The 72089-nt window shown below is 45.6% G+C and overlaps 1 long non-coding RNA gene across 2 annotated transcripts; it reads left to right on the plus strand.

Moving 5' to 3' along the window:
• Positions 1 to 2284: 2284 nt before the first annotated feature.
• LOC138302081 (uncharacterized) lies at positions 2285 to 50456 on the plus strand. 2 transcript variants are annotated; one of them, XR_011205265.1, is made up of 4 exons: positions 2285 to 2384; positions 44359 to 44469; positions 49681 to 49735; positions 49896 to 50456. It is a non-coding gene; the product is annotated as an uncharacterized lncRNA (long non-coding RNA). The 2 variants fall into 2 exon arrangements; XR_011205264.1 differs by lacking the exon at positions 2285 to 2384 and adding an exon at positions 14765 to 14781.
• The last annotated feature ends 21633 nt before the right edge of the window (positions 50457 to 72089 follow it).

The raw sequence follows: 72089 nt of genomic DNA on the forward strand, positions 1-72089 counted from the left end.
CATTTCGGTGGAGACTTCCCAATACATCTCAAATTCCTGGGCCCCAGGCACCAAGAAAGCCTATCAGGCAGCCTGGTCTTAATGGGACTGCTGGTGTTTGGGAAGGCAAATTGATCCCTTTTCAGCAGATGTAATTTTTGTCGTTAATTTCTTGGCCGCAGAAGCCAGTAAAGGTAAAGCATTCCGCACTATCAATCTCTATAGATCAGCTATTTCTTCCAACCATATCCATGTCAATGGGAAACCGGTAGGCGAACATCCGATGGTATGCCGATTACTGAAGGGAGTAAAATTTTCCAAACCTCCTCTACGGAAGTATAATCAATTGTGGGACGTCAATATTGTTTTAAAATTTTTGATTTCTTTGCCAGATAATCCAATTTTATCATTAAAAATGTTATCAGCTAAAGTAACAATGTTGATATGTTTGGTTTCTATTAAACGTTTATCAGATGTTAAAGCTTTGGACGTCTCCAATCGTCAGTTCACTCCTTCAGGAGTGTTGTTTTCGGTTGTACGACGTACCAAGACCAACTTATCGTCAGTTTTTTATCCTTATTTTCTGCAACATCCGAAATTATGTGTAGGTCAGTGTCTCAAGGTTTATGAACAGAGGACTGCAGATTTGAGAACATCCTCTTCCCAACTTCTTATCTCTTTCAGGAAACCCTATAACCCGGTTTTGTCTGCTACATTAGCTTGTTGGGTGAGATGGATTATGTCCTTAGTGGGTATTGACATTTCCAGATTTGGAGCTCATTCTTCCAGAGGGGCTATGGCTTCCAAAGCCTTCTGGGCAGGCTCTCGTTTGGAGGATATTCTGAAATCTGCAGACTGGTCTAATGATAATACTTTTAAAGTTTTGTATTGCAAACCTGTTGACAATGTTTCATTGAATGTAATTAATATGCTTTAAACGCGCATAATAGGAGCCTCCGGTCTTGTCATAAAATGTAGATTTTCCTAGTTTATGACGGAAAGTCTTAATTTTATTAAAGTCATAGAGGCAAGTATTATCCCACCTCTATTATAATTTTATTTTCTCCCTCCCTTTCTTCCAGCACCAGTTTCGACCACTCAACCAGCGTCTTAGTTGAACCTCCTCGCATCATCTGAATTCTCCATTTATTTCAAGTTTTGGATCGTCTCCTCCTGTTTTGCTGGAACATTCCTTCCTTTGCAGGATTTTGGACTTTTGTTCTGATGTGTTTGCATTTCTTATGGCATTGTTTATTCTTTGTTTATTATTCCCGTTATTCATCACTAATTGACTTTATTTGCAAGAAAAGAGGGCTGCTTGCAGTCAAGTGACATCATAATGGCATGGCACTATTCCTATTGGTTCATATGTGTTTTTAATCCCATTGGCTGTCTGTGTTAAGCCTTATGGGATTTGTAGTTTTTTCTTGACTGCTGCTGATTTATTAAAGTGAGAAAAGAAACACATAATACTCGCCTCCGTGTCTTTAATAAAATTAAGACTTTCCATCATAAACTAGGAAAATCCACATTATGCATCACCTAATTCATAGAAGTAACGTGTCTTCTGTCCAGTGTGAAAATGCTATATAAAATCAGTTATTATGGTCACATTAGCATTGCCTATGCAGTCCACCTGTGCTTTTCTAGTAGTTTCTCTTTACTTCCTCACACACAGATAGCAAACAAAACAGTGTTTGTTGCGTTTGTTTTTCTTTCTCGTGATATAATTGAAATCGCCTTTCCTGTTTCCCTTTAATGATTGGTGTGTGTGCACTGTGACATTGCCTCGTTTGTTTCCGTTGTCCCATTCTAAATTCAACATGTCGCCCGCTGTTTAAGTAATATGCTGTTATCAACCAATGGAGACTCGCGCGCGAGCGTTAAGGTGTGTTTAAGGTGTCTGTTGGGTGTGAAACGCCTCGTCCTGCCTGTTAAAGGGTGGTTGGGGCGCCAGGAGGGCACAGGCCCTTGAGTCATTGCTTCGGAAGAAGTTCCTGCTGGTTTAATGACACGCTGAAGGAAAGGGGCGGGCCCTCGCCGTGGGACACCACGCTCCTCAACTATGTGTACACACCCTGCCCCCTCACAATAACACACTTCCTGGCAGCCTCGCACCTCTCCCCCACCCCCACTGACCGCTTTATGATGCATTTCTTTTGTGAGGCGCCGGGTGTTTGAAGAAAAAGCTGGCCCAATAAAACAAGAAAAACCAATTGCAGAGCTCGTTAAACCCGGCACCTTTTATGGGGCGGCTGGTCTGTAGGGGCCTGGGGACTGGGAGCGGAGGGTGTGGGGTATTCCAGACACTCTGCGTGCTTTTGAGTACTACTGGAATCCATGGCTGGCCTGGACTATGCCCACCGGGGCCAGGATGGGGCGGATTAGGGGGTGCTGAAGGAGAGGTATTTTATTGTAATGTATTATTTTTGTGTAGGAAGTTTGGGAGGTATTTTGTGCCAACTCTTAGTTTTAACGGGTGGCAACAGGTTTGTATTCTTGTCACCTTTACAGGATTCTCCGGTTTTATTGAGAGTCTACTGATTTAATCAATTTCATTTGGGATCTCATTATTTTTTTAATGTTAATACAAAGCTAAGAGCACACATGGTACTTTTGGTCGCACGCGCTTTCCTCTTAGGCTATCACAGAGCTCACGCCCAGGGCCTGCTTTAGTGTTGGTGACGTCCGGTGCTACAGTGTTTGTTGGCGTCCCCCCACCCCAATGACCACCTTACCACAGATTCCCTCACTACCAACCTTTATCTGTGCCCACAAGTCTCCATCACCCCTCTCTCTCATATGCATTTCGTTTTATAGCGCCACTCACACTAGTGTAGCGTGGCAGTGCACTTTACATCACAAACACATATGGAGGCAAATCAATCATATGTGTGTAAATCAGTATATAGGAAATGTTACATAAGACAAAAGACTACAAGGTATAGGAGTCACGTCGCTGTATAGTTTCAGTGCTTGATCTGGAGAAGTGCAAACTCAGAATGTAAAAAGTATAACCTTAGTTGGGGGGTGTCTACTAATAAGAATTGATTTCTACACAAATGAACCATTTTTGCAACATTAAGATAACGAAAAACCGGAGAAAAAATCAAAACGCTCTAACCTATACCTTGCAGTTTCCACAGCTCTTTGGTGAACGTTTCTAGCTCACTGTTCTATGTTAGGATTTTAACTTATAAACTGCAAGTAACTAAAGGATATACCCAACAAAACCAGTAACCCTTGGACCTATTTATGTTATATGCACTTTGTGATCAGCATGGTACACGTTCTTTGCAACAGGCATATTAACCCTCTGAGCTACCTTATGATGAGTTCGAACTTCCACTTGACAAAACTCATCTCTCTCCAGAAGGTCCTTTAGTCTCCTGAGTTATCTTTACATTTTAATTGCTGAAAATTGCTGCTGGCAAGGAGTACAGCAGCAGGTGCTTTAAAACCCTAACAGACACCCCAACTGAATTCAACGTCCGGTGCGGTGGCACCGGTCGCACCGCCCCAGAGCTGGCCCTGCTCACACCATAAACTGGACCATCTCTTTCCGCTTTGATAACAGGTGAACTTATTGGCGCTCTGTTGTTTAGGGTCAGTGTTGAGGTCTGCCACCAGTAATGAAGGCAGCTGGCCGCACATCAGTGAAGGGGTTCCACTTCTTTAGTTTGATGGCGTTGTTACATACTCAAAACACGGAAACTCCTAACGTGGAAACCGGATGAGTGCCTCTGCAAGGCTTGTGGGATGGGGAGAATCAGTCCTAAGAAATTCACCCTGCCCTACGGGTCGTTTAGAGATGATATTCTTAGGAGAAATCTTCCCATTTACTTATAGGCATATTATTGGTACTTTAAATTGAACTATAGAAGTGTAGGTAAGCGCACCTGTGTGATACTGAGAAGTACTGGTACTCTTTCTAACATTCAATGTATTACTCCAGAGGTGAGAGGTGCCGGTACTGTCTTTTTCAATTTAAAAAGAAGTGCGGGCACTCAGTAGCTGACAGTGCCTGCCCACTTAAAGCCCTGCGTATTATCAAGTTCAAACATATATATTTTTTCTTCTTCCATTAAGAGACTCGTATTGAAAATACCTAATACAAACTAAAGAGTTCGCTTCAGATTATGAAATGGTGGTGTCAGTTTGTCCCCCCTCTCCTTCTGGCGCTCCCGTTCGAAAATCAGGACAAGTGGGCCTCTGATGAATGCTGCACGCGAATCCACCCCCCCCCCCCCCCCCCCCCCCAGGGTGTGCCATTTCTGATACTCACCAGACAGACTTTGTGCCTGGCAACGCTGTGCTTCAGGCTGCCACCCTCCCTTCCCCCATCCAAGCGGAAAGTCGCCCCCAAATTGGGCACCAGATGTGGAAACCCTTGTAAAACACTCCAGAATCCTTCCTGGAGAACTACTTCAGTGAAAAAAAGGGCGGAGGGAAATGATGGAGACCCTAAGAAAAAAACAGAATGAGGGAGAGTGCCACGGGGGAGTTGAGCGAGAAAGACAACGAAAGGTGGAGACGGGTGCGTTACATAGAAGCCGAAGGCCGGGAGTCTGGATCCCGTCCAACTCAAACCGAATCCACACCCACAGCATGACAGAGCTCGCTTACGTTTGGGTACAAACAGGTCAGTTACAATTGCTGGTTGCAAGTTTGATTTACAAAGCGCTCACGTTTAGTTTCCAATCTACCAAGACCGCACAGGTGAAACTATCTGCATTCATGACATGACATGACATGAGGGGCTCTCACCCACAGGATGCCTTCTATGGTCAAGCTCCTTCCAGTCACCAAGGTAATGTATTCGGTTCTATATGGGTCTGCCCTTCGTTCTTGCTGTGAAGCTGTTTGGGGGCAACAGAAGTGATAGACAAAAAGATCCCATAACTGACAATAACTACCAACAATACTCTCACGACTAGGACACACAGAAACGAATAGCTGCGAGAAACAGAACTGGAATGCAAACTAGGAAAAGCTCAGAGAAGCTGGCATGGACACACACATTGTAGGTATGATTATCTGTGATCACTCAAAGGTACTAAACTGTCTTTCCACTGACAACTACCTTATACTAGCTCTGCAATTAGAAGTGATCTCACCTAGGTACCTGATCCCGAGTCTTATATTGAACATAAAAAACTGTGCACTGTGGAGATCTACAGGGTGACACAATTTTTCATTTCAATCAAACTGGATTTATATAATGCACCGTATGTGAGAAAAACAAGCAATGACAAAGCCAATAGGTCTTGCCCACAAGACATATACTTTAAAGTTCAATGACGTGGTTAGCACTAGCCATGTCATATCACCTTTGTTTTATTGATGGTGGGACAGAAGGGAATACAGAGGGAGGGAAGGCATGTGTGGAGGGCAACGTGGACAAAGGAGGGGATGGGAAAAAATCACAATGATGCGGCTAGAGCTGGTTGCATCGTAGTGCTTTTTTTGTTTACTGCAGGTTGGGAGGCAACACGGAGTGGGAGGCAGGAGGTAACACAGAAGAATGGGAGGAGGAAGGGAACATAGAGGGGGGGCGAGCAGATGACAACACTGAGGGCGAGTCTGGGGGCAACACAGAGAAGGGGGTGTGCAAGAAAGGGGATGGGAGCAAGCACACAGTCAACAGATAGTGCAGGAGCAGGGGCAAGCAACAAAGGAATGCGTGAGGGTGAATAGGGGCAAACAACAACAAGAACAACAATAGAATGAAGGAAACAGGTGGAGGAAAGCAACAACACAGAAAAGAATAATGGAGAGTGGGTGCACAGATGGGGGTGCAGATGGGGGCAAGCAAAACAGATCAGGAAGGGTGAGTAAGGGTAAGCAAAACGGATGAGGGAGGGCAGGTGTGACAACCAAAACGGATGATGGAGGGAGGGTGGGTGGCAATTCAGTTCAGTTCAATTCAATATACTTTATTCAGCAAATTATGATATAAAATCTAGAAGTCATTCAGATAATTGCTCTGAATCACAGATGCAAATATCACAATACATGTTTTATTAACAGAAGGAAGACCTATGATAGGAGTTCAATATGATAAAAACACACAATTCCTGAGATTCATAAAAGATAAAAAATGATCAAAATGAGCTAACCCACTGTTAAAACTTACTCTAGTGGTATATCTTCATAGTGGTTCCTTATTTTCAGAGCTATGTTGAGAAAATTTAAAATAGCATAACAACGTTCTAAGGTTGGCAGTCTTTGCAAAAGCTCTGAGCCCAAATGATGGTTTCTCACTCTGAAACTTTGCCATATTGGGAACAAACAAGTTTGTCTAGGGGCAGCAAACAGTGAGCAAATTATGATAAAGACGTATACATTACAATGTTGTCTGGATAGGGAAGGCTACCTTAAAATGTATTTTATTTAGTCTAAAAAGAGATAAAAGGTGACAATGATATGTGGTTTGCATCCAACCCCATGTATGGTTCTAGGAGTCTAGTTGTGGATACTGACACATAACTCGTGACTGTTTCCAAATCTAATGCACCTTCAATTCTAGACTAGATTCTAGAATCGCAGCTTTAGTATTGGAATTATTTGCCTGTAGATTTGTATATGGCTGGGTACCACTGAGGCCTCCCACCAAACACAAGAGCCCTCCCTTCTAAGGCCCCACCCCTAAATTCTTAGATAATAAAAACACATCTCTTGGGTTAGGGGTCATAAACCCCCAGATGTAGGGATGAAAATAGGCGAGCAGTACTTATTAATCATTCTAACTGCAACGCAAAGAATGGTAACATCACAACAAATGCAGACGGAAAACCAAGGTAACATAACATAAGATCAGGCCCCAATGCCCTAGGGGAGGTGGGTGGGTTTTGAAATCCCTATTCAGTTGTGGTGCAGAGTGATCCTGTGGCAGATAGCACACGGGAGAGAAAGACGTGCTCGCCAACTTCAGCACCTTTTATTGGCGGGGCCGACGTGTGGGTGACGTAAGAGTGGCCCGGAAGCACTAGAAAGGCTTCTGGGGCCATGCCGGCTACATACTCAATCCCAGAGTCTCTTGTTCAGGGGCCTCGGATGCATCGTACCCTCACCCACATGCTGTTTTCGGCTCTGCGCATCTCCCCATACGCGGGACTGTCCTGATAAGGTCAGCTCCATGCATATGGACAGGTACCACCGAGGCCTCCCGCCAAACACAAGAGCCTTCCCTCCCAATACCCCCTCTAAATTCCCATAGATAATAAAAATACATCTTTTGGATTAGGGGTCATAAACCTCTGGTCGTATTTCATTTTCAAGCATAAAACCATGAATCAATTAACACTTAACACACTTTTACGCAGTAACCCCATCATATTTACAGCTTAATTTACATTGGTAGATGTCTAGCCTTTAACAGAGTACGCTAATACATCTGATTTCCTATCATTGTCTAAGAATTACTTCCTGCGTCTCAACTACAGTGACTGCAAATGAGATAATTACTGTTTTCCCATGAAGACACCCCAAAACCTGTTCCACCCACAGCTAGGTGGTCCTGGGGTAGGTCTTCCTTATGAGAGAGCCCTATCACCTCAGTCAACCTTTCAGAGGGCTATCTCTGTGCAAGGGCCCACCCTGCCTGCCAGACTCCCTACCCTCAGACTCCTCCCCCACCAAGGGCCAGTGCTAGCTTCATGTCCCTTGCACTGGTGGTTGGCCCTTAGAACCAGATGCCAGCAACTGCTCACATCCTCCTGTTCCCCTGAATGTGGCTTCGATTTCCAGCCAGCACTCCTTGGAGGGTTCCATTACCTTTGTGTCCCACTCAGGTAAAAAAGGTAAGGCGAATTGCCCCCCACCAATTATGATAGCACCCCGCCACAGGCCAGCATAATAGACGTACTATCTGGCATCCCCCCACCTCCTCACGCAGTCTCTCCCCTACCGTATGCAGTGAAGCAACCAAGCCAAGAAGTTCTCCAAAAACATGACATTGCCAGCCTGCAATTAGTTTATTTAACCTTCTCACTGAGTCATTATGCACTCTGACGGGAATGCCACCCCCTCCACTGCAACTGGGGGATGATATTCAACCAGGCGAGCACCACATGTGGAAATCTCTTAGCCAATCAACTGACTTCTGAGACAACCAGCTCAAAAAACTGCTGCTGTCCTAGTGGAACCAAGTCACTACCACTTAGATGTAGGGTGATGATTGCTGGAGGTGAGCCCCCCCCCCCCAAGTCGCAGCAGCATCGAGTCCAGCACCAGCCTCAACTGAGCAAGGTAGAGCCCTCCACGATCATAGAAGGCAAGGCAGAATCCTACTTGTAATGCGTGTGATGAAAAGGCACGTTTGAATACAGTTCACCTGCTCACCACAAACAAGTGGTCAATGACCCAAACATCTGTGATCCCTTTAGCTCCTACATCCACTGGTACCTTCAGGAATTCTAAGCTCCAGACACCTAAGAAGGAGATCAGGAAATGAGACAATGGTACAAGGTAAAACACTTAAAGCTTATGGAAACTCACATAACGTTTGTAACAGTCTAAGGACCACCTGTCAATCCTCTTTACTGTTGAAGGTGAGAGTCCCTTTGCCACAGCTGCTGCAGCTGCCCCAATCCTAAAGGAATGCGTACAGAACTCAGAGGAGTCAAATCCTGCAGATATCAAGCGTGTTTCAGTACTTGTGAGAACTGGTACCTAGTCAGCAGGGTGCTGTCTGCATGTACCAAAATTGGCCATCCTGTCCTGCTGGGCCAGTGAGCTAGGAAAATCTCTAAATTATAAACTGGATAACACTCTCTGCCAGGAGCCCTACGTAACAGTAAGTGGCCTCCTCACCCCCCCCCCCTTTGATCCACCTCAGAACGAGGGATGTTGATAGCCAGGACCCACGATACATCCAACCACTGAATGTCTACCAGCTGTAAGCCCCCTGTGACATCTCCTTTGTTCCTGGTCACCAGCTCACTAAGCCTAGGAGCCTTGTAGAAGGCCAAAATAAAGGCCACCCTGAATACAATGACCTCCCTCGGGGAGTTACATACACCACAGAGAGCCCCCAGAATAGCAGCTAGTTTGGTTGAATCAATAGGGAGCCTAGATTCCGGTCTGCCCACTCTAGCTGCTGCCATCCCTTCAAAGCCCTCTTCACCAGGAAAGGTTTTGTACCATCAGGTGACCAAAGCAGCTGAGCAAAGAATGAAATGGCAGCAGTGGCAGTATGGCGCCTAGCACATGCAAATGGCCTCCTCTACTCCCTGAGTGCCCCACAAAAATGCCATGACCAACGAAGAATCAGACCAATCAGATAATCCCACATGCCAAAGGAATTCTGAATAGGCATTAGAAGCCCCCTCATAGGCCTTCCTGGTCCTGGGAGCTAAACTGCCTGCCACAAGTTCTGGTAATCTTGGGTAGCAATCACCACAGATGCTCCAGGAAGGGCATTGGGAGGTCTTCTGCTCCTGGGTGGTAGGACATGAAAACTTGTATCTTAAAACAGGACAGGTATCAGCGGCATTGTTCAAGACACCAGGTACATGCTTAGCTCTCAACAGGACAGGACAAGCATAGACACAGGATCACAATTTCTTTCATCAGCCTGAGGATCATTGTGCACTTTGCAGCTTGCTGATTGATGTACTACACTACTGACATGTTATCGGGCCAGAAAATCACAAACTGATTGCGAAAGCGCTTATGCCACACTGTCAAAGCCACAAAGATTGGGAACAGCTCCAGAAAACCAATATTTGCAACCAACCTGGACTGCACCCAATCCTTGGGCCAGCGCGGCGCACGTCATGCTGTACCAAAGATGGCACCAAACTTCTCACTGCCGGCTGCATCAGTAAAGAGACCTAGTTCTTCATTGGACCTGGGCTGATTCAGCCACATGACCGTTCCATTGAAATCACATAGGAATGAATCCCAAATCCTCATATCCTGCTTGAGCTTACTGGTGAGCCTGGTGTGGTGATGCTTTACCTTCAAGCCCCACATGGCCTGAGCAATAGACTGTGAGAAGGGGCGACCCATAGGAATGATCTGCAGGGTGAAATTGAGCTGCCTCACAAGCCCTTGCACCTGATGGAGTATGACCTCCTTACCCCGCTGACACGCCCTTAAGGTTTGCGAGAAAACGTCAACCTTACCCACCGGAAGCCTGGACACTTCTGCTACAGAATCCAATTCGATACCCAGAAACTCAGTCGTGGTGGAGGAGCCTCAAACTCATCCATCATTTCCTGAAAGATTTCAAAAGCCTCTGCGCACTGCTCAGAGCTAGAGGGACCAAGAAGCAGATGATCATCAAATTTGTGAAGCACCCACTGGTGCTGTGACTTGTGCCTAAAAACCCATTTGAGGAACATGTTAAATTTCTCAAATAGGAAAAGGACACAGGTCAACCCATTGACATGCACTTGTCAAAGTAAAAGGCCCCCTAAAACTGGAAACCCAAGAGACCAAAGTCCCCTGGGTGGACTGCTAATAACCGGAAGGCAGATTCAGTATCCAATTTAGCCAACGTAGCCCCAGGCCCCAGCTCCCACAGCATCAGGATTGCCTGATCAAGGGACGCATACTTGACTGAGCATAATGCCCAGTCAATAGCTTCATTCACAGAATGGCCCCTTGGTGCGTACAGGTTGTGGATAACTCTGAACTCTCCTGGATCTTTCTTAGGGACCACTCCTAGGGGCGAACAGACAAAACCCTCCTTGGGGGTTAACTCAAAGGGACCTGCTATGTGACCCAAGGACAACTCTTTGAGAACCCTTGCCCTTGCAATATCAGGGCTGGACCTGAGAGGCTGCTGATTCCTTTAGTAGGAAGAGACAACATAGCCTGGAGCAGGATTCTAAAGCCGTCCTTAAAGCCCTCGTTCAATTCTTGTGCGGCTGCACCATGAGTGTAAGTATTTAGCCAAGGAACCATTGCCAATAGTTTAACCGGGCAAGGAGCTGTGCCAAAATCTGAGTCGTAATTCCTGTTTCTTGTTGCCTTTATCTCTGGATTTCCAGAAATACCTAGTCAGGGTTGAAGGCCTGACCAGAGAATGAACAGCAAAGCTTGAACCTGCAGTTCCCAGGGGGCAGGTGCACCAGTTAAAGTCCAAGCATGCTCCTTTTCTCCCCCGCCCTCTGCCACATCTGTTGCAGATGCACCCAGTCCAAAAAGGCCGACCCACTGTACTGCGGCCTGTTCATATAATGGAGCCAAGTGGTTAAATAAATCTGATCCCATCCCAGGGAGGCACTTATTAGCCTTGATCCTCCTAAACTCTCCATCGTAATCCTTCCAGGCCATAGCACCATACTCATCATGCACACCCACTATTCTTTTCTTATAGCAAGCCAGCTGAATCCCCATATCATTCTGTCACCCTACTCTTCTGTCCACGAACCCTTGTTAAAACTGGAGGGAAAGCCTCCTTTTGAGGCACTCCAGTCCTCTGTGGCCTGTCCACCTGTTCTGCGGGAGCCTCGCCTTAGACTGGTGGCAGTGACTTCAACAACGCTATGGCCTTATCAATAGCGTCCATCCTGAGCACCAATGCTTCCATCAGCACCTCAGTGCCCGAATGCTTGGAATCCCTATGCCCACTTGCTGCCATGCTGGAGGAACCTCAGAGACAAAGACACCACCCCAAGGAACAAGCAGCCTACTAATCTTGTTAATGCACCACAGCCCCCTAACAGATCGAGACAATGCTGGCTGCTTCTAACAACCCCAGCAAGATGCATCTCACAGCCAACAGAGCTTAACAAAACACTCCCCTGATTCAACTCTGCCAGAAATGCCCTGCTACCAGCATAAATAAATGCTATTAAGTCTATGATGTCAATTCCAGAGCAATATTCCAACCAAAATCGCCATCCAAGCCTTACTGACCACTAATGAGCTTCTGTCACCCTAAAAATTATAATCTCCAGCTGATGTCCCAGCTCGGCTGTGCTCCCAAAGTCCCCTCCCCTCTCAGTACTAGCAACTTGCAGACAACCTTACTTGCCTCCACCTTCAAAAATCTTCACAACCTGCCCACAAATTGCACCACACAAATTGCCCCCAATGTTCCCCCCACCTGCAGTAACCAGGTCCCCTACTGGAGCATCCACATAGCAACACTCTGGTCAGGTGAGATGGGCTAAAACCTGTGTGGCTCCCAGTAAAGCCTGCTTGGCTGCTGCTGCAAAAATTGTGCAGACATGCCCAAACTGCTGATTGCACTCCTCGTGAGGGACCTAGCAAAAGAGAAGAAGAAAACAAACAAGAAATCTGGGAAAAACCTTGGGCTTTTTAAATCCTGAAATCCTTTTTCAGGTGTGGTGCAGGGTGATCCTGTTGCGGACGGCGAACGGGAGAGAAAGACACACTCACCGACCGTGGGCCCTTTTATAGATGGGGCCAACATGCAGGTGTTGTAGGAGTGCCCCGGAAGTACTAAGAAGGGAGCCGCACCAGCTTCACCACTCAATGCCAGTATCTCTTGTTCAGGGGTCGGGGCGCATCTCACCTCATCCACACACAGCTTTTGGCCTGGCGCAGCTCGTACTATGCAGGGCTGTCCCAGCTGGGGGAGCCCCATGCAATAACTTCAACCATGTCAATATATTTCTGCAGACTTTTAGTAGATAGGCATTGGGGAAAGCAATTTATATAAGGAAGGGAGTGAGTAAAGGGGGGAGAAGCAGTGCTTAGTTTGTAAAAGAAAGAGTGCTGGTGCCCAAAGTTCTGCTCAGAAGCTTTCCACTGCTGCAATCAAATGTTACTGCACCAAATACTAAGGCTGTGTTGGTTGAAATCTACCTCATGTTTCTGTAATCCACTACCAGACACACCCTGCCCTTTTATCTTACTCTTACTTACTCTGCTTTCTCCTTTTGTGACGATTTTGCAATTTTTCGCTACCTCCGTCTCTCCTTTTTGGGTGTTATTCTCTCTGGTAAATGTCCAATGCAGAAAAACAAGTGCCAGTCCACAAAAATGAGTGTTGTGCCCCCCCCCCCCCCCCCCCCACACTGTCAACCACCAGCCCAAATTAACCACTGGGGAGAAGTGCATGAGGCAGCCAGCTAATAGTCTGCTTAAGCACAAAGAAAAAAGTACAACCTAAAAAATAAGCGGTGGAAGGACACGAGTAAGGAAGGTGGCCTACTTCAGACGACCAACAAGAAGTACACATGTATGAGTGACAATGAAGGTAAACAATGGTAGGAAATGGGCGGCCTTTAAGCCTACTGTTAGAAAGCAAAAGGTCTCGAAGAGACAGCACATGCACTGTTTAGGCGAGTCCTAACTAAAACTTTCCAAAATCCACTGCCACAAAATGAATTTAAAAAACAAACCCAGTAAAACCACCATGACTCTCTAGGCTTTCACCAAGTAACAAAGGGCTTCATTTAGAGTTTGTCAGATGGGTTACTCCGTCACAACATTGACGGATCTCCCGCCTGCCGTATTATGAGTCCCATAGGATATTATGGGATTGTAATACGGCAGATGGGATATCCATCACGTTTGTGCTGCAGTAACCCTATCCAATAAACTCTAAATCAGGCCCAAAGGTAGGAAACAACCCAGAAAATCTATGTCCTCGCACTCTCCCTGGCCAACACACAGAACCACTCAAGCAACATAGTACAATAGAAGAATTCTAAATAAACAAACCACAGTGGACTCTATTGCATGCAGTAACTGATAGCATTGTAAAATGATTTTCCTGCCTTAGTGATTTAACCTCATACTTGTCAACCATACTCATTTAGGGGTAGGGTGCCGCTTTTGAGGCAGTTCTACTACCTACCGAGTTACCTTTCTCACCCTACCACCTTTTAAGGGTCCAGTGAAAAAATGTAAAAAAATAAAATAAAGGAAAAAAGCTGTGTGCAGCCAAGGAAGGCTTCCTGGAACTAACAGCCTTTTATTGTGCCCGTTAGCTAAGAAAGTGCTCCGCATTTGCAAATCAGTTCAGTTTTAAACTTGGGATTCTGTAAAGATGTTTTGCAAGGTATGGGGAACTGTGTGCATCTGTGCTTGCTGCAGGCAATGTTTGAGGTAATATCCGAGAAACGAACAGTTTAAACTTCCCCATAAAATCAAAACAGCCCATCTGCTCACCTGTCTGACCAGCCCTTGTGGCGGGTGTTGGGACTAGGGTCGACTGGAGGCATCCAGGTTCTAAGAGAAAATAGGCCTTGGAACACAATGTGGATGGAAGGTAAAACAGCTTGAATACATATCTGAGGAAGGAAAAGCCAGCGGGCAGGCTTCCAAGCGGGAAAACACCACCGGTCATACCTTTTCCAGCCTTAAGTACTTTGTATTCTGAAGCTTGGAGTTGTGCTTTTATATTGTAAACATAAATCTACAATCTATATAGTCAAACAGGCTCAAGATGTCATCTGACTTTTCAGCTACGGGAAAAGCGCCCCCCAAGATGGGGGAGCGCGGCCCCTTAGGAAACGGGGCTGCTGTGGCCCAAACCCCTTCGCACTAGTTGTGCGTGGGACTGGCCTATTACTTCCGCTCGCGCCTTGCGAGGTGTGGGGCGGAAGTCAAAGAAAATGGGAACGTTGCGGCTGCAACAGCCGCCGATCCAGTTCCAGCTGCAGCGTGCCGGTGGGGGGCTTCATAAGCGCCCCCACAGGAAGACTCGGCCTTCTTGTGGCGTGGCGGCTGGAGGATCGGACGGTTCGTTGTTGTGCCGTTCGTCGATCGTGTTCCTGGGACGTCTGTCGGTTGGTTTGTCCAAAGGCCCCCTTCGCAAGGCAATCGTCAGCTGTTCCGGAACATTGGGAGCAGGTTTGCAGGTTGCGGTAGCGCGTAAGTGGGGAGCTTTGTTTTGGGGCAGGACGCTTTTGAATCCCAGTTGCTTTTCGTATCGTTAGCCTTGCATGAATATTTCTTTGTTTATTTAAAGACGCGCTGGCCTTTACATGCGTGTGTCTGTTACCTCGCTATAAGTTCCCTGGATGAGGTAAAAGACGCGCTGACCCTTACATTAACGCGTGGGACTCTGCATTAGCGCATGTATTTACTACCAGTGTGGGGGCTGTGGGAGCAGATTATCCAAGGTTGGGACTTGCCTGGTTCCCCTTTTTTGCTTGTATTTCGCGCGCAAAACGTTTATGTGCTGCATGGATAGTAACAAATAAATAAGCTGGTTTTGAATGTAATGACGCTAACCACACTGACACTATAATTCTTAGTACTGAGCTGAGTGGTTTGTTGTGCGGAAGCGTGTTGTGTGGCGGGTTATTTCAGTTCCTTTATTACTCCATGTGCTTCATGTTGATGTTATTGATTATTTAAAACTGTGCAGTATTATTTTCACTGGCTTCATTACTCTTTGATACTCTTGTGCCTAATGTTTATTTAAGATTGGGTGTATTTCACCCATTTTTGTAAGAGCTGCTACATTCTTATATATATATAACAAGGACTGGTAAGGTGTCCTCAGTGCTTCCATCATCTGTATTGTGAACTGCACAGTATAGTGGGAGATTGTACTGTTTTTACAGTTTCAGGGGGCTGTGCTAAACCGTGGAGAATAGTTGGGGGGAGAAATTATTGGGCTTGTTTGATTTGCCTTAGTTCAATTAGACATGCTGTCCAACAGAGTAAGTGCAGGTAAGAGAAAAGGGAGGGACCCAGAATTATCCCATATTTTAAAGCTAGTTCTGGCAAAACTGGGAAATGGGGATTTGGACAGTGGAGACGCGGCTTCTGTTAATGAGGATAACATGCCTGGTAGTGGTCGCCCTCGTCGGTCACATGTAGCTCCACACGCTGCGTTTCCCCCAGTGAAGCGTAGGAATAAAGGGCGGGTGGCAGCGGTGCAGCCACCATTGTCCTCCTCTGCAGCTATTACTCCCCCCGAGCAGTCTCCTCTACCGGACACTTTGTTACCCGCCACGAGTGATACTTTCTGAACCTCAGGTGGGTGTGGAAAATTCGATCACGGCACCAGGACATGGGGTGGCGGACATGTTAGCGGATATACGTAAGCCATTGGCTACTCTGGCAGCGCCTTCTCTGGGGCAAGTGGTCCAACCATCACCCCAGCCACTGGCTTCAGTGCCAGCAACACCGTCCACAGTGGGACATACATCGGCCTCCCCTACCCCACAGGTATCCACGCAGGTGCAGGACCCGACCGCGGAAGCCTTGCTGGCGGTGTCTCGGTTATTAGCGACTATTAATGTCCCAGCGAATAACCCGCCCCCCCCACAACTCCTTGGACTTTGAATGATTCCTTTCAGAATTCAGTGGCAGAACTGAAACGCCAGGTAGATGCGTTGTCAGCAGCACATAGTGTTCCCCCATTGCAGACAGCGGCCGTTAGCCTGAGTGTCACCCTGGCACCGGGCACTTTGCCTCCTGCCACCCCTTTGGATAAAAGTAGAGTGAATGACACAATCAACGTTTCAGCAAAGGACAGTACGTCAGCAGAAGGGACAGGGTTCAACGCACTGTCGTCAAGACCAGGTAAGCTTGCTGCTCATGTGAGTGCTGAAGTTAAAGAAAGAAAATTGGAAGGAGGACTTTGTGGACATTTTTTTCTCTTAACAGGGCAAAAAGGAGGGAAGTTGAAAACAAGGATAAGGAGGTCAAAGCATCATCATCTGGGGACAAAAACCCCAGGGTAGGGGAGAACATTACTAATTGGTTGTTCAGTTTTAATGTATTTATGTCTGTTATGCTTGAAAAGAAACAAGATTTGGGTATTTCCATGATTTGTTATGCAAACAAAATATTGAAGGCACAGCACATGTATGGGGCTTACCTCCTGGTTGGAGCATGACAGGGATTTCCGGTGGGCGATGGTAGAGGACCCATCCATTGGGTAGGACCAGACAGAAGTGAACGTCTGGTTATAATGCGTAAACAACAAATTAGCTGGGAAACAGCCCTTGCGTTCACAGTACTCCAGTGTTAAGAAAGGGTCCTGCTGGGCATTTAATAGGAAGATATTTTCGCGCCCCGCTGGGTCGTGTAAATTCAGACACAACTGTTCCTTTTGTGGGCATCCCTCTCACCCAGAGTTTACATGCATTAAAAAATCCAGGAGAAAGTCAGGGACGGGAGTAAGCCTGGTAATTAAATCACCCTTGCCATCACCCATAAAGATTGACACACTGCTCCCGTGGTTACAGGCGTATCCAGTAAAAGAATCATCCAAATTACTAGCAAAAGGCTTCTCGTTGGGTTATAGGATTCCTGCCACCAGCGTACCTCCAATTGACCATTGCAGGAATTTAGTATACGCTTTAAGGAAGTCGGGAGTGGTGGCTAAAAAGTTATTGAAAGAACGTACCCTGGGTAGATTGGCCTGCCCTTTCCCATCTTTAGACAACTTTGTTTGTTCCCCTTTGGGGGTTGTTCTCAAAGAGGAGCCAGGCCAGTTCAGGTTAATTCATAATCTGTCTGCTCCACGTGGGGCTTCTGTGAATGAGGCTATCGATCCCCAGTTCTGCTCAGTTCGCTATGCAACTGTCGACCAGGCCCTCGAAAAGTTGAGGGTTTTGGGCCATGGTGCCTTATTAGCAAAAACGGACATTGAATCAGCCTTCAGACTTATCCCAGTTCAACCCGAGGATTACCATCTACTAGGTTTCCAGTTTCAGGGAGATTACTTCTATGATAAATGTATGCCCATGAGTTGTAGTGTGTCCTGCAGCTATTTTGAACAGTTTAGCACCTTCCTGCAGAGGATCTTTTCAAAACGCACGGGGCACCTAGATGTAATACAGTATTTGGATGATTTTTTGGTGCTGGGCCCTCCACGTTCGGGTAAGTGCTTGTGGGCCCTCCAGGCCTTGACCGCTGTGTTTAAGGACTTTGGGGTCCCTTTGGCTCCTGACAAGACAGAAGGCCCCTCGACATACATTACTTTTCTAGGGATTGAGATTGATTCTGTGGCTGGGGAGTGTTGTCTGCCTATAGAGAAGCTGCGGGTATTGAAAGATTCCATTAGAGTTGTGTTATCTCATAAAAAAAGTCCCCCTACACCAGTTGCAGGTCTTGGTGGGACATCTGAACTTTGCTCTAAGGATTACACCTATGGCTTGCCCATTTTCCAGGTCCATCGCTAGATCTATGGCTGGTTTGAACGAGAAGCACCATCACACCAGGCTGTCTCTTGAAATCAGGGACGACTTAGGGGTGTGGGAGGTTTTTTGGCAGGATTTTAACGGGGCAGTAATTTGGCCTCAACCTGCAGTCTCCAGCCTCACTTTGGGGTTATTCCCAGATGCAGCAGGCAGCATGGGATTTGGCGCAATACTGGGCCCCTTATGGTGCAGGGCAGATTAGCCAACTGACTGGGTCAACAAGGGCATAACAAGGAATATAGCCTATTTGGAGCTATTCCCTATCATTGTCGCTGTCACCATTTGGGTTGATAACTTCAAGGACAGGTCAGTAATCTTCTGGTCCGATAACATGGCTATAGTGGAGTCAATCAACAGACAAAGGGCTACATGCAGATTGGTACTCCGCCTTCTTAAACACTTGATTTTAACCTGCTTGAAATTCAACATTACCTTTCGAGCTAAGCATGTACCTGGGGTGTATAACAATGCTGCTGATGCCCTATCTCGCTCATTGATGCAGGAGTTTCTGAAGTTTCACCCCCAGGCGGCGGAGAAGATGACGGAGTTCCCAGCATCTCTGTGGAAGATTGTTGTCCCGCCCTCCAGCCTTAGTAGCAACATCGCTGGCCCACATACAAAGGGGGCGTACGAGAGAGTTTTTCAGCAATACAGGCTGTTCTTGAAGTCTCAACAAATTTCAATCTGGTTTTCTGAATCAGCTATATGTGCATTTTTACAGCATTTAAGGGACAGGGGTAGGCCGGTTTCTTGCGCGAAAGCTTACCTGGCTGCGATCCATTTTTTCGCGAGACTCAGGAACTTGGAGTTTCAGTTAAACACCTTTATTATTAAGCGGTAGCTGGGTGGGATAGAGGAGACAATACTTGATCAGACACAAGGCACCCAATAACAGCAATATTATTGGGGAAACTATTGAACAGTCTCCCCGCAGTGTGTTCCTCCCAACTTGAGACAGCTTTATTTGCGGCAGCATTCGCGGTAGCTGTTTATGGCACATACATTTCACATCGGGGAAATAGTGGGCTCTTCCAGGGGTGATCTCGCAGGGGGACTTCAATGGGCATACGTGCTGCCCAGTCCAGAGTTTTTAACAATACTGCTGCGTAAGTCCAAGACGGACCAACTTAAGAGAGGGGCCCCCTTTGCCCTGTGGGTCTAGTAAAAGCTTACCTGTTAGTCCGCCCTCCTGCGGTGTCTACCGCATTTTTTATACATGCAAATGGGGAATGTCTATCTTGCTACCAATTCTCAGAGGTCTTCAAAGTTTCGCTTAGGGCAGTAGGGGTTGACCCACTGGGGTACTCCCCCCATTCCTTCCGGATTGGTGCAGCTATGTTAGTGGCCGGCGTGGGGCTGCCGGTAGCCGATGTGAAGTCCATTGGTCACTGGTCATCTAATTTTTATAAGCATTACATCAGGCCCGAATTGGTCTGATCAGTACTCCCTCTCTACACTGGTTACTTAAGTGTGGTCTTCTCATTCAATTCTCTATTCATTCCAGTTAAATGGCGCCACATGTGATATGGGTCTTGGGGCATTCGTTTGTTCGGCAGGCGGCCTACAGGGTGCAACAGCTCCGTGAGCTGAATCCGGCAGCAAGCCAAGACATGACTTTCCGATGGTGCGAGGTTGGCGGAATGGGAATAGCACAGCTTCAACAGCTCGTCGCGTTGGGTAGAAGATTCGAGGGACTCCAGTTCCCAGATCTCATTGTTATTCACCTAGGAGGCAATGATTTGGTGCGCATGGGCCGCAAGGCACTCAGAGAAGCAATCTTTCTGGAAATCACGAAGTTAGCAAAACAATACCCGAATGCGGCCATTGCTTGGTCTCACATGGTGCCTTGCGCAAGTGAGGCCCAGGAATTAAATCACGAACAATCAAAGTCTCGGTGCGTAGACTCATTGCAGAAATGGCCAGATTATTCCCGGGCCCGGGGCAATTATGGGACATTCCGCATAAACTTTTGAAGGGTCCTGGCACCTTCCACCAGGATATGGTGCACTTGTCAGATGCAGGTACTGACCAGTTTATTTCCGACATGTGGTTTTTCTCTTGCAGTTTGTTTGCGGGTGGGGAGGGCGAAGGACCTTTGGGACCCTGGTCGCCCTCGTGGCGGAAAGTGAGGTATTAAAGTAACCAGAAGCAACAGAGGGGTCCTCAAGGCTGGGGCCCCGGGATAACACCAGAGATAGGATCCTGAAGTCCTGAGCCAACCTGCGGATGTACACACCAGATTAAGGGGTAGGGAGCCCAGATCGCTGGGGGGCAATGGGGCTCCCGCTCCTGGCTGCCACGTTACACCTCTTGGCAGATTGGTGTTTGGAGTAGGGGGGCGGAACCCTGTTCGTGTAGGCAAGGAACAGTGAAGTCAGGGCAGCCGCCCCCCCAGGGATACAGGTGAAGTACGATTCACTTGTGTGATCCAATGGTGGTTCAGGACAGGAAGGGATCCTGTCACAAGAAAAATGATTTATGGTTACAGATTACATCTTATGAATGTGATTTATGTTTTGTAAATATGACTGAAGTTTATTTGAAGTGATTTATGGTTTAGATATGTGTGATAAAAATATCAAAACAAAAATTTGTAATAAAAAACTTCTTCCAACAAATAAGTTTGTCGGTCTGCTTATAGCCGGTGTCGGGGTGAGGGCCTGCTGGTGGTCTTCGGGTTCTATTACCAGCTATCTAGAAAAGGGAGCAGCAGAATAGTGAGAGCAGAGGGCACCACAGGACCAGGGAAACCTAGGGGCACACAGGGGCAGCTCCTCCATAAGGGCGGAGGAGCGTCACCCTCCCTCCCCCCGCCAGCAGCAGCAGCTGCAAACCTTTTCCCCAAAAAACGATCATAAACACAGTTTCTGGGATGAAGAGAGCCTGCACATGTTCCCAGTCTGCCTGGGAGCGCCAGCCAATCCTAACGCTGGTCTAAGCAGTGTCAAGATTGACACAGGCCAGGCTGGGAGCCCGGGCCTGCCTGCAGCAAGGAGACAGAGGAGCGGCGTGCGGCGGTAAAGTAAGTGTTTTTTTCTAAATTATTTTTTATTTAATCTTATTCTCAGCCCACCCCGCCCCTTCTGCTTAGCATGAGCCGTCACGGTGGGCACAGGAAGAAAACTTGTGCTACCATGGGATATTCCACATGCCTCCTGAGTGCCAAAGATTTAAGAGCCAAGCTCAGTGAACTGCAGACGTTTCAATCCTGAGAACCAGAAGTTGAGGATGGAGCAGGCAACAACAAAGGTTAATTTTTATGGTTTCATGGCACACAGGCTTACAGGGGAAAGCCTACATTTCCTCACATTCATCCCTTTGGAAAGCAAGTATGTTGTTTTGAAGTAATACTAGGGAAATGCTACGCAGGCCTCTGCACACGAAGTTGCTGTTCAGAACACTGCATCCTGGCTGAGCTGAGCAGACAAGAAACTGTTGCCAGAGAGAATGATTCTTTTATTTTTTCTTTCTATGAGAATAAATGAGAAGTATGAAAAGTGAGGACATGCAAAAGCATATATTGCGTAATTTCTGATGACATCACCATTATGTTAATTAGTCATTTTGAAACCTGAAAATGATTTGTTTATGGGCGATCATTTGTCATACTTGCCCCTCTCATGTAGCTGACACAGCTCAAGTGATGAAATACGAAAAAAACGTATTTTAATGAAACTCACACCCACACTCTGAACTCAGCCACATATTGAATCATGTGTGTGGTAAACACTCACCCTCTTTTACGTTCGATTAAAAGTTAATTTAAAAGAGAAAGAGAAGCGATGCGTCACACCTGATAGAGCCAGGAAGGGGAACATTTGATGATTTGCAATTAAAAAGCGCTTCTTGACAGGAATTGCTGGAAAGGCTACAGCACTCTGTTGACCTTCGATCACGAAGGGGCGTATGAGAAGATTGGGGGTGGATGTATAACCCCTTCATCGCTTACTATTTAAAGCTATCAGTTAACAACAGCCAATCACAAGATGTTCATATTGCTAAGCTGTGAAAGGTTCTAGAGGCACACAGGCCTATTATGAGATTAGGGCATTTCCCCAAAGATGATGCCTGTGAAAACAAGCACGGGCAGATGTGGCCAGTCTTGTGTCAGGCTGGTGAAGTTGTTAGAATAAAGAAAAGTCAGTTTCATCCTAGGCAGTTTCGCTGAATGTGAGGGATTGGAGAGTGTCAGTACGGTATCTGGCAAGGCCGGTAACACTAAATCAGAATCAGTCACAGGTCATATCAGTAACCCTGCAGGCCTAGGAAGGTTGCGGCAGACAACGGTCTGTCAGCCCAGTGCCTTTAAAAAGCTGTAATGGCTAAGAAAAGTCAGTTTCAAACCAAGCAGGTGCCTCTGAAAGTGCAGTGTAATAGAAGAGCCAACCCATGTCAGTTCCTTTTCTGCGAATCCCCAGTAACACTAGAGCAGTCAGCCAAATTATGCCATGCCTGTGTCTCTGAAAAGCCTGCGAGGATAATGAAGAGTCAACCAAATGCTTGGTCTTTTCTTCCACATAATTCCAGCAACCCTACATATAACTAAAGAGCTGGTAGGCCTACTGGAATATTTTTTTCAAACAAGGCCCTTAAAATTCAAACTACTCCCACATGAAGAACGAAAGTTCCAGCCATAAGAGAACTCACAAATACACTGAATGGTGGGATGGGTTATTATTTTGGGGTCCACCACTAACCTAGTATAGGGACCCAGAGTTGATCTAAAGAGCACGTTGTGGTGATCACGTTTTAAAGGTGATCCCATTGTCCTATGTCCATCATAGGCTGAATTATGAGCAAAAATCTTTTGTAAGAGGAATGCCCTGCAAAGCATTATGGGACGAGTTTCCGAGTATCACGAATATTGTACTATGTAGTCTATAATGCTCAGAACAGCCCCTAGAGGACACCACAGTAAAAACAGCATTCCTAAGAAACATGGTCGTGTCACCATATAGTTAGCCCAAAGAGAGCATAACCACATGAAAACATAATGGCAGAAAATAATGCAGTGCAATCATATATTTAGCCCCTAGAAGGAGTAGTGCATTACACATTTTCAATGCTAGCAACCCTACTATAACAATATTACAAACAAGACCCTTAAAACACAAACTACTCTCAGCTGTAAAACAAAAGTTCTAGCCATGACAGCGCTTAAAAAGGCATCGAATGGTGGGAGGCAGTAGTGACTCAGTGTTGCAGAGGGAGGGAAGGGGAATAAACATTAATTACATTTTTTTTTTTTAATGAAAACACTTACCTTCAGTCACCGCTGCGCCCTTCCTCCGTTGCAGGCTGCAGGCACAGACTCCCAGCCTGCCTTGCGGCCAACCCTGACTCTGCTTAGAGCAGCATCAGGATTGGTGGTCGGCCCGAGACGGCTGGCCAAACACACGTGCTCTCTGAGCTCCCCCTCACTGCTCCTCACCCCGTGTCCCCGCCCCTTTACAAGAAAACGATAATAAATGCAGTTTATTTCATTTTCTTGTAAAGGTTGTGCAGCTGCTGGCAGGGGTGGGGGGGCGTGACACTCCTCCACCCTAAGTGAGGAGCCGCCTCTGCTGGGAGGTGTTATTATTTTGGGGTCCCCACTAACCTAGTGTACGGACCCAGCGATGAACTAGACAGAAAGAGTGTCTTGTACTGAACATTTTGGTGGTGTTCCCATTGTCCTAAGATCACCACAGGCTCAGTTATGGGCAAAATTGTTTTGTAAAAGAATGCTTGCAAAGCATTATGAGGAAAGTTTCAGAGTGCAGTGAATATTGTAGTATCGGCTCTCCGCTGTGGTTGGAGAACCACGTTGAGGATTTGTGTGTTTTTTACATAAGCATTTATCATAAACAGGTGGTTTTGTGCAAGCTATGGAGCGTGAATGGGAGAGCCAAAAGAAATGACTTGATTAGATAACAGTGTGAACAATGCGACCAGCACGTCAATATCGCTGATGGAGCTCACACGGCTCCAAGGGAGAGACAAATGAAAAAACTAACTCATCCACGCTGAAGTATATAGGCAATCGTGCAATAATCCATGTAACAGAGTGAGTCGGCAAGGCGGTAACAAAACACCCAAAGGTGGTGCAAACATAAAGCATTTACTAATGACATCAAGAGATTTCTTAAAGGTAAGCCCACGAACGAGTGAAAGTGATAAGTGTGAGAAGGCAGTGTTTAAAAGCCCTCAGAATACTTACAACAGGTCAAAAAGCGCTTGTGCGCTCAACCTAATAACTTAGCACTGGAAGGTAAATCACCAGTCATTGTATGATAAACCATGTTTTTAAGGTTTTTCTATACAGTAATTACTAATCGAATGTATGCAAACACAGAGGCAAGGAGTGCCGTAGTTTAGTCGTCCTCATCAAGAAGGCTTGCTCACCCAGTGTGGAACAGCAGGACATAGGAACCACCAGAAAGTGACCTTGTGAAGAACTCAAATCGTGTGTGGGAAGGTATGACAAGACTTGTGCTTGAGCTAGCAAGAGCCAAAGTGATGGAAAGCTGGAAAAAGCAAACAAAGTGACTTAAAGGAGACTCTTTTATTGACTGGCAGTCAGTGGAAGATATTTATACGTTTATGAAGAGAACCGAGGACATTGCAAGTCAAGCCTCATTGCCGCTTTCAATACCTTGCTGCCATTTCATCAGTTCAAGAGATGAACCAACACACAGGGTGTCCCAGTAATCCAGGCCACTCAAAATAATTGCCTACATCACCAATGGACTTGTTTGAGTCAAAAGAAACAGTAAAATTGTGTGACAAATTTTTACGGAAGCAAAACAAATTAATGATGTATGGTTGGTTGACCTGACTATTTAGTGAAGGTCAGGATCAAAATTAAACCCCACATTACAGACTACAGGTTTAGGGCAGGACTCAATGGCAAAGGTCAAAAGCCCTGAGGGAGAAGGTGTGGAGAATCTCAACAAATCAACAAGACCTTGGTTTTCTCAGAGTTGAATTAAAAAACAAAATCCTGCCAGTCAGCTGGCCATTGCAAACAGTGGCCAGCTGACTGAACTCAATAGGCGAGTTCACTAAACTTTCAACTAACAAGGTTAAAATATGAGTATCATCTGCATAGCTCATAAACTTTCTACAGAAGGAACAAATTGATTGAGCTAGTGGTCGCACATACAAATTAAAAAGAGTAGGGATTAGAGAAGAACCTTGGGGGACTTACTGCATTAGAGTCTTGTATTCAGAGTAATAAAGAGGAAGGCAAACAGTTCTGGACAATGGGACAAGGTGAGAACTTGCGGGCCCCGGAGGCAGGTGCGGGCCGGATCGAACCGGTCAGGGGCAATGGCCAACGGTGGCCCTGGTTTGAATTTGGGCAGTCACCCAGGGTCGGCAGCCATTGGTTGCAAGGGGATTGGCAGGGGTGTCTGCTCAGGCATCATGGGCAGCTGCACCAGTTAAATAATGGGCAAGGTTACCTGATTGCCCTTTTCTCTGATATCTGCCCCTGGTGACTGCGGACGCACCCCCTGCCCCTTTCAGACCGGGTTTCTTCTTTTTGGGTTAGGCCTCTCCATTGGCCTGCTGGAAGGCCACCCCCCGAGGGCTCCGGCTGTGGCAATAGGTGAAAAACCTTTTCCCTTTATGTTTGTAGGTGCCACCGGTTGCCGTGTTGGGGACCTCGTATGGAGGTGCCTGTGCAGGAACAGAGGTGAGGTGGGGAAGGTCTTGTCGGTGGGCTCTAGAGCTGATTTGTGACACAGCCGCAGTTTCCCCGGGGCAGCGCGATGTTTCCTGTTGGTCGGTGTTTTTCTAATTTCATGTATTAGTTATGTACATGTGATAATCACAGTTCTATTCTGTACATATTGTAACTTAACATGAGAAAGAAAAAGTTGTCATGTTTATGAGATGTAATAAATATGGCTGGTAAATGTTTTATTCTCTAATGCAATAATAGTATCTTGTATTGTATCCTTGCAGAATCAGTCATGGATGTGTGGGTGTACAATGTCTGAGTGGTTTGAGATATGACCGGCCTTGCTGCGGTTCCCCATCTGTAGAATGGAAGTATGATTTTATCCAGTCCAGACCAGAACATTGCACTCTGACTTTTGATAGTCTGACGGCTGCTCATAGGAGAACACAGCTGACAAATCTAGCAGCACCAACCTAGATAACTGACATTTGTCTGCTAACGTTTGAGGTGATCTAGAATAGAAATCAAAGTGGTTTTAATGCCACGAAATGAAAGCCAGGCACTCCAATACACGCAGCTCCAAAAAATCAAGAAAGATGTTTACTATTGGTCTTTTCTAAAATTTTGAACAGAAACAGCAAAAGTGCAATAGATCGATAATTGCTCATACAAAAGAAGTCCGAAGTTGGCTTTTTTCAACAATGGAATGACCATTGCTTTCTTCCAGCCTTCTGGTACCGAAGACAAAACGGTAGATGGATTAAAAATATTCAGTAAGGGTTGCAATAAATAAGGAGCTATACCACCATACTGCAAGAGGAATTGGATCAAGGACGAGACGGTAGGTATATAACAGCCCAATTAATTCTCCACGTTAAAATGTCAAAATTACATAGAGAGGAGACCAGGCAATTCTTTACGTACTGAGCCCGTGAAAGAAATATCAAAAGCATCACAGAACTTTTTGATTGTGCCAAAGAAAAACTCAGAGGACCTATCAGGAATACAGCAGAAGTAAGAGAGCTCCTAGTTAGGAAGACTTCTTTGGAGGCATTGCAGGCTTTATTAATCTTACCAGTATCAAATTTAGTCCGATAGATTTACTTAGCTTCTTATAAGCATTCGGAGCATGCTTTAACCCCATTTTACCCTCTGGTAAATACGGAGCCCACCAAGTCTGTTTTAGCCTCTTATAGACGAGATCAGCTTCTTTGGCTGAAGAATCATTCCAGACAGCATAAAGATAAGAAAAGCGAAAATGGGAATCGGACACTGAAAAAGCCATATACAAAACAGAAGTAATCTAATTGGTATTTTTTTTCATAATCTACCTCGAAAGGGGTGTATGCCATCAGAGAACAATGTTTCAAAAGAGTTTTGGGTCACGAAAAAGCTTTGCCCATGGATGAGTGGCAAGATGGGTGTTTGGCAGGAGTAGCACATTTACTAACCCTGACATTAATGATCTTAAACTGAACCAGAAAATGGTGTGACCCAGCTACTGATGCTATGTGCCCACAATTCAAGAAATCCTTAGATGAAAAAATGAAGTTGAGCAATTGGCTTTCCTGATGTGTAGCTGCTGCAACTAGATGTAGGTGAGTCAGAACAGCTAAAGAATGAATTAAAGCAGCTGCAGGAGTACTATTGGGCATCTCTGCACAGAAAATAAAAACTGCAGTACCATAAAGGCTGAGTGACTACTCAGTAAAGAGGCTAAAAAAACAGCTTGCAGAGCAGTAAAATCAGCACAAACACCAAGTTGGATGATACCAAAAAATGCCACAATTAGAAGCATTGTGGAAGAGTGAGATTGTAAAATCCAACAATTCATTCTGGGCAAAGTGGCTGAGATCAAGCAATTTCATTTTGAGCTGCATATTGAATATTATCACACGGCCTTCTCCTTTCTTGTAAGAGAAGTGCAACTGATTAAAACATTTAAAACCAGGAGGGCTTGCTACAACGAGCACCAGTGCTCGTGCTTCCCATGTCCGAGCCTCAGTAACAAATAAAACATTCAACTTAGACTGTTGAATTAAATCATATATTTCTGATTATTTGATAAGGGAATGAACTTTGAGAAGAGCATGGTTCAGTCCAGATGCCTGCTCAAAAATTAAAGCAGACTGGATCATCAAGGATACAGTGCTTAATTTGTAAAATATTAAGGGCCTGATTTAGAGTTTGGTGAAAAGGCATTCAATCCATCAAGGTGATAAAGTAAAGTACTCCGTCACTCTGAGGGAGTACCCGACCATGCAATTTTGAGATGTCTGCCGACCCAGCGGACATCTCTTTTATTTATAGGAACCACCGCCACAAGGGTTCCTATACATGCATTGAAAGTTCGTCAGACAGCTCCGTCAACATGATGGAGCTGTGCAAACTTTCAATTTTGAAAATAAAAAATGAAGCAATGACCCTCTCACCATAGTAGTTTTCTCTCTTAGCGTGGCTGTCATTTTATAGCTTTCATAGCCCTTTTACCTTCCGATGAGGGCCAGTAAAAACTGGCCCTTTGCCCGCCTACTCTAAATTGGGTGGGCGGACAAATGGCAAAACCTCTGACCAACCTTAATCTGTGGGGCCAACAGTGGTGTATGTCGGAGGCGAGACAAAGTCTCTGCTGTTGCCATCCTGAAGATGCACCCGACTCTAAATGAGGTGGACGAACATTCAGTTTGGCAGAAATGGTTCTCCGTCAACGATGCAACAGAGTACCCTCTTTAGCAGAGTATAAATTGTCCCTAGTTGGCGAGGCCCAAAGTTTTGCTCAGAGGCACGTAGCCGACACAATAATAAATCGGGGCACCGACTACCAAATCTGCGTTGTCTTGATTTCTTGATTTCACCTTATGGCTCTTCAATGCACCACTAGACACTCCCTGGCTCTTTATGTGCCTTTGCCCCAAAATGTGTGATGGTGGCCCCACCTGCAACCACGGCTGAAATTCAACACTGAGGCTGCCTTAGGTAGCCAGCTGTCAAACAGCTATCTCTGAATGGATGGTGTGGGCGGAATGTGTGTTTTCTGCCTGTTTTCTTTTCACCGTACTCCTGGCCTTCCATTGGACTACTGAGGCAGGTGCTGCATTGGTGCGTTGTGTCCTGTGGCTTTGTGAGTCGGACTGGAGTTAATGACCAGTAGATAACTGAGTATTTAGTCGGATACATCTGTTTACAGCAGAAGGGCGCATGGAATGCATTGTCAGAAAAAAACTAAGCGTTTGTGACAGTTTGGGTGAGACTCGGGGATAGACAAGCCCTAGGACGTGAAGGGCCCCACCCCTCTTTTACTTCCCGCAGAGGACACCTGTCATGAAGAACAGAAGCCAGTGATACATACCACTTACGATGTCCCCATTGTCTGCAGCCGGCGCAGCCGACACTCACCTGTCACTGTTCATTTCCGATGAACACAACGCTGCGCGTGCCCCAGGCGTCGGCAGGGTACCTGTGGGTTCACGCCCATTGCTCTTTGACCTGTGGCCGAGTAGTATCGGTGCGGGCTGAATCCAGCTGTTCTTTTCTGCAGTTCTTATTTTATATTATTTTTTACAGCTCATACTACTTATAATTGATATTACCTGCTTATAAAAAGATCGTAGGCAAAGAAGGCTAAGAGCAGCGTTAATACACGTATGGAACGATGAAGGCAGTGTTTTGTAGGCAGAGTTTCGTTCTGTAAAAGCCACTAGAAAGATTGACTTGCTCCGTTGGTAAGGTCCCTAACTCTGAACCAGTATGCCCTCTGCAACTGCACTGAGGACTTTCCTTTTCTGATGCCACATGGTGGGTGGAAAGATTTTGGAAATGAAGTACCGAGACGAGGTACACCGCAGACACAGAAGTAGAGCTACAAATCTGCAGTGGCTATGGGGCTGCATGTTTGGTGCCTTGGATTTCATCAGCTGAAAGGCTAGGCTCCCTTATCTCTCCTGCTGCGTGGCTGGACCTCTGGCAGCTCTGTAGCTGCAGTGCTCGGGCTTTGGTTCTCAGCATCTTTGCTGCAGCATTGTGGGAGGTCTTGTCACTTGTGTGGCTGCGTGGCTGAGGTGCTGGATATGATCAGCGCATTGGTTGGCCTACTGCATCTCTCCCTCTGCGTGGCAGGGGCTTTGCTCCCTCTGTGGCTACACTGCTGGGGCTTTGGGTGTGCGCATCTGCTTTGCTGGTCCCCTTCATCTCTCCTGCAGCATAGTGGAATCCCTGGCACATATATAGCTGCACAGCTTGGCGTTTTGATATCAGCCGCTGCATGGCTGGGTCCTCGCAGCTCCCCTGCTGCTTTGCTTGCTCTCTTTAGCTGCATTGTTGGGGCTTGGATCTCAGCATTTGTTTGGCTCGGCCGTACATCTTTGCTGCAGCATGATGGGACCTTTATCACCTCTTTAGCTCTATGGTTGGGCTTTAGATGCCAACATTTGCAGGGCTGAGACCATGCATCTTTGCTGCAGCATGGAGGTGGCTGTGGCACAGCTGTAGCACCATGTCGGGGCCAATAGATTATCAGCAGCACGTGGCTAGGCCCCTGTGTACCTCCTGGTGCACGGTTGGACCTCTGTAACTGCATTGTAGGTGCTTTGTATCAAAACATCTGCTTGGCTGGGCGCCTGCATATGTGCGCTAGCACAACATGGTTGAATACATCCCCAACTATCTGTAGGCGCCTCGCTAAACATCGGGCATTTATACCTGCTTGACTATGGCCATCAACTCTCTGCAAACACGACTGGTATTTCCAAAGCGGTACAATTGGCTCCCTTCCATCCTACAGTCTCATGTCTTCGCCCTGCCAACTCTGCAGCTGCTTGGCCGGGCCTGTGGCATCTTGACGCAGCATGGCTGGGTCCCTGGCATCCACGGCCTCTGTAGCTCTCACGGTTGGGCGGCTCCCCGACGCTGGCAGAGCAACCCGCTGCTTGGTCTCTTACGCCCCTGCGATGTCTAAAGGTCAAGGAAGGGGTTCACGGGTTAAATGGTGTGAAATTGCTGGACAAGTATATGACGCCGATGCTGTTTGCTAAGTGGGGGCCCCTAGGGAAGCGTGCTGTCCAGGGCCATAGAGCAGAAGACGGGGGTTAATAGGCCGAGGGACCCGTATGCTGGGGCCCAGCCACTGAATGTTAGGATGGAATGAAAAAGCCCCGTGATGCGACGATTGTTCGTTATGCTGTGCTCGGCAGCCTAGCCATTGAGTGTCATGGGCGCTCGTGCAAGGAGGGAAACGGACCCACTGGTTACTGTTTGAATTACAAACCACAGCAATAATCAGGGTTCAGTAAGGCCCTCAGGCCTCTGGGTCTTGGTGCCACTGCACCTGCTGCACCAATGGAAGCTAGGCCCCAGGTTGTGCTCCTACCACGGATTGCCTGAAATTCCGGTTTGGCCATTCCACAACATCCACTACGGTGACACGGGGTCGAATTTTAAATACCCCTGGGCTAAAACCAAGGCCAATATTAAAACAGCTTTTCAGGGAAGTGAGACTTCCAGAGCTGAGAGATGTTGCTGCCCTTCTCACTCAGCAAACAAAAAACACGTTTCGGCAGAAAACGCAGCTAACCTTCAGACGACCTCAGATGTGTGAAATGAATCCTACTGACGCCTTCACTGTTCCATCGAGGAGGTCGTTTTCAATTTGCACCTTCCGGAATGTTCTAGGTTCCCAGCGGATTCCGACAGGGTTCGTGTCACGACCCTAAACAGAGAAAGCTGTTTATTTTCTATAAAAATAAAATGCAATCCCACAAAGGAATTTGGACACGTCTAGGGGCCGTTCAGTTCCCATTCTGCGTTTCCCACTGTACATAGTTTGCCTTGTAGGTGCTCCCTTTCCCCAGAGCCAAAAGCTGTTTGTGTTTGTGAGGTGAAGGTAACCTCACTTCCTTCACATATACTGTATGCAAAGTACCTGGGCTTAGTGGTGGCTCCCGTAGGGGTGGGAACCCCTCAAATGCAAGAGAAGCACTGGCAAAATAGGAAGTGGACCTCCAAGACACAGAGGGCCTCATTTTGAGTTTGGCAGTTGACTGCTAGATCGCCGTGGTGGTGGCTGTCAAAAGACTGCCATGTAGGCGGTCATACAGACTGACGTATTACGAGTTACACAGCCAGGCCTGCCAAAAGACAGCCAAAATCCAGAGGCGGTCCGATCATCGGCACCATCAGCCTGTCAACCAACCACAGAACCTATTACAAGTCGAAAATCGCCATTGAGTTTTTCCGGTGACAGTGCGAAATACAGCAGTCGGTGCTCCCACAGTAATACACCACACCACATTGGATAGATTTGAAAACAACACAGCTGACACCCATACGTTCACTCAATACACCTATCAACCACACTATAAAACATACCCCACCACACACCACAATCCTTTGCATCTTCCACACCAAACACAAAAGCCAGAGAATCATCAGAGCAGAACAAACCATAGATTAAGCACTCCGCCATCTCTCATGAAGCACATATCACATACCACACATCCTCATAACGATCCAAACATATATTTGCACCCTACCACACTATTTACTCCGTTACCCCCTCATCACAGAGCACCTACAATTTATTTATTTTTCATCACTTCTTTACCACCGTTTCACAGGTGACGAGTTAAGAGTCATGGTGAATGGAATCATTAGAGTAGAGCCACATCTATTTGGAGCCTAAGTCCAGCAGACTACCATCACTAGGGAAATGAAAATGTGCCAAAGAATAGTTGGCAGAGTGAATTCTGTAGGCAGCTACCAGCACACGAGGGGCGACATCAGGCAGAGGTGGAACGAACTCAGGGGGGAAAGGTCCATTCCATGTCCACCAGGCACCAGCTGGTGATCCATAAGACTGGCGGTGGTCTCCCACCTCTGCCCCCTCAGTTCATATCATGAGAGGAGAAGGTCTTGGCCATCCTGCTTGACAGGAATACCTGGAGGAGTGGAGTCGGGTAAGTCACAACAACAAAATTATCCCACCAAAATGTATTGGCATGCATGCTCACTGATCACTTTTCCCCACCTACAATGTCACAGCACTCAATAGTTCAGTGTCCATAAACCACTGTCTGGCCTCCAACATGCCAATTACATCCACCAGGGGGAACAACATCTCTGCACAGTGGATGTAGTACAGGGGTTGACAGCACCACAACTCCCAGCAGGCACTGTTTTACTATCATTAATACCAGAACAGCGTAGCCCAATTCAAATGACCTCCTTTGTCAACTCCTCATTGGGTTGTACCCACCTGGGGGGATTTCAACTGTACAGTACGGGTGTGGGACAGGCAATGACAGCAATGATAGGTCAGCAGGCACTGGTAATGATACTACACCCAGCCAATACTGTGTTTTCTGCTACTAGGACCATTATCCCCCTACTCAGCCTTTGCCATGTACTCACCTTTTGGGATATCAACTGTATAGTGTGTGGGTAGGACAGGCAAAGACAGCAATGCCACGGTCAGCAGGCACCAAGAAATGTCACTCCATTCAGCGAATACTGTGTTCTCTGATACTAGGACCATTCTCCCTATACTCAGCATTTGCCATGTACTCACCTATGGGGATATCATCTGTATACTGTGGGTAGGACAGGCAAAGACAGCAATGCCAAGGTCAGCAGGCACTGCCTACTCAATGCAAAACACCTGCACACTGTGCATCTGTCCTAACATCCTTGTACATCAACTCGCTATGAAAGTCTACTCACCTGAGAGGATGATTTATGTATGCTGTGCGTAGTACTTGGGGTAATATGACTGTAAATACCAAGATGAACAGTCCCTCTAACTTCAATAACCAAGACACTGTCCACAATGACATTGTGCTGCTGTCCGTTAATTCATGTATGCAGGTTACCTACCTGGGTGGGACCAACATACAGATCATGCTACAATCTGTGTGACCTAATCCACATCATGCCCATCCACTTTTCTGACTGCTGAAAAGATAGGAGTCTATGAACAGACATCCAAGTGTAAAGATACTCAGACATCCTGTAGCAAGGTGACTTGAAATGGAATTGATCTGTTCCCCAAATGTCAGATCTAAACAGTTGATACCAGGTGTGCCTCTCACATAAGGGAAAAATGCAAAGCCAATGTGTACATGGCAATGTGTACATGGCCTTAATAGAATGTCATTGTAAACTGTTGGAGTTACATGTAACAAAACAACCTGTCACATTCTGTCTCACACTTCAACAGGCCTGCCTCCCACTGGTTACACAGACACCAAGTAAGAGACTGCTGCTCCCCCATTGGATGAAGCCCTTAGTGAGGATACCACTCCTGGATGTGTTGACACCAGACAACACCAGACTCTTTCCATTGGCCTAGTAACATCAGCCCCTTCGACCTCTGTGGCATCCAGTGGAAAGGCCTGCCTCAGACACCCCTGCCTCTGTAGCTGAAGAACCCCCTCTGTAAGTGGGAATGTCTATCCAAACATCCAGGAAGTGCAGATGCCAGGACCCCGACCACTGCAAGGGAGTGTCCTCTTCCTGATGGAGCCAGTTTTGTGTGCCACAGAATCACTCTGTTGACTATTCTTCAAATACAATCCATTTTCCAGGATAGTAGGACACTGGACTTTGGAATTCAAGTGTTGTGGCAGCTACTACAATGATTACATCCACCACAACTGATCCCTTCACTATTTGATGTTTTTAAAATTAATTTAAACCCTTATGTTCAGAGCACATGTGAATAAACACAGCTAGCACACAATCAATGCCTAATATTGATTTATCATCATTGTGGGATGTATAATGTGAAATTCAAGTGATGCAAATGAGGGACTCTTAATATGGTAATGTAAGGAGGAATATGTCACAGGCAGTGTCAGCCTGGGGATTACTAGCAAAACAACAACAGAAGTAGTCACATTTTTATTTACACTGTACAGCCCATAGGATGCAAATATGCCTGGACTGTTATTGCCAAGAATGAGAAAACACTGTTGCTTCTGGCTGGATATCTCAAAGTACCTTCCCCCAACTGGCCACAGAAGAAAGGTCTATGTCAGACCCTGTATCGTAGTATGGGCAAAAAGATTGGTGGATGTTGTAACCAGCTTGACTCTTATCACAAACCAAAACCAGGTCCATCCAACTTAACATACCCCATGACACAGACAGAGGACAGTCCAACAGTCCCTAGTCAGAGGTTCATCCTATTACAAAGGTTAGGCATCTAGTGGCATGTTTCACACCTATGTCAGTGTTGTGGCACAGGCACTATGACCTGCAATGAGGAAACACATTGACCTCTATATACAAGACATACAGTAGCTTTATCAACACAATGTGAAGGGAGAATGGATGAATTGCACAAGATGACATGTTACAAGGCCACATGATCACACATGTGAAACTGTTGGACCAAAATACCAGGGCAAAAAGGTCTATTCTGTAGCTCAGACAACTGCCCTCCCACTGTACAGGCAGCCTGGCCATGGAACTCACACAACCCAAATTTGCGACAAACAGTACCTGGAGAAATTCCATGTCCCCTTCACGTGTCCGACCGGCTACAGCCACCTGCCAATGACACAGCTCTACTATGCCCACATGAGGATGGAATGGTGAAGAGACCTGGAAGAAAAAAGGGACATATGGGGAGTTTAAGCAGACAAAGGCAAACAGGAGACACAAACATCATTTTAAACATCTGTTGTTTCTCTGACAGTGCAATGCGACTTCCCCAAACAAAAGAGACCCTCAAGAGAGGAACATCTTCAAGTCTGATGCAGCCAGCAAACCTTGACTGTATGATGCATTGCATGAGATGCCCTATCTCATGGTGACAGAGATACTCTTGTCCACAAATCCCGACCCCTACAGTACCCCACGCAGTCACAGTAATCACAGAACATCACATACTAGCACTCAGGTGAAGTACTGATTGATGAGATCTGCCCGCATGTCTCCACCTTCATCCTCATCACTGTCATCCTCACTTGGTATTTCCAGAGGCTTACCTAGTGGCACTGCCAGCTTCCTCTCATCAGGGATGTATGGGATGTTTCTCCTCTGGGCACGATTGAGGAGCATGCAGCAGGCCACAATGATCGGTTGAATAGAGGAGGGTTCCACCTGATTTGTCTATGCTCTAGAATCTTGCCTTCAGGAGCCCAAAAGCCCGCTCCGCGACAGAGCATGTTCTTCTGTGTGCCTTATTGAAGTAGTTGGGTTCCTCACTGAGGTCAACAACTAGGGGTGGTTTGCGTAGGAAGAATCCCCGGTAAGGAAATGTGACATGTGTGCAACCATCAGTCCAGAGCAACGGCTCCCAAGCAGCAGACATAGCATATGAACACACATGACATGTTACTTACCAACCAGCCAGGCCTTCTCTGGGTACAGTTGTGTCATCAGCTAGGGAACTGTGTGCTGTTCCGCATGATGAAGGCATCATAGACTAAACCTGGGTACCGGGCACAGACTTGGGAAATGCAGAGGTCTGCCAAACACACTACTTGGACATTGATGGAATGGAAGTTCTTCTTGTTCCGATAGACCTGTTCATTGACATGGGTGGAACCAGGGCTACATGGATACAATCAGTGGCTCCCACAACATATGGGATGTGTGCCAAACCATAGAACTCTGCTTTCACATGGGCAAAATCCTCATGCTGAGGAAAACGAATGTCAATATTCTGGGGTTTCAATGTTGCTGAGAGAACATCCTTCACCACCAAACTGAACATAGGCTGCGACATCCCAGCAGATAGGGCCACTGTGTTTTGGAAGGACCCTGTGGCCAGGAAGTGCAACACTGATCTGACTTTTACTATGGGTGGTATGGTATTTCGATGACGTATGGCTGGCATCACATCTGGCTCCAACTGACGACATGGATCCATGATTGTCTTTCTATCCAGGTGGTAAATGTGAATGACATGTCTGTTCTCCTTGGTCTGCAAGTCTGCAAGTGGACGAGACACGAGAATGTCTGATCCTTCTCCTCCCAGGGTAACTATGTGGGCCAAAAAGAAAAAAAAGGCAGTCACTCAATGTGTCCCTAGCAATTTCCATAATACATGTCAGATATGAAATATGTCATGTTAGTCACTGTAAAAATGACATACAACACACACACAGGCTAGCATGTGCACATTTGTGAAATGTTAATGCCTTGCTTAGATACATATGTGTAAAAACCCTCTATCTGGACATCATCTCATGTCCAAATAACTCCATAAACTGCCTGGGTTTCAGTGCCCTAAATCTTGGATTACAGGTGGGGGAGAGGGTGGTGGCTGTACCCCCAATAATGTTGTCACATCTGCAGGATCACATTCCTACATGATAATGGTATGATTGACCTACATGACAGGACAAGGCCAGGACTAAGTATTTGCCAGGGCATCATTTGTAGAATTGTGACACATCAAAATATATAGTGTAATTGTATAGTATGTTTCTAAAATGGCAGCTGCCTGACCTACCCCACTGGACACTAGGAAGCTCCCTCGAACGCCGTCAGACGTTTTCATGGCAGTAAGCAAATGCTACCACGACAGACACTGCCATAAGCCAACATTGCTGCCTGTGGCAGTCTTGGGCGAATGGCAGTGTCCGATTCTCTCACTTGACTCCTGACACTGCTGCCGGCAAGACCTCTACGACCTGAGATGTTGTGTACCACCTCTGAGAGCAATCATGCTGCATCCTATAGATGATATGGCCCCTGCCTTCTCACCCAAAGAGCAAGAGAAACTAGTGGAGGGGGTCCAACCCCTGTATGAACAGCGCTATGGTGCACCAGAGGAGAAGTTAAGTGCACCATGTGCACATTTTTCTCTGTTCCTCTACTTATATTAGCTTTAGTCATCCTAGGCTTAAGACCAATTTGTATGATTGTGTCTGCAAAGCCCTGTAGGTGCTGTCCGTGTGCATTAATGGTTGAGTAAATGGCCATGTATATATGTCAAGTGCAGGTTTGTAGTCACAATGACAATGTGGTGAGTGTGCACTGAGTGTTAACTGAACCAACTTGCGTTTGATGGACATGGCTAGGTGAGAATTTATGACAGCCATCCCCAGCATAATCTTGCCCCAAATTGTTTGTAATGTGTAGTCACATGTGGTTGCATGACAGCAGGAGGGTTGAATGCATGTTGTATGTGTTGGTTGGCTGCCATTTGAGCTCTTTCTGTGTTTGCACAGTGATCTCTGGTCACATATGGCCTTGTTGGACTGTTGTTCTGAAGCAAGGTAACAAATCACTATGCCCCTCAGCTCTGCACATAGGCAGCCACTGTAAATTGGCTGTAGGCTACATGATGTACTGTAAAGCGTGTGAATTTTTTACACATGGTGTATTGTGTAGATATGTCTGCTCAGCCTGAAGAGAAGGGGGCCTGTGTATTGTCACTCACTCCATAATTGAACATCTGAGCTGGTATTGATACCCTTTTCCACTACGTGTGACACTGAGCCCACTCCCTGTATCCCTAGACAGCATGTGATGGTACCAAATCATGCCTCACTGCCAATATGCAGCTTCTTGAGGCCATGCCCACTGATTACTATGGGAATTGCATAGGGGACAGGGTCATAATCTGTGACTGAAGTGCTTATTTAATCTCTGACAATGTGTTTCACATAGCCTTGACAGATCCCTTAATCCCACAGCCCTCTTGTCTTTTTCATCCAGCTTTTATTTTGGTTACATGGCAGTGTGCTGTTGAGTGATGTGCCATGATGCTGGACTCTGTGGTTAAGGGTATGAAGCAGAATGTGTACAATGCATGGCCAGGGTTTCTATTCCAGTACTATAGGTTTTGTGAACACACATGTGTGGATGTGTGAACCTTAATGTTGATATGACACACAGACCACCACCACCAGAAATAGCAGGTGCCTGCTTCTGTATCTGCACATTTCCACACATGGACAGACTCCCTCTTTGTGTGCTCAACATGTCACTACCGTCAATGTGGTCGAAGCACAATGTGTCTGTAGGTTGGCTTGCTGTGATATGTCAGGAATGTATGCAGCGGTTGACATTTACAGGTAGTGGATTTTGTGCATTGTTTGCAATGTGCTTTACCTGTCACCTGCCATATTGTGAGATGTGTTTCATCGGGTTCCTGGTCAATGTCATGTGATTAGCTCATGTCCCACCAAAGTCACTTCTTTTCTACCTGGTCAGAGCAGGGCCTGGGAAGTGTGTAGTGCACCCTAAGGGCGAGTGTTTGCAGTCATGTCCCTGTGTCCAATGCATGCTATGTGCCACAGGTAGACAGGATGGTCAAGATAGGATGTCATTAGCTAAGTGCCCTGACATGTATGTGACTCAGCCATTTTGTATGGGACTTGTGGACTTAATATTTTGTCTTGTCATTTGCATCCTAGCAGGTCAATACCCATCAGAATAAGGGGATTTGGAGAGACATCTCCAAGAAGGTGCGGACCCTGGGGGTCCACAGCCAGCAGAGCTCTGTAGGAGGCTGGACTGGCTTGTAGTGAGTACCAAGGGGTACTTGCACCTTGCACCAGGCCCAGTTATCCCTTATTAGTGTATAGGGTGTCTAGCAGCATAGGCTGATAGATAATGGTAGCTTAGCAGAGCAGCTTAGGCTGAACTAGGAGACGAGTGAAGCTCCTACAGTACCACTAGTGTCATATGCACAATATCATAAGAAAACACAATACACAGATATACTAAAAATAAAGGTACTTTATGTTTATGACAATATGCCAAAAGTATCTCAGTGAGTACCCTCAGTATGAGGATAGCAAATATACACAAGATATATGTACACAATACCAAAATATGCAGTAATAGTATTAGAAAACAGTGCAAACAATGTATAGTTACAATAGGATGCAATGGGGACACATAGGGATAGGGGCAACACAAACCATATACTCCAAAAGTGGAATGCGAACCACGAATGGACCCCAAACCTATGTGACCTTGTAGAGGGTCGCTGGGACTATTAGAAAATAGTAAGGGTTAGAAAAATAGCCCACCCCAAGACCCTAAAAAGTGAGTGCAAAGTGCACTAAAGTTCACCAAAGGACAAAGAAGTCGTGATAGGGGAATTCTGCAGGAAAGACACAAACCAACAATGCAACAACGATGGATTTCCAGTCGAGGGTACCTGTGGAACAAGGGGACCAAGTCCAAAAGTCACAAGCAAGTCGAAGATGGGCAGATGCCCAGGAAATGCCAGCTGTGGGTGCAAAGAAGCTGCTACTGGACAGTAGAAGCTGAAGGTTCTGCAGGAACGACAAGGGCTAGAGACTTCCCCTTTGGAGGATGGATCCCCCACGCCGTGGAAAGTCGTGCAGAAGTGTTTTCCTGAAGAAAGACTGCCAACAAGCCTTGCTAGCTGCAAATCGTGCGGTTAGGGTTTTTGGATGCTGCTGTGGCCCAGGAGGGATCAGGATGTCACCAATTGCGTCTGGGGACAGAGAGGGCGTCGAGCAAAACAAGGAGCCCTATCACAAGCAGGCAGCACCCGCAGAAGTGCCGGAACAGGCACTATGAAATGGAGAGAAACGGTGCTCACCCGAAGTTGCACAAAGGAGTCCCACGTCGCCGGAGGACAACTTAGGAGGTCGTGCAATGCAGGTTAGAGTGCCGTGGACCCAGGCTGGACTGTGCACAAAGGATTTCCGCCGGAAGTGCACGGAGGCCGGAGTAGCTGCAAAAGTCGCTGTTCCCAGCAAAGCAGTCTGGCGTGGGGAGGCAAGGACTTACCTCCACCAAACTTGGACTGAAGAGTCACTGGACTGTGGGAGTCACTTGGACAGAGTTGCTGGGTTCAAGGGACCTCGCTCGTCGTGCTGAGAGGAGACCCAGAGTACCGGTGATGCAGTTCTTTGGTGCCTGCGGTTGCAGGGGGACGATTCCGTCGGCCCACGGGAGATTTCTTCGGAGCTTCTAGTGCAGAGAGGAGGCAGACTACCCCCACAGCATGCACCACCAGGAAAACAGTCGAGAAGGTGGCAGGATCAGCGTTACAAGGTCGCAGTAGTCGTCTTTGCTACTTTGTTGCAGTTTTGCAGGCTTCCAGCGCGGTCAGCAGTCGATTCCTTGGCAGAAGGTGAAGAGAGAGATGCAGAGGAACTCTGATGAGCTCTTGCATTCGTTATCTAAGGAATTCCCCAAAGCAGAGATCCTAAATAGCCCGAAAAGAGGGTTTGGCTACTTAGGAGGGAGGATAGGCTAGCAACACCTGAAGGAGCCTATCAGAAGGAGTCTCTGACGTCACCTGCTGGCCCTGGCCACTCAGAGCAGTCCAGTGTGCCAGCAGCACCTCTGTTTCCAAGATGGCAGAGGTCTGGAGCACACTGGAGGAGCTCTGGGCACCTCCCAGGGGAGGTACAGGTCAGGGGAGTGGTCACTCCCCTTTCCTTTGTCCAGTTTCGCGCCAGAGCAGGGCTAAGGGGTCCCTGAACCGGTGTAGACTGGCTTATGCAGAAATGGGCACCATGTGTGCCCAAGAAAGCATTTCCAGAGGCTGGGGGAGGCTACTCCTCCCCTGCCTTCACACCATTTTCCAAAGGGAGAGGGTGTAACACCCTCCCTCAGAGGAAGTCCTTTGTTCTGCCATCCTGGGCCAAGCCTGGCTGGACCCCAGGAGGACAGAAACCTGTCTGAGGGGTTGGCAGCAGCAGCAGCTGCAGTGAAACCCCGGGAAAGGCAGTTTGGCAGTACCAGGGTCTGTGCTACAGACCACTGGGATCATGGGATTGTGCCAACTATGCCAGGATGGCATAAAGGGGGCAATTCCATGATCATAGACATGTTACATGGCCATATTCAGAGTTACCATTGTGAAGCTACATATAGGTAGTGACCTATATGTAGTGCACGCGTGTAATGGTGTCCCCGCACTCACAAAGTCCGGGGAATTGGCCCTGAACCATGTGGGGGCACCTTGGCTAGTGCCAGGGCGCCCTCACACTAAGTAACTTTGCACCTAACCTTTACCAGGTAAAGGTTAGACATATAGGTGACTTATCAGTTACTTAAGTGCAGTGTAAAATGGCTGTGAAATAACGTGGACGTTATTTCACTCAGGCTGCAGTGGCAGGCCTGTGTAAGAATTGTCAGAGCTCCCTATGGGTGGCAAAAGAAATGCTGCAGCCCATAGGGATCTCCTGGAACCCCAATACCCTGGGTACCTCAGTACCATATACTAGGGAATTATAAGGGTGTTCCAGTAAGCCAATGTAAATTGGTAAAATTGGTCACTAGCCTGTTAGTGCCAATTTGAAAGAAATGAGAGAGCATAACCACTGAGGTTCTGGTTAGCAGAGCCTCAGTGAGACAGTTAGGCACCACACAGGGAACACATACATATAGGCCACAAACTTATGAGCACTGGGGTCCTGACTAGTAGGGTCCCAGTGACACATAACAAACATACTGAAAACATAGGGTTTTCACTATGAGCACTGGGCCCTGGCTAGCAGGATCCCAGTGAGACAGAGAAAACACCCTGACATACACTCACAAACAGGCCAAAAGTGGGGGTAACAAGGCTAGAAAGAGGCTACTTTCTCACAAGCTCCCACTGACAGAAGAGGTGGGAGGACCTGAGACACTGGGCCTGGAAGACCGCAGAGGCCCAGCTGGGGATGTCCTCCAAATGAGGACGGGATTCCTGTCGGAACCATGACCCTCCTAATGACCCGCATTTTGGTTGTGGCCTATCCTGCCGTGGATGGGCATTTGAGGCCAGCACAGCAGTCATAAGGGGGTGAGAACATGGACAAATCATGATTGAACCTTTAGCAGGGAATTGAGTAAGGGACAGACTACTCCCCCTGACATTGGATCATGTGTCATGTGTCACATATCTTCTGGGATCAAATTGGTGTAGACAGGGCATGTGTTTCCAACTGGCATGCTCATCCTTTTGGAGCTGGGACCTAGGACTAAACTATGGTGAACCCTCAGTCAAATTGCCCAGCATGGAGCAGATATGCCTGTGTTTAGTTTTCAGATATTCTGTTTTAACTGCTCTGATGGTTGTTAGTTTCCACCAACAGATCACTCCTGACAAATGTTACAGTCCAAAGGTAAGTAGGATGTGGGTCACTGTCCTCTGTCATGTGTCTGGGGAAATGTGTAGGTTGACATCTGCAAACCTGGTGCACGTTTTCTCCATTGTATTACAGTAGTCTGTGATGCATGAGTGTCCATCATACACATGACATGACTTACATGGTAAAATCTTGGCAGCTGTAGCATACTACTTTCCCAAAGTGGAGAAAGTGCATTGTCATGGGTGTTGTGTCATCAGTGTAGCAAACATACCTTGTGCCAAGATGTCAGCATGTGCTCCATTCTCACTAGGATACATATCTATGCTGTAGGTGTAGGCATGTGCTAGCCATGCAAATGGGATGATGTCTAAAAACTCTTACATGTATGTTCATGGGGTCCTGTTGTCGCTATGATACATCTGCAATGGTTGTCCAGTTAATGTGATGCCCCAGACAGGAATGTGTCACCATCATATGTAGTCAGACAGAAACATTCATGCCTTATAATATGTCCTTAGTCATGTGTAACAGCAGTAGCTATGATGGACATGACAGGTAGTGGCAGGGTGTTAATCCACTTGATGATGATTTGTACCCTTGATGTGGTGTGATGATTGTAGGTCTACAGCACTTGTGTGTTGTTTGGGAATTGTGCCCTGACCATATGGATGCATCATGGATTGACTTGCAGTGATGTTTGCATGACATGTGTTTGGGGTCAGGGACTTATCCACAGACAGGTGCCATGCTTGTCATGTCTGAAATGTGGGTAGTGATGTTGATTCTCATTGTAGAACAAATTGGTATCCTCCTGATAGTGCCTGCAAGGTCCGTGCCCCTCCGTCCTGCACGGTACAGTTGTCTTCTACAACCAAATCAGAAGTAAACATGGAAATGGGTATGAGACATTGGTGCGGGATATCCTGGGCCTAACAGGACCATTCATGTGTGTATTCTGGAGAAATCACTCCATGAGGTTTGGGGACCTGACTTCATTGTTGTTTCATACAAAACCACATGTGGTGCACATCTGAGTGACCTAGCTACTACCTTCTTGAGTCATTTTGGAAAGTTGTGACTTGTGGAGCTGTACATTGTTATGAGGTGTCCATAGTGACATGGACATTTCCATGACACCTAATCCAGGTATGGCATGTTTGAACCAGTGCTGTCTGCCTTTCCTTACCAATATCACTTATTGCTGATACATAATATTGGTGCAAGTTACATGTGTGCATAGGCTTGTGTCAGTGTACTTGGTAGGGTACCTTACAAGGGTATCCAGTTGTTAGCTAGTGGTTCCATGTGGTGGGCTGCATGTGGCACAAGTTTGATGTGGAGTGGTCACCTAGTTGTGTTATGGTTAGTGTGGTAGCTAGACTTCATGCATGCTATTGTAGTTATTTGAGACCAAGAATTGCTCATGTGTTACCTTTGTGATTCCAGAAGGCATGCATGGTTTTGCATTGACACATGGTGGTGCCACTTTGCTGTCACTTCATGTGGTGGGCCAATTGACATGGTGGTATGTTTTGTCTCTCAGGATTGTGATTGATGTGTCATCATGTACATATTATGACCTTACTGCACCTTATTCTTGCAGCATCAGACCTAGCAGGCAAATGAGATGGGGCTGAGCCAAGTGGGGAAGCATCTGGCCATGGGACCTCGGGTCACAAGACCACCGACAGCAAGGAACCCAGTGGCCCAGAGGGTGAGTAGAGTGCCACAGGGGAGACTAGATCGGCTCTACATCATTGGATTCCCTAGTGGTGGCGGGCCCATCAGGGACCACCCCCATTCTATCACCGCCCTCCCTACTGCTTCCCACCCAGATGGCTATGCCCGCTCACCCGAGAGGGTGGGCATCTCCTTTGTCACAAGCACCTCTGCCCCAGCCCATGTTAGCCTTGCTGCCCTCAGTGAGGAGGCTACTGACCCACTGAGGTCGATCTCTGTGGGTCAGATGGCCATCGTGAATGCCATCCAGAGACTGACAAGCCAGATCCAGCAAAGCAGTGCTTTACTAGAGGGCATTCATGGTGCAATCTCTGGCCTACAGAGATATTTCAGGCTCTGGCCTCCACACTGATGGCAGCTATTCACCCCTGTTCTTCCGTCCCTCCTCCGCCTTCCTCTTCCCTGTCCTAATCCCCCCTTCCATGACCCACCCAAAGCACACAGACAGACTTGCATGCTTCCACCTCAACAGACAAGGGTAGCGCACACAAACATAAGCACCAAAAGACACACCACTGGCACGCACACAAACAACATCCACCTGAAGACACAGCAACAGTCATGACTTCCCGTGAAACCCCCACCACCCACCCCAGCATCACAAACATGACATCTGGCACACCTCCAGACACCACATCACCAGCCACTGATCCAGCCACCACACCTATCATACTCATAGACACCACCAGCAGACCCTCAGACATCCACCCCAGTCAACACACCCGCAGACACCACAACCACAAACACACCTACATGCAGCACATTCACCATACCTGCAGTCACCACCCCAACAGACACCCACCCACACACCATGGCATCCCCCAGCACCTCCACCCCCTCTCACCCCCAAACACATAAACACCCTCTTTCACCCACCCAACAGATACCCACCACACACAAGCACACCTCCCACTAACACGCAGCCAAAACATCCACACCAACACGTCAGACAACCACTCCCTCAACCTCCAAATCCCGACCCCCTTCTGATGACCGTCCCGCGTGTCAAAAACATTTTTCCTTTGTGAGCTTGACCATACCCCCACTACCACCCCCCAAAAGATCAGTTTCCCTTCCCAAGACCATCCTTTCCACCTCCAAGGCCTCCCATGCCCCCCTGCAAGCACCCATGCCCCTCCCCCCACCAAGAAGAAGTTGATGCCTCCCAAGAAGATTCCCCCATGCCAAGTCCAAACCCAAACTCCCCCAACCCAAATCCCCCCTCCCTCACCTCAGATAATCCTAGAGGTTCCTGCCTACTCCCTTGATGCCCCTATTTATGGAGGTTAGTTGTCAGTCAGGAGTTGATTTAGGGGCACAGGACCGTGCCCTTTAGCCCTTATTTATTATGGGCTGGCCTATGGCCTTGGCATTTTTAAAAGGTTTCTCAATTTATTAAAACCCAACCAGTTGTTGGTGTTTTGGATACAGCTTTGTCCTGCATTTCCTTTCCTAGGTATCTGTTCTTCCTGCTGACATTAATTCTGTGCCTGCAGTAGTGCATGATTATGCTGCTTGCTGCTCCATGTGGTGTATTTTGAAGTATGCGAGTTTGTGTGCAGTGCTGTTGTCCCCCAAGGGTAGGGTGTGTTGTATGATGGGTATGTGTGTGTATCTGCAATGTTTGTGCCGTGGCATTGTATTGTGTTTGTAGTGGTATGTGCTTTTTGTGTAGTGTGATGTGGGCATGTATGTTGAATGACCTGTCCCCTGAAATGGCTATTGTTTACATGTGGTGTGTGTTCTTGAATTTTGTCATTGCAGACCTGGAGTGTGTTTAGTTGTGGTAATTTGCTTTGCATTTGAGTGCACATGTGTCAATTTAGGTGTGTGTCCCTCACAGCTGGTTGTTGTAGGGGTATGTCCCATGGAGTGTTAGTTATGTGTGCTTTGTTGCCTTGCCCTTCTCCCATTGTGTGACGGTGCATGACATTTTATATTGGTACTGCTTATCCCTGATATTCAGTTGTGGGCAACTGATGTGCGCATGTTGTGTGGGGCCTTGTTCGACATGATATATGTTCCAGTGCAGCCTCCTTCTGAGTATGGTCCTGCTGCTCCCATCGCAGCTGTGCAGGTGTTGTTGTGGTGGAGCGCTTTGTGTCTTTTTGTCTCTGAGTGCAATGGGCATGGCATTGCTAGTCCATTGTGCTATGAGTGTGTGTGATGTGTGTGTTGATTGCAGTGGTGTTTGATGGTGGTGTTGTGTGTGTGCCATGGCAGATGGATGTGTATGTATGTTGTATGTGTGGTCAGTCCTTGGCCAGTGTTGGGTGAGTGGAATGTACCTGTACATGTGTAGTGGTTGTGTTGTTGCTGTGTGTGTATGTTGTGTGGTCTTCAGTGTCCCTAATCCTGTGTTGTGTAGCCATGCGTATATCTGTGTTATTGCCGTGCGGTGTGTGTTTGTGTGTGCTTGCTGAAGTGTGCGTGTGGTGAATGTGTGGGTGTCTGTGTTGCAGTAAATGAGTGTGCATGTCTGGAATGATGAGTGTAGCTTCTGGCCTTGGCGCCCCCCCCCCCCCCATAATGTGTTTGCTAGCGGTACAATTTCGTTATACATGTTGATAATACAGGTAGGTGTGTGTGCTTACGGTTGGTGTCATCCATGTTGGCTTTTAATTTATTGTCTTTCGGGGAGCATGCGCAGTGGCATGATGTTTAGGAATGGCTCCATTGCAGTTCCAGACGTGTATTGCTGTGTGCAGGTGAGTGTCTCCCTTTAAACTGCTCATTTCCCCCTGCCGATCCCTGTCGGTTGGACCACAGTGGTCATATTGGCGGTGTGCAACCTTGTAATAGGTCTGGCGGAAACATGGTCTCCACCAACATGTTTCTGACTCCAGAAATCGCGGCGGTCTGTGCTGCCTGGCGGTGGCGGCGGACGCTGGTGGTCTACTATTTCCTCAACTGCCAAACTCATACTACGGTGGTCCGCACTGCCAGACTTTTAGCATGGTGGTCACAGGACCGCCAAACTCGTAGTCAGCCCCATTGAATCGCTTTTCCCATGAAGATACATAAAACTCCAATAATCGTTTTTGGAAAGTTTGGGTTCTATTTAATTACAAAGTCATTGGTTAACTTACAGAAAACACATTATACTTGTTAAAAAAAATTCCCGACCAGAGAATCCAGTACTAAAGTATAACCTGAAAATCGACGTATGTCCTTTATTAGTAAATGTATTTACATCTGACAGAAACATTGCATCACGGAAAACTAGTCAGAAGAAATAACATGGTCAACAGCAGAACACAAGGAATGACATTGCCATCAATTACACCCATACCTTCACTCCCTTGTTTCGTTATATTTTCGGGTTTGGTATTCAGGTGCGTCTTGAGGTGTTGGGTGTGATTTGGTGATGCATACTTACTTGGCAGCAAGCATACTGAGAGTCAGGAGCCATGAGTAGGACGAGTTGGGCCATGCCAAAGGATTAACTGTCCATCCAGTGTGAAAGGGTACTTCAGGCTACTGTGGCTTCATCTTCCACTTGGAATTGTCTCCTCTAGATGGGATGATGTGGATTTTATGATGATTAAAGAATGTATGTCACTTCCATGTGAATAAATAATGCCCATTGTAGGCAAGAGTTAAGTGGCTGTCACTTTCAAGCAAAGACATATTGTCCATTGCATGCAGAAAGTTAAGTGCGTGATTTCGGCAATCAATTATGTTTTGTCTATTAGAGTTATGACTTTATTGGCATTCATTTGAAGTTGTATATAATACGGCACCAAAAGGACAGAAGGCTTTAGGGCAGAGTTAACAAACTTTGTAAAAACTGTGAAGCAATAACATACTTTGATATTTACAAATCCAAGTTAGAAAGTATATATCGATTTTTACAAAGTGAAACTGTAGAGTAATCATAATTGAGAATAAAGTGTGTTATAAATGAATTCATCGTTTTCAGTAGGATGAAAGGTCTAACCCATATTTCTGAGTGCATGGGCTATTGCTCACAGCCAGAAGAGTGTAGATCGGAGATGCTCTTGCTGCCACTACCTTAGTATTGTTCACGTTCAACTAGAGCCAGTGACTGTCCATCCAGTCTGGCACTGTCAACTTGCATTGCCTAAAGGTGCCTCCTCCCAGAAACGGCCATCTTAGTGCTACAGAAAAACATCAATATTTGCCTCCTGAGTTCCTCCCAGCTCTGCAAAATAAATGCTTCCTGCTTCAGTATGGTGCTCTTTCCAATGCACTGCACCGGCCACGCCTGCTTCACAACCAGATCTTTCCTGAGACAAAGAAGTACTTGGTGATCGTCATTATAATCCCAAAGCAGAAGTCTCAAGTATACCCAGGTCTCAACATTCAAGCTAAAAGGTCTGGGAAAAGTGAGAATCCATAAGGTGCTACGCACAGGAGGGTTAGGAGTATCTGAAATGGAGCATGGGAGAGATATAGTCTCAGCTTGGTCCATCCGAAATAAAATGACCCATACAAACCCAATTCCCTCCACAGCAAGGCAATGCAGGTGGCTAAACAAAATAGCTTCAGAGGTGTCAAATGCTACAGGCAGAGATTTAAGAGACTCATGAAACTGACAGGCACTGATGCTGCCACCATCAATTGCCATCTGCAGTTTGTGCTGATGAGCTGCCAACAGGACAGGTTTTGCAGATAATGAAGACCAAACAGTTTCTGCAGGTTAGATTTGTTCTAGATGGCCTGCTCTTGAGAGCCCAAGTGACTGATACAAGCTTCAGTACAGGAAGCAAACAGGAAATTGGCGTAGGCTTCCAGTCTAGCCCACACTTAAAGAAATATTTTTCAAGAGTGGTGTCACTATGATAGCACCAAGTCTAAGTACCAGTTCTTGGTAACAACAACTATTACCAAGGACTGGTTGAGGAGTGGTTGAAATGTTCAGTAGCATAGGTATAGTAATTTCTGGAGTCTATCACAAGTAAATATCGAACAGATCTGATCAGGAGGCTAGCCCCAAAGAGATATGGAGGTGCTCTAGCATGCAGATGTCAGTAAAAGAAGATTCCTTCTTCTGCTCATTATACAGCCAATAGAGAAACAGAGTTAAAGTAACAGCTTCTCTTCCAAAACTTGGTCTTAAAATGTACGGGCTCTTCTTCACAAATGTACACTGTTCACAAGTAGCAGCTTTGTTGAGTGGATGTTGCCTATCTTCATCTGTTTTAATTTTTGTTTTACTCAGGGCAGTCTCTGGAGTAAACCGTGCAGCAAGTTTCAAGTGAATTATATAGTAAATGGTAAGCCTGTTTTTCTTGAAAATGTGCTGGTGATTAAAGAAAAGAGGACCTCACTGTAAGTTTGTTATCCATTATTCACACTACTGACTTCATTTGCAGGACCTTTAGCTTCACTCAAAAAAATGAGGATTGTTAACACATCATTTCTTCTTTCTTTCAGGGCTGGTGGAAAACTCACTTTCACAATGACAGTGCAGAGTAATAATCAGCACACCTAATAGACTCATTCTTTTAGGCCAATCATGATGCACACATCTACCAAAGGAGCCACCCATTGTGTGAGAACAAACATTGTATACACAGAACTCTGATGACAAAACGGTAAAGGCACAGTCCCACACTGCACCATCACACACTGCAATTTACTTTCCCATTTTCAGTCTTGTCAAACCTACTCCCTAGTGTCAATGTGCTACAAAGAAAAGCATGTTTTCGAATATATTTTCATACAGCCCTGCGCTGTGAAGATAGAGGAGGGACACACAGCTAAAGAAGGAATAATCTTTCACAGCAGGGTGCCTGCTTCCTGTATTGAATGTAAATGCTTGCTGTTGTAAATGAACAAATCTAAAGGTTGCTTGGAATCCTGCATAGGCTTTAATGGATTGATTTATTTGGTGCTTCTTGGTGACCAAGAATTATTCTTTTTGAGAGATACTGTAATACTGCTGCCGATAATGTATCCTTTGAATGAAAAACTATAAAAAAAGATTTGAACTAAGTACCGTCTTGTGTATTACTAAAAACATAACTTTTGCAAGCACTGTTAGCACGTAAACACTGAGGGCCTGATTTCAACTTCGATGAATGGAGTAGTGTCTATTATGATAGCAGACAATATTACCTCTGCCATCACAAGGGTACTTTGCCTGTCAAATTTAGTGACGGCTGCAGGGCCTGCAGTTATCCCTGTACAGCAGTGTTCTTCACATTTTTTTAATGCTGCATCCCCCTGAGGAAAAATAAAATATGTAAGAGCCCGCTACAAATTTTTCACAATTATTCTATTAAATCGGCAATGTTTAAATATGTGTAGACTTATTTAAACTTTGGTTCTTTTACTGTTTTAAAAATGCAATCAAATACATGATGGCAAACATACAGGCAGGCCCTACTAACGAATACAAGTATTCACAATGTGATTATTAGAAGTGAAGGTGGGGTGGGGGTTTTGAAGAGTATTTGGAGTTCCTTCCCTTTTGACGTACTCCCAGCTTTGATGTAAATGACAAAACATGTTATTGAATGCCCATTACAGAGCGGTTTACTGATGCTCATTTGTTTAATCTTAAAACAAAGCCCTGTTAACAGCATAATGCTTCTTTTGGCCAGAGCCTGGCGCCCTCCCGTGGGATCATTTGAGGCCCCTTAGGGTGGCCCGCCACCCCAGTTTGAAGTCCCCTGCTGTTCAATAAAAGGAATTGCCATCAAGACGGTTCCTTTCAGTGTACATTAAAAGTTTTGCATATGTCATACATTGTTTTTGACTGTTTTACACTAACTAGTGACATTTGTTTTGTTTTTCAAATCAAACTTCCAAAGGAGGAGTTTGTTTTAGAAAATGAAAAACTAAGGCCCCCCCCCACACCCTGGGTGTCGCGTCATTCTAGTTTTTTTCTGTTCCACACTGCCAGGTTTTTTCCTGGTGGTGGCAGACAAGGGAAAAAAGTCATACACCATCTCCCCTAAATAGGGAAGATAGTGTAAGGTCCTTCCTCTGAAGGCCCCTACTCCGGTGAGCCATCAGAGGAAGTATCCCATTGATGAAGCCAAAAAGGACTTCGGGACAGAATACTTAAGGTCCACTCATCTCTAAATGAGGGGGCAGACCAAGGGTATGGTGAGGAGGGGACTGTGTTTACAGTGGAGTACAGTGTGTGGCAAACTCTAAATCTGGACCTGAATCTTTTTGAATATTTTGAGGCAGCCTATATCATAATGCCTGTTTATCTTATACTGTATCTTATACTGTACGTAATACATTTTTAAACTGTGGCAGTATGTCTTGTACTGCTTAATATATTTTTTTTAACTAATGACACAGTGATTTCTTTTGCAGGTTGGGATCTCAGAGCGTTACAAATTCTCAAATCTCTATTCCGCAGTGCACACAAATCAGTGAGCATCTAGCTACTTACACATACGTATAGGTGAGGTGAACACACCAACCAAATGTGTTTTCCCACCAGAGCAATGCATTTTCACAGATTAGTTTAACGTGTCTTTATTTTTTGTGTATGGTTTGTGCATTATCATTTAAATCAAGTTACCAGTAAATGATAGGTGAACACAATAGTTAATAATAATATTTTGCTTTTTAGAGCTATGTCTCTGACGCTCACTGGCCCCACCCCCCTTGTACTCACGATCATATCTCTATGCTTTGTATGCACTTGGATCTCACAGTAACCTGCCCCAGGAGAGCCAAGGTGACCAAGTCATACACATATATCTCCTCCAGTCCAGAAATTTTATAAACTGCAGCTGGTTTTATTCATTCTTCCTCTGCAGCTCCATGGCCTGTTTTTGTCCTCCTTCTTTGAGGTGATCCAGATTAAGAACTCAAGGATACTTAAGGGCAAGAGAAGCATGCACTGCTGCCTGTGCAGTGAATGGGAGCATCTTTGTTGTTTTTATTAATTACTTCTTGATATTGCACTGTCAAGGCCTGGAAAGTGATATTGCTGTACAATAAATGTTCAGTTCAGACTATGAAAGGTTTGTGGAGTTTATGAAAGAAGATACTTAGCATTTTATGTAGGGGGCAGGATAGAGGTATATACATTATTGGTACTCAGTCAATGTCAGAACTGTTTTGGGCGTTCTGTGGCACACAGAGATTACTGAGCAACAACCAAGGTCATTGAGGCCTTTTAACACTGTTGTTTTGGAGCCTGGGCCATTTGTTACTGGAAACTAGCACCACATATAATTTTTTAGCACGTGTCTTCCAGGCTAGCAAGGCAAGCATTTCAAAGTTTCTCTGAGAGGTAGTGTGGGGGTAGAGACTCAGAAATCAACCATCACACAATAGAAGTCAATAATGACTGTTCAGCCCAGTGCTTTAGCTTTAGGAAAATCAAAAACACCTTATACTAATCACATAATACAACTCAAATAGATTATGTAAGGAGACATAGGGTTCTAAGGAGGTGTTCCGGGTAATGCATGTACAAAGGCAAATTACAGATGCAGGCCCACAGTCGGAAGTGCAAGCAGGGTATTGTGTCTGTGATCCATAAGCCACTCTACTAATGTGTCTGGGTTCTTATCGGCTAGAAATAAGGCCCATAGTCTCTGTTCTAGGCCCCACATTTCTCTGGGGCAATGTTCATTTGGTGTTTACCTTCTCTGAATGTGGTGCACCACCCCCTCTCTTGACACCGTTGGTGCAGGCATTAATGACATGGACATTCAGTGAGGGTGGCTATAATGTCTGGTGGTGCAATTTAGGCCCATCCACAAATGCCAAACCCACACAGGGATGAGAACCCACACATAGATCACATGTGAGTCTGTAATGGACCCGGACATGTCAAAGGTGTTAGGTGGCACCATAAAGCATTACAGTTCTCAGGGGCATACTAGGATGAAGACTACAAGACGAAGTAATAATTTTCTTTGTAGGTGCAAGTTCACCAGAGGGAAGTAGTAAGGCCAACTTCAGCACTCTGGTCGGCTCCTGTGACATCCCTGTTGGTTGAGTGCGACCACAACCTGGTGGTCATGCTAGGAATGTTCAGGACAGCATGCCGGGCTCAAGCAGACAAATGCACTCCAGCACTCTGGTCAGCTCCTGAAATATACATCCAGCCAGTCCGCTCTTCTGGGCAGTTCCGCCTGCCAGGTCACTGCAACTAAGCTTCGCATCTGGGCAGACTGTCTTAGAGAGCATCCTTGGTATCCTTCTCTCAGCAAGCGAGGTAGGCTCCTTTGTGAGGTGGCACCACAACTTTCCTATAGTAAGTAGTGGCAGACATTCAGGTGATGTTCCATCAAACCTGGGAGACTGGCTGTTAACGACACCAGACCTGGAGCTCTAGTTTAAATGAAACTTTGCAGAATGTCAGCTCTTCAGTCAGTGAGAAGTTCTGCAACTCTTTGGGGAAGTTTTATGCTTTTTCTTATAGTGTTTTTCCAGACATGGAATGTTGATCCCGCTATGACTATTCTAGAACTGTTTGAGTTGATCTGCTTAATTCATGTGCCCTTCCTCTCTAGGATAGATACAGCCTTTTTTTCTTCAGGTGATTGTTCCATGGGAGGCAGTGATGAGATGTGATCCAAAGAAAGACATTCATGGCACATTAGCACAATTGAGAACGAGGCCAATGGGACTCTCACTAAGTACCAGAGACAGGTAAAATGTCCCACATCAGAAAAGCATCTGTGAAGTGGTACATGGACAGGAGTCCCATGTAAAAGAGGAAAACATGCTTTTTGTGCACCTCTGGACTTACAGCCAGGCTCTTGTCAAGAATGTGACCCTGAGAAGGTCTGGTGAGTCCCATTCTTGATTGCCTCTGGAAATGGCAGCTCCTTTCAGTAGCCAAAGTGGCACCCTGCACAGCACAGAATATGTGAAAAGTGTCAAGGGCCTTCGTTAGAGGGGTCCAGCATGGAGCAAATCCACTAAAAGGGGAAAATCCCTCCTTAACAATCTTGTAGCTCTTTACTTGAGAAATCCCCATGGTCTAGAATCTTGTCATCGCTCTTTGTGCCCGGCTCTCCAAACAGCTCGCTGGGCACTTCTCTGGAAGATCCAGAGACTAGAGATGCAAGAGCAGACTTGGCTGGATGGCGCAGATGTTAGGCTAGCTGGCGTGCATAGCGTCTTGGAACAGGCTGCCCAGCAGGGCACAGAGTGCTTCTTCCCTCTCAGACATGATTTCCATATGCCCTGAGCAAAATACAGTGGATACTTGCAGTTGGCCAACTTGGGGCAGGAATGCATGTACGCAAAACCATGAAATCACCGAGCTAAGATTGTGACAATCAGAGCCTTTTACCACTGGTATTGGGCTTAAAGTTACTACTGAGCCTAATGCTGAGCAACATCTGTGGCCTTAAATGTGAGACATGCTGTCTCATAAATTGAGCGTGAATCAGTTGTTAGCCATAATGAGACTTTAACACAGGAGTGACTGTCAATTTTTTCAAGTAAAATCTACTTGTAATTGTCCTGTGTGTAATGGAAGCTTACACTGCTGCTGTTTGCCTGTGCCATCATGTGATAGGTATGTGTGAACTCCTGCTGCCTGTGCAGCGTGTGTGCGCGTGCGCCTATATGTGCACCTACCTGCATGTGTGTCTGTGACAATACTTGTTTATTCTAAAGATCTAATCATGTAGGGAGAGTCTATAGAATTCTGATAAAACCAGAGTGCGTCTATTTTGTGGCAGCAAAGGATGGAAAGTAGACACTCGATCTTCCTGAGATTGCGGCTGAGAGAGAGGGTTGTTAAAAAGTAATGAGATGGAAATGTCTGGCAAAGTGCCAGGATATCAACACAGCCAGCAGCAAGTTTCTTTTCAGCAGGGCAGGGTGGTTACAGTATTATTTATGAAACAGATCAGAGTAGATATTTCGATGGATTTGCTACACCAAAGACTAGTTTACACTCGTAGTTTATTTAGAGTTACATGTTAACTCTATATCTCTAATACACTGCTTTTCCAGTTTAGGATTTTTTTTTAACAAATCACGCAATTTATGTGCTAGTTCAATTAAACTGAAACAGGATTAGATGCCCCAGAGTGTGTTGATTTGCTTGATAAAAGTATAGAACAGGAAAGGAGCTGTCCCACCAGTAAGGAGTCATACGGCAGCCCTTAGGGATACATACCTCAACAAGGCATTGAACATAAACCTATGACAGGGCAGGTGTCGGGGATTCCGATGGTAATCCAGTCTACATTAGATTTCAAAGTGTTTTAAGAATGATTCTTTTTGCCTCCAGCACCTCTTTTTTGGGCCTGTAAACAGGGCTTTACGTGGGCCGGGTTCTGCTGGTACTGAGCACAGGCAGTTCTAAAAAGCAGGTGTTGAGACGAGTCCTTATTGGGTTCTCCATTTATGCTCTCACCCTCAGAGTGAATGAAAAAAAATCTTAACTTCCCAGCAGTACCACCCTTCACTGCCCTGGATGTAAATTCAAAGAGACTTCTTATAGTTCTTGCACAGTATTGCCATTTCAGAACTGAGCCATTTTCAATATTATATACAATGAAGTCATTGTTGTTGCTTATTTATCTTATACAAATAACAACCATTGATAAAGCCAATAGTCCTGGCTTGTTGTATGTGTAAAGTAATTTGTAGTATTGTATATGGATGCAATTAGAAGTAGCAAAATACCAGTCAGGCGGCACGCTATGCTAAGCACAGATATTTAGCTTACATGTTTTTAAGCCACACCCTTAATTACATCAGCCATGCCCCTTTGAGAGACACCTCCCCTCTTTTGTCATCCCACTTAAAGCCCTGCCTGTGACAAAAGTACACTTGGGGCGCATTCTATTGACCCTAAATGAGAAATGGGAGCATATCTAAATTATGGGTAAGATGTAGTCAGTCGAATTTCAGCTTTTGCTTGGTATAAAGAGACAGGATGCTGCAGCCATTCTAAGGCCTGTGCACTTGGCCCTCTGGCCTATAGTTCTTATCATACAATAAGAAACGACAGATCCACAGCTGGTGCCTTGCCAGAAGCCACAGTATCCATTGTTGGTCAGTCGCATTGCCAGTTTTGTCACCTTTGCTCCTGGCTTACTTGCGCACTGATGAACGACTGCACTATGCATGGAGTGAGAGTTACAGCTCAGTGTGGAGTTGCTTACCTCTGTTCCAGCTTAATTGCATAGGACATCTAGGTCGCGCCAATCACTTTACTGCAGAGTGGATTGCCAAAGGGACTTTCTCATGGGAGCGCAAGAAGGTAGCAGAGCTCGGGCATTGGCCAAAGGAAATGCAGGTGTTGGTGTCCATCTGCAAACAACACATCTGCTGTGTAAATAGATTCCCGCTGTATTCTGTTTTTGTGAAAAATTGCAAGCTTGGCACTTTGCAAAATTAAAAAAAATAACACAGTAAGTTGCGAGTGGGCCTACTTTCCAACTTTGCAACACCCCTAATTAGAAGCAGTGAGTTTCATGTTTTTTGCAGTGAACACACATAATCATTTAACTATCTTACATGGTTTAGATCCTGTGATTTGTAAGGCCCACGTAGTTGGACAGTGTAGGCATTATCATCATAGCCGCATGAAGGAAGGGGCTGGGGTGATTGCCTTATGAATACAAAACTAGAATTTAGTGTATATTCTCAATTGTTCATTTTATTTACAAATCTGTTACATCTTTGTTCTGGATTCTTCCTTTAATGCTTCTTTGAAAAAACACTCAGGTTTGCCTACTTGTAAGGGTTTCTGTTATTCAGATAAGGTTTGTCTCTTAAATTGAGTTTTTGTTAAGAAGTTTAGAAAACAGTTTTTTTTTTAATTGTAACATATAAACATTAGTGTGAAATCTACAAAACAATGGTCTTGTATTGCTTGTGTAAATAAGGCGCTATGCTTCACCCCTTTTGACTGAGCATTTTGATTTGTACTTCGTGTCAGCACAAGTGCAATAAAGTAAGGAGTCTGTGCTGATTCGTGGTGCCGGGACAAACTGACAAAAGTCTGAATATTGTGGGGCTGCTTCTACAATATTTGTATCCACTGACTCAGCGTAACCCTATTTTAAGCAACATTAACACACACAATATGTGATTAACCACAATTAATTTTGAATTTAGACTGCTATTTTAATTTGGGTTCTGAGTAAAAAAATGTGCCTAATCCTGTTAACTGGACACCTTTTTCGCTTTCTCTTTTTTAGTACAATACATCTTGTATTAGAAATTCATACTAAAATAGTGAGAACAGGGCATAGCTACCTGGTAGCCTCATATCAGGTGTTCCACCTTTCGAAAAGTCTGGCTTTTTATCAGATTGCAGTCTGGGACTTCTTGTTTCACTTTTTACATTGTTGTCATGGGTTTGAAAACGTCAGCAGGTAAAATGCATCATGACAAAAAAGCCACACTGGCTGATGATCTCACCCGCCAAATGTGGCTAACTAGAAGCTCTACGGGTATGTTTACAGGCACTGATGTAAATCTTTAGTTTAGAGCTACAGGACAATTATTCCGATCGTGTTATATCTTGTGTATGTTAGAATTGCGTTTTTTCTACCAATGTCTTTTTTTTTTTTTTAGAATGTGGAACGCTTGCTTGTGTATGTCACACATTCCACAAAAAGTTGATTACTGGCAGCTGGTCATTCTGGATGGGCTTTTATTCCTAGAAAACCAGTCTCTTTTTATACTTAGTTGCTTCATATTATTCCATGGATTTGTTACTACAAATTTTGCGATACGAGGATCAAATACGACAAGTGATGAAGCCCATGCTGGATTCTGTGTGGCGACGACATCGAGAATATATGCGGTTGATGTGTCATCCTGCTGTGGTACCTTTGGATCATTGTTGACGGGTGGACAAGGTGGATGGAAAATCATTTCTGGTCAGCGAAAGAAAGATTTTCTGATTGGCTTTTCAAATTGGCAAGTATGAAAGGGCCGCCTCAAACCGTAAGTGGATCAATCACTCCAGGCTAGTGATGCGCTTACCATTGGGACGATGTTCTCAAGTCTGATGCATAGACTTTCTTGACTATGGCTATTGCATTATTTCAGCTTGCACACCTAGTAATGTACCAAAGGCAGTGTGTTGTCACTATGAATTGTGTTGCTACATGAGTTTGAGCCACTTATGGAACAGCACTTCATAATTCTGATATGTAAATAATGCAAGTTATAGTCAGGCATAGTATTTTTGTCACTTTTGCTGTGAATCCTTGTGGAGAATATATTTTTTTAGGAGCTATACATGAGGTCATTCAAGAAGTAACATTATTTTGTAGTAGGCAAATTGGCATCATTACATGGTATTTCAGCCCCAACACCTTTTCTGAGCAGAACAGGGAAACCACCAATCAAATGTAAGCAGTGAATCTGAGCATTGAGAATTACATTGTGGCAATGGATGCCAGGCAGATGGATAATGAACACAAGTTTGCGATTTAGCTAATGCTTTGGGTGCTGAGAGACAAAAAGTTTTCGATCATCTTCCTGAGGAGGAACCCAAGCGTGAAATGTTTGGTTCGTAGAATGTATACAAGGAGGCCGTACAAAAATTGGAGAATCAAGTGTTATGGTTGAAAGACATAGGTGCTAAATATGAGATCAGTGATTGAACCGCCCGAACTCCAGTACAGCGTTCGTGAGGCAACCATCAAGCCGGTAGCCTAACCACTGTCATATTCTGATGTTCCCACCAGAGTGACTGGCATAAATGCCATATTCCGACATTCCCGCCGGTCAACTCGCGGAAAGAGTGCAGCAGATTTGACCTCAGCTCCCTCAGGGAACCAAGGCCAATGCCGGCACCCACAGCCCCCTTGGAATGCGCACTGTCAGCCATAGCAGACAGTGCACATTCCAAAGGTGCTGACAGGGCAGGACCTGCACTTCCCACAACATAGTTGTGGGAAGTGCAGGGGACCCCGTGTAATCCCCAACTCTACCTTTCTGCTAGCCTTTTCATAGCAAGGACCCCTCCATGAAAAGACTGTCGGAAAGAAAAGTTGTGATCAGCACAGCAATGCCGAACTTGGCACCGTATTGGCTGACCATGACTTTCACCCCCGTCAACCTGTCGGGATCCCTGATCCCAGCAGAGGCGGTGGTCTCCTGGTGGTCCAACCACCAGGATCGTAATCTGGCGGTCTAACTGCCAGGATTGTGGCAGTCTGACAGCCACCGCAAGTTTGGCGGTACCAGGACTGCCAAATTCGTAATGAGGCCCATCATTCTTTTCAAGGGAACAAAAACCTAGAGAAAGCATTGATTAATATTTGGCAGTGCTGAGGGGGTTGCCATAAACATGCAAATTTGAATGCAGCATAGATCAGTATTTAAGAGATCAGGTAGTGACTAATTTTTATTAAAAAAAGGTGCAAGAACATTTATTATGCTGCATAAATCCTACGCTTGAAGAGACTGTGAATATAGCCAAGCAAATAGAAAGATCCCTGGAGTCAAGCAAGGCCTGATGAGTACTTGTGAAAATAAAGATAAGACATCTGTGTAGGCCATTCATGAAAGAAACAAGAAAGAGAGGATGTCAGATAATTTAGAGATAAGAGTAATGTTACATGATGTGCAGGAGCAGTTTGTGGGACGTTGAAGGGGCAGGGCAGCGCGCGGGGGAGGAGAATTAAAATAAAATAAAAATAAAAACACTTACCTCAACGCCGTGGGCCGCTCCACTCCTGCTTCTCCTTCTCCTCACTGCAGGCACAGGCTCCCAGCCTGCCCTGCGGCCAATCCTGACGTTGCTCAAAGCAGCGTCAGGATTGGCTGGGAGCACCCAGCCAGGGCATTCCCTGGCAGACTGGTCGCCTGTGCAGGCTCTCTCCAGACCGTGTTGCTGGGCTGGAGAGAGCCAACAATGCATGTGTGTTTGGCCGGGCCGAGACAGTCAGCCAAACACACATGCGCTTTGAGGGGGAGTGCACGTAACCCCAGTGGCCCTGCCCCTTTGACCAAACAACGATAATAAACACAGTTTATTACTGTTGTTTGTTAAAAGTTTTGCAGCTGTTGCTGCTGGCGGGGGGGGGGCGATGCCCCTCCGCCTCCATGGAGGAGCCGCCCCTGATGATGTGGTTATAAAACGCATATACGAAATTATCCACAATGTCCAGCAGTAGAAAAAAACTTGTGAAGTGTGAAAAAAATTGTCATGTTTATAGAGCAAGTAACAGCAATTAGAGAAATATGAAAGTAAACAATTTGAATGATGAGATTTGTGTGACAACTAGAAGTCCAGTAAACGAGGTGTGGGTTGTGGATGTAGAAAATACAGTTGAGAATATAGTGAAGAAATAAGAACCATATTGTAATTTAAGAATTCATAATAAAATTGTTGAGTTTATAGCAGGTTCAGGTTCACCTGCTACCATATTGGATGAGGAAGCATACAAACAAGCACTTGCAATTTAGTGGCTGTCGGGTTTGCTCAAGTTAGAGCTATTAGTGATGTAAATCCCTAACTGGAGTTTTCTTGCCACATAAATAGAAAATGAAAAGTGATACAGTTGACATAAGCAAGCTGATTCAAAGCAGCACAGCCGCCATGAACATGAGTGCTAAGGCGAGACATAAAAGGAAAAAGAAGTTTGCTTGCAGTCAAACGTATCAGCAAAAGTGCAACTATCCATGTAACAAGGTTGATGGCCAAGGCAGTGATAAAACTGCCCCAAGGAGTGACAAATGTAAAGCATTTACCAATGACAACAAAGGATTTCTGAAAGGTAAGCCCATGAACGAATGATAGTGATGGGCATGTGGTGGGTGTGGCTAAAAGCCCACAAATAGATTACAACAGGCCAGAGTGTTTGCGCGCTCGACCTAAAAAGGATAGAATTTTAAATTTAAACCAACAGTTATAATAACTTTGGCTTTTAGAGGGCATAGCATAACAGCACTAGGAATATTGGGATAGATTTGGAATTTCAAGGACATTCTACTCATACTAAGGTATATGTTGCTAAAGATGGATGTAATCTAAAAGGATGGGTGGATCAAGGAAATCTAGACATCACATGTAATCCTGGGACTTGCACACCTGTATCTCTTAATGATCAGACACATCGTAAATTAGAAAGGATCATAGACCAATATTCTGATATATTTACAAAGAAGATAGGAAAAGTACTTGGATATGAACATAAGATAATACTAAAAAAAGTGCTATACAAGTAGTGCACAAGGTGAGAAACATTCCATTAAGTGTTAGAGAGGATCTTAGAAAAGAATTGGAAACTTGTGTTCTGAAGGCATCATAAAACCAATCGATAGTGCAGAGTGGATTTTAGCTATTGTAATTTCCCTCTAAAAATAGGCCAAATTAGATTGTGTGCAGATTTAAAATAATGAAATAAGAATTCTACAGTTGACTGTTATCCTTTGCCAAAGACTAATGAAATGTTAGCTATATTAGGTAAGGCTAAGAATGACACAACCATGGACTTAAAAGCATCTTACCACCAGGTGCCATTGTCTAAAGGGTCACAATTGTTAACAGCAATCATTCCACCTTTTGGCACATTTAAATTTATTTGTATGCTATTTGGACTTGCTTCCGCCTGAAGTGTTTTAAAAGAAATGATGAGTTTGATGTTTAAAGATGTACCAGGCATGTTGGCATTCCAGGGTGACATTTTAATGTTTGCTGATGATGAATAAACCCATAATTTAATTCTGTAAAAAGTATTAATAATTTTGAGAAACAAAGGAATGACTGTGGCCAAGGCAAAATTTACACATGTAACACAACACGTGGAATATTTTGGACATATGGTTACTCCTCAAGATTAAGTGGCTGGTATATTAAAAGCACCGAGACTAAGGCCCTCATTTCAACTTTGGCGGGCGGCAATTTGAAACTGCTGCGCGGCCGCCAATGCGGGCGCACTCCCGCGGTGTCTAATTGGAGATCCCCGCCGGCCCAGCGGGGATCTCGGCCGCAACACGGGAGGCCGGCTCCAAATGCCAGCGGTGTTGCGGCGGTACGACAGGTACAGTTGCTATGCAGACGGTGAGAAGCTCCATGGGGCCGTGGCAGGGGCCCCTGCACTGCCCATGCCAGAGGCCCCAGGGGCCCCGTGACTCCCCTATCCGCCAGCCTTTTCATGGCGGTTAATACTGCCATGAAAAAGCTGGCGGGAGGGAGACTCGTAATCCTGGGGGATTACAACCGCCGGGACCAATGTGGCAGGAAACCGCCGGTCCTGGTGGTGCTACCACGGTGCATCCGCTGTGGTCGTATTCCCATGTGAAGCACCGCCAGCCTGTTGGCGGTGCTTCCGTCAAAACAGCCCTGGTGGTCCTTGACCGCCAGGGTTGTAATGAGGGCCTAAGTGCCAAAGACCAACAGAGATCATTTATTGGGTTATGTGATTATTAGGTTTATTAAAGGTTATGCAACTAGAATGGACCCACTAAAAGATTATTAAAACAAAAAGAGCAATTGGTTTGAAAGGAGGAAATTGAAAAGAGGTCAAGATAATTAAAGAACAAATTGTTAATGCATATGCTCTCAAACCATAGCTGCAAGGTCGAAGTTGTACTGTAAAAGTTGATGCTAGTGTTGTAGGTGTTGGAGCTCTGTTGTGCCCGAATGTCAATGGAGAAGAGAGGGCTTTCATCAATAATGTTAAACAAAGCAGACAAAACTTACAGTACAGTACAATGATAAGCAGGTGAATATTGTTGGGCTGTGGAAAAGGGGTGGGCAGAATATTCAGTTCCGACCGCAGAATTGGAGAGTTTTAGCGACTCCGCGTTACTCTTATAAAGCGGTGTTCTGGGCAAATTTTACCAATTGCCAAGTGGTGACATTTTTTCTCATGCAAGGCTTCAGAACGGTAAGTTGGCGAGCGAGATTTGGCATTACGCAGAGTGATTTCTAGTTGCTAGAAGGACATCAGGTGAGACTTTTTTAAAGCAGACAGTCACAAGTGTTCGCACTCAGAAGGCTGCCGCTCAAGTGGAAAATGTACTCTAGAGGCTACAAAATCAACTCAAGTAGCTACACCCTCTGGCACACTCAGTGCTGCTATTTGCGCTGATGCTAAATCACAGCACGAGCAGCATGACATACCTGTTTCTGCCTGTTGCCAGAACTCCGCAGAATTCTTGGTTTGCAACATACATTTCATAAGTACAGCATCCATTTTAGGACATCCTCATTCCTCACTGCTTGTCCCTATTTCTCATCTCTGCTTCTCTTCCATCATCCCTACTTCTCACCCATCATACATCATCCTTACTTCTCATCCATCATCCTTACTTCTCTTCCATCATCCCTACTTCTCATCCCTCATCCCTGCTTCTCATCCCTACTGTTCTTCCATCATCCCTGCTCCTCATCCATCATCCCTTCTCCTCATTCCTCACCCCTCGGGCATACCAACACATTTTCAGTTTTGTGAAAACAGCCATTCAGTTATGAGCGAGAGCTGCATCTACTTCACTGAAAAGCAGCCTTCTCATTGCACATGGTGGGTGAAGAGGGAGGAGAGGAAATGCAACTGTGTGTTTGTTTCCAGTGAATTCAAGGCTGTACAACTTTTCATTTAATTTAACTGAGTGTTTCTGCTCACACAGGCCTCTGCAGAAAGCTCTGCTGGTTTGGGAAATACAAGGAGCCCAGGGCTAGGGCCATAAATCAGCTCTTGGAGAAAGCGTATACAGTTCATCTCCAGTTGAAGTAGGAATGATGGAAGAGAAGTGTGGATGAGAAGCAGGGGTGAGGGATGAGAAGTAAGGATGATGTATGAGAAGCAGGGATGAGGGATGAGAAGTAGGGATGGTGGAAGATAAATAAGTATGATGGATGAGAAGTAGGGATGAGAAGTAGGGATGATGGAAGAGAAGCAGGGATAATGGATGAGAAATAGGGATGATGTATGATGGATGAGAAGTATGGATGATGGATGAGAAGCAGGGATGAGAAGTAGGGATGAGATGTGAGGAATGAGGATGTCCTAAAATGGATGCTGTACATAAGGTGTCTAGTTGATGATACCTACAGCCAAGCGTCGGGGTGCACTGTAGACAGCACACAGAGGTGGATACATAGACACACAAATGAAAATATATCTATAAATTGCAAATAATGGACAAGTTTATCTAGAAGGGGGAGAGGTAATTTAAGAGGTAAAAAGACTGAAATATGAAAAATATACAAAAAAATGGAAGTGGGTGGGATTAGGCAGTGATCTTTGCAGGGGAGTTATATGTTTTTCAAACCGAGGTGTTTAGTTAGGAGGAGGCAATATTGTAGCTGTCCCCTACCTTCTTGCCTTACACCCCTAAGCTAAACGCACTTACCTGAATATTGTATGTATAGTGTACTGTTAGTAATAGTAAATATTAATCTATACATATTACCTTCCTTTCTTGTCTATGTAAAAGTCTCCACCGTCCAGTTGAATCGCGTCAGCGCTAAGAACGGAAAGGAAGGGAGATTGACAACGGCGAAAGGGCAGAAAGAGAGGTGAGGGAACGGGGGAGGCGTGTTAGAGAGAGTGATGTGGAACATGATGATCCTTCAGCAGGTGACAGGGTACAGAGAATGGAAACAGAGGCAGCTCTTCCCATGCACAGGGCGCCTGGGCCTGTCATGGACGCTCGTCTTCCCCGCCAGGCCCTCAGGGGCGGCACCCGCGCTTCCCACAGTCTAATTCAAGCGGTTTCCTGCTGCGTTCGTGCTGTTTTCACAGAAGAAATACCCCCGGGAGCCAGATATTCTGGGCTGCTGGCTCACTGTACGTGTTTACACAAAATAAATCAGCCGGGGGAGGCCGGGTAATTGGTGGGGGCTGGGGAAGGGTGGTATACGTCTAAAACCGGTGCGATTGGCACATTATAGGGTGAACAGTTGCTGTTACTGGGCACGGAAATATAAGAAGTTATGTTTTAAAGAAAACTTCCAAGTGAAAGTGAGAAGGCGGTGAAAAAACGGACACAAATCCGAAACTGTATCACGGAACGAAGCAAAAGCAAACTTGCTATTCGTCTTAAGATCGCTGCTGTGTCTATAAACCTTTCACAATATCTGACATCGAAACCTTAGCCGTTTTGTGATCGTTCTCTGCGCAGAACCCACACCCTCGTCGAACAGGACGCTTGATCTACACAGGACTGTCATTGTGTACCTGTGATGTCACGTGTCTGTTTCAGCCTGGGTAAAGACAGGAAATGACCTAAGCATCCCAAGTATGAGAACGAAAGCGTTGTATTGCGACCTTGTCTAAAAAGTGGAACAGGCAATAGGTAGGTCTGCACTTACCCAAGCTATCCATGGTTCAGACAGCTGCATAATTATACCAGAAGAGTAGAGGTGGTGCTGGGCCCGGGTGCAAACAGGAAACAAGCATTGACAAAACCAATAGGTCTCGCCTATGCAAGAGCTTTTGGCTTTGGCAGTGTGTTCTAGCCATGTGGTACACCAGTGTGGCTGCCGTTTAGCATGACTAAAAGTTAATGGCGCAGAGGAGAGTGGCGTGCAGTGTTGTGGAGTGAAATGGCGAAGAGTGTTGTAGAGTGGAGTGGCATTAAGTGCAGTGTATTGGAGTGGGGTGGAGTCGCGTACAGTGGTGAACAGTGGAGTGACTAGAGTAGAGTGGACTGTTGTGGATAGAGTGCATTGGCATAGACTGTTGCAGAGTATGGTGGCGTAGAGGGAAGCGACGTAAAGTACAGAGTCATAGAATTCAGTGGCGTACAATGCATCATTGTAGCATGCAGTGGCATAGATTAGAGTTTTGCATAGCGGAGTACAGTGGCATAGAGTGCAGTGGTGCAGAGTATAGTAGAGTGGCATAGACTACAGTAGCCTAGAGTACATTGGCATAGACTGCAGTAGTGCAGAGTAGGGTGGCATAGAGGGCAGTGGTGTAGAACAGAGTGACATTGAGTGCAGTGGCATAGAGTACAGCTGTGCAGAGTACAGTGGCATAGAGTAGAGTAGTATAGAGTTGACTGGTTTATTGTGCAATGGTGTAAAATGTTGCTGAGTATAGTGGTTGAGAGTGCAGTGGCCTTGAGTGCAGCAGCATAGAATTTGGTGACATAGAATGCAGCATTGTAGAATATAGTGGCTTACATTAGAGTGGTGCATTGCAGAGTACACTGGTGCTGAGTGGAGTGGTGCAGAGTGGAGTGAGGGAGAGTTGAGTGCCATAAAGCGCAGTGGCATAGGGTGGTGCATAGTAAAGTGGTGTAGATTGCAGTAGTGTGGAGTGGTGCAGAGTAGAGTATAGTGGCACAAAGTACAGAGGCATAGAATGGAGTGCTCCTGAATGCAGTGACCTAGACTGCAGTGATGCAGAATAGAGTGGAATAAAATTCAGTGGCTGAGAGTGCAGTGTTGCAGAGTAGAGTGTTGTAGAGCATCGTAGAGTGCAGTGGCGTAGAGGGGCATTGAGTGCATTGGTGTCTAAAGCAGTGGTGCAGAGTAGAGTGGTGTACAGAACAATGGCGTAGACTATAGTGTTTCAGAGTATAATGCAGTGACATAGATTGCAGTGACTTAGAGTGCACTGGCAAGAGTGTAGTGGTTTAGAGTACAGTGGCAGAGAGTGCAGGGGCATAGAGTGGTGTGGCACAGAGTGGAATAAGAGTGGATTGTTTCAAAGTAGAGTCAAGTGGCGTAGAGTGAAGTGTTGAGGGGTAAAGTGCAGTGGCACAGGGTGCCATAGAGTGTAATTGCATAAAGTGGTATAGAGCGCAGTGATGCAGGGTAAATTAGCATGCCATACAGTGGATTGGTGTAGAGTGCAGGGGAGTGGAGTGGTACAGAGTAGAGTGTATTGGCTTAGAGTTTATTGGCATAGAGTGCAGTGTTGCAGACTGGCGTCCAGTGTAGTTGTGCAGAGTAGAGTGGAGTGGCCTAAACTGGAGTGGTGTAGAGTGCAGTGGTTTAGAGTGGTGCAGAGTACATTGGCACAGAGTAGGATGGTTCTGAGTAGAGTAGAGAGGCGCAGAGTAAAGTTGGATAGAATGAAGTTGTCCAGAGTGAAGTGGAGTGCAATGGTGCAGAGTGCAGTGGTGTGGAGTACTGTAAAGTGGAGTGGTGCAGAGTAGAGTGGATTGGCATAAAGTAGACTATGCATGGGATGGTAGCACATTGCCATTACAGACTTACAGTGTTACTAATAAAACTACATAGCCCATTAGTAATAATGTGTGGAAATGGCATCCCCTAGTGTATTGATTGGCTTTGATCAAATTAAAGTATTTGTTTCTAACACAATTCAGAATTACCGGAAAAGTGCTTCAGTTGTGCTTTCCTAATGCTAAAATATTCTTAAATATGTTCACAGTCCATTTAAATATTGTTGTGTGCTAGAAAATAACCCTTTCCTACCCCTGTATCCAACAAAAATGTATCATAAATTCTTTCTGAATGTCCCCAAGATGTCTTTAGCAGACCAGAAAGCTTCACTGATGGTGGGCTTCGACCTAAAACACACCTCTGACTGCTAGTGGGGTAGTAAAATAGCTCAGTGACCACATGGCTCAGAGAACCTGGTGCCGTTACACCTGCAGCACCACGGATAGCTACACCCCCGAGTTATACCCTTATAAACCTTGAAACCGGAGCTACATAATCTCAGGGTGGGCTTGCAGTATTAAAACAACTACCACCATGAACACTGCAATGTTTAGGTAAAGGTTGCATGTTATCTCGGGGTGTGTCTGTATATAATCAACGTATTTACAATCTAGAAATTTGCACTGTTAAAATCCTATGATGTGTGGGTTCTCCATTACTGTGGAAAGTCAGCTTACGGTCTTTTAGTCAAATTCCATAAACTAAATTCATATCTTCCTTTGAAAGTTTTCTACAGAGGTGAATTAATTATCCGAGCTGCTCTTTTGTTCAGAACGAGAGCTCTATTAAGGGCTCTCTAGATAGCTACTTTAAGGTGCCACCACAAATAGCAATAAGAGAGTGCCAGGCTGCAATAAATAGCCTAAAAAGTGTGTATTCCAGGTGAAAGTTTGGTACAAGAACAATAGAAATGGACTTTGCTGGAGTTCACAGAATGCCTTTGCTGGTTATGTAAATACTCAGTTACAATGTAGTTTTCAGGTCATATGAAAGTACTTTCTTTGTATACACAATTGCTCTGGGCCAGTATGTTTCTTCCGGTGCAACCCTGTATCTTCACTATAGGTAAAGAATTTGCTTTCCAAGGACCCACAAATATGCTTCTCCCAATTATGAGAACCTGAACCTGCCCCTCCCACCACTCATTACTCAGATCGAAATTTGGGGCAGGATTTAAAAGGTGAGAATTCACAGTACTATTGTCATCCATTGGAGTTGGGGATGGATAAGACTGAAAACGAGCTCCTTTTGCAACCTCCTCCCTCCCTCTGCAGAATTAAAGTTGAAAATTCTTCCTCGCTTTAATGCCTTCAAAGAGACGACATGGCTATAAACTGCTTGCACCTGGAACAGGAAGCACTGCTGTATGGTGCCCAGCGCCCACCAAAAGACAGGTGGGCGCTTATGCCGATGGTCAGACGACAAACTTTCTCAATTCGCCATTGGACATTAAGCTCTAGTTTTAGTCCTACCATGCCTTTTATATTTTACTTTTTTGTTTGTAAACTATTTTTGGAGAGTTTGAAAGGATTTTTCCCGTTACAATGTTTCACATCTAGGGAAGATTGTTTTTCTCATTGCTTAAAAGACTCGTTTTCATCATTGCTGTGTCAATAGTTTCATGACATTTTTCCCCCTAGGTTGTGGACTAGGAGTTACTTTTGGAGATAAAATGTATATTTCGAAGCTCATCCCCTCCTAATGCCAGATGAGTTTTTTTATTTTTTTATAGCTGGCTATTGACAGCTTTGGGTGTGTGCCAGGGCTGAGGTAGTCCCTAAAAAAAGAATAAAAATACAGCGTGTACAGAGGCGTTTTGCGTTTTCCCCTTTTTTATCCTCCTCTTTAATGGCATTAAATTGAGCAACGAGTGTGTTTTTCTACTTATGAAGTAGTTCAATCGCAGTCCACGGTTTTTGAAGTTTAAATGCATTGTAATGAAAGGTGATCTATTTTATTACACTGGCAGCAATAGCATCAGTGTAGTTTTGGCTGAGTTTGTTTCCTTAAGAAAGACATAGTGAGCAAAGAAAAATAATCTGTACAAAATTGTCTCCCTCAAAAAAAAGTCCATACACACTGGGTCATTCCTGATAAGTTTTGTGGCCACGCGGCAAACAAGGAAAAAGGTGGATCCTAAAAGTGTAACTTCCCACCTTAAATCCCATAAGGAGTTTTGCTCTTTGATACACAAATAATCAGAACAGAATTACACCAAATGTGGCATAAAGTTAGAACATTACTCAAGGGAGTGGCTTTTTTGGTTTGGTTTAAATCCATTCAGTAGTTTTCAAGAAAGGAGAATTTAAATAGGAGCCCAGGTTGGGTAGGAAGGGTTTCAATTTGAAAAAAAGATAGAGGACACTTTAACAGTTAAGGATTCACAGATACTTGTGAAGCCAAGAATTCAAAGAATGCTCATATCCTATTGGATGCATCAGCTTTTTTCCCTTCAACCATTTCAGATCTGCGGATCCAATGAACGATCCATGGATCAGAAGGGATCTGATTGGCTTCCACAATATTGAAAGATAATGTTGTGGAAGCTATTACAGGACTCGTGGACAGACTGACATCCTGGCCCATGTGATAGTCCCAAAGAGACCGAATGTTTTTTAAAATAAAAATACAATTTAGAGTTCCTTACATGATCCTCAGATGCGTGAAGGATCCTTGAATCCCAGCTCGGCCCTCCTGTTGTAAATTTGAGATTCCTCTGCAGATGTAAGGTTTTGTATAGGATCTTCAAATCTGGTATAGGCAGTCGCGGCTCGTGGTGATTCCTGGGGGTGGGGCAGGGCAGTGCTCCGGGGTCTGGGGGTGGGCATAATTAATAACATAAAAAAAAAACTTACCTCTGCTCCCGCGCTGTGCCGCTTCTTTCTCCGTCGTCGTGTCGGCAGCCTGCAGGCACAGGCTTCCAGCCTGCCCTGCGGCCAATCCTGACGTTGCTCAAAACAGCATCAGAATTGGTTGGGAGTGCCCAGCCAGGGCGCTCCTAGGCAGAGTGGGAACCTGAGCAGGCTCTCTCCAGCCCAAGAGAGCCCTGTGCGCATGTGTGTTTGGCCGGCCCGAGATAGCTGGCCAAACACACATGCGGTCTGAACGGGGGCGCACAGTGCACTTCTCTCTGCTCATCACCCCCAATGTCCCGCCCCTTCCACAAGGAAGGGATAATAAACTTATTTCATTATCCCTTCCTTGTGAAAGGATTTGCAGCAGTTGCTGCTCACGGGGATGGGGTGATGCTCCTGCGCCCTTATGGAGGAGCCGCCACAGGTATAGGTCTGGGATGGTGTCAGGTGGCAGCGGCCCGAGGTTAAGGGAGCTTACCCTGGATCCGTAGATCCCATTTTTGGATATGAACAAGAAAATAAATTGACAGGCAATCCAGTATTCTTAGGGACCTATTAATAGTAGTAAAGAGTAAAAATATCTCCTGTGATTTTTTCAAGGGGACATTTACATGACTGGAGCGGGAATCCAAATTGTGCAAAACTCCAAAAAGAACATGTATGAAAGGCATAATTTTGAAAAAGGTTCACTTGCGTTGATTTGTCTTCGATTGGATATACAGTAACAATAAAGTAGGTGCTCCATGTGCTGGCAAGTGATTAGTGAGAAGAATGTAAATGTGCACTGCAAGACAATAAAAGTAAAGACAATATTAACCCCTTAGCTGCTGGGCCTTTTCCCCCCCAGTGCTGAGCCCTTTTTTGGCTATTTGGGGTAGTTCGCGCTTAGGGCTTCATAACTTTTTGTCCACATAAGCTAACCACGCCAAATTTGCGTCCTTTTTTTCCAACATCCTAGGGATTCTAATGGTACCCAGAGTTGGTGGTTTCCCCTGGAGGAGACCAAGAAAATAGCCAAAATACAGTGAAAATTTAGTTTTTTCCAAAAAAATGGGAAAAAAGGGCTGCCGAAGAAGGCTTGTGGTTTTTTCCCTGAAAACGCCATCAACAAAGGGTTTCTGGTGCTGAAATCACTATCTTCCCACCTTTCAGGAACGGGCAGACTTGAATCAGAAAACCAAATTTTTCAACACAAACTTGGCATTTTACTGGGACATCCCCCATTTCTACTATATTTGGTGCTTTCAGCCTCCTTCCAGTTAGTGACAGGAATGGGTGTGAAACCAATGCTGGATCCCGGAATGCTAAACATTTATGAAAACTAGACAAAATTCTGAATTCAGCAAGGGGTCATTTGTGTAGATCCTACAAGGTTTTCCTACAGAAAATAACAGCTGAAATAAAAAAATATTGAAATTGAGCTGAAAACAACAGCCATTTTTCATTATGTTTTACTCTGTAACTTTTTCCTGCGATGTCAGATTTTTGAAAGCAATATACCGTTTTGTCTGCTGGACTCTTCTGGTTGCGGGGATATAAAGGTCTTGTAGGTTCATCAAGAACCCTAGGTACCCAGAGCCAATAAATGAGCTGCACCCTGCAGTTGGTTTTCATTCTATACTGGGTATACAGCAATTCATTTGCTGAAATATGAAGAGTGAAAAAGAGGTATCAAGAAAACCTTTGCATTTCCAAAATGGGATCAAG

The sequence above is a fragment of the Pleurodeles waltl genome, chromosome 6 (genome assembly GCF_031143425.1).
Source record: "Pleurodeles waltl isolate 20211129_DDA chromosome 6, aPleWal1.hap1.20221129, whole genome shotgun sequence".
Lineage (NCBI taxonomy): Eukaryota > Metazoa > Chordata > Amphibia > Caudata > Salamandridae > Pleurodeles > Pleurodeles waltl.